Below are 60,948 nucleotides of genomic sequence, written 5' to 3'. Positions count from 1 at the left end.
GATTTCTTATCTTGCACCTTTGTTTTAAAAAATCATTTTTAAATGTGTGGTTGTGAGCTGCCCTAAAGCCACCCTAAGTGGGTATTTGGAGGGTCTTCTGCTGTGCGCATGAAGGCCAGAGGAGGACAGTGGCTCACCTGGAATTGGAGTTAGAGACAGTTGTGACCTGCCCAATGTTTGTGGACACTGAACTTGGCGTCCTCTGCAAGAACAGCACTCTTGGCCACGAGTCATCTCTCTAACTCCTCGTCAGGACAACTTCTTGCAAGAATTATGTATTGTAAATTAATTGTAAAATGCTAATTAAGCACAACCCATTAGCACGGTTATGGTCAAAGCGCATGGTGATTTGGTGAGAGGAACAATATATACTAATGCTAAGTCGACGGTGATGGTGAATGACTTCACTTTGAATTCTGTAACTGAGCTGGGGGGTTTTCCTCTTGTTATAATGAAACACTTTTCCAAGAAACCCAGGGCTTTTACAGTGTGTCCACTGGGGAACATCTGAGAGCTTTTATTTTTCTTACTATGAAAAATGACATGCACATGGGAGAATGAACAAAACCAAAGTACACGGTCAAACACTTGCCACAGAGCAAATCCATCTGTGCTGACTTTCCGGGTCATGAAACAGAGCTGTTAGCACCCAGCCTGGACTGATTTCAAACTCCCTGCTCCCACATCAAACATTCTGGATTTTACAGTAATCACTTCCTTATTTGTTTGACGGTATTTTTTTACTACCTAAGTGTGCACCTGCAACACTATGCTATACTTTTGTCTTTTTTTGAATGTTACAGAAATGGAACCATATCTGGTTTTGCCTGACAGGTTTGTGTTGTTTCCACATTGTTCTCTGTAACTGCCGTCCATTGTTGCTGCCGGGTGGCATTGTGGGACTATGCCAAAGTTTGTCTATCCTAAGTGGGTCGACATCATCATTCTCAGTTTTATTTTATATTATAAACAAATATTGATATAATATTCCAATGTCTGTCTCTTGGGGTTTCTGTGCACAATTCTTTTGAATATAAACCTAGATATAAAAATACTGGATCGGGGCTGGGGATTTAGCTCAGTGGTAGAGCGCTTACCTAGGAAGCGCAAGGCCCGGGGTTCGGTCCCCAGCTCCGAAAAAAAGAACCAAAAAAAAAAAAATACTGGATTAGAGGGTGTGTTAAATATCGGTGGAAATGGCAACATTTGAAGTGGTAGTCACTCATAGCCACACCTGTTAGCAATGCACTGTTTCCACAGTCTTTACTGTCACTCTTAGTGACACCTCTTACTGTCACTTCTCTTAGTTTTAGTCATTTGGATATATGTGTGAGTGCATGTGCCACAGTGTTCAAAGGGTACAGGACAATTCAGGGAGTTGGTTAATGCTTATCAACAGACCTTGAAAATCGATGGTGACATAATCCTATCATTTAAAACATTAATTTCATTGCATTAATTAATTAATATATGTATATATGTTTGTTGGTTTATGTATGTGCCTCTGTGTGTACAAACACATGCATGTATGCTTGCCAAAACACGCATGCAGATGGCAGAGGACAACTTGTGGGAATTGGGTCTTCTCCTTCCACATGTAGGGTCTGGGGATAGAATTTAGGTCATCAGGTTTTCAATAACCCACTTTTCTTCTCAAGCCATCTAGACAGTCCCAATTCGATCATTTTAAACTTTATTATCTGGTATCTTTCGTTGACTGTTGCTTTGCTCTTGGCTTTTGTTTGTTTGTTTTAAATGATGTTTTTATATGTTGCCCGAGCTGGTCTCATTCTCTTAGGCTTAAGTGATCTTTCTCTCTCAAACTCTTGAGTGGTTAGACTACATATGCACCACCAGGCCCAGCCAGAATGCTTTAAAAATAAAAGGTGTGTGTGTGTGTGTGTGTGTGTGTGTGTGTGTGTGTGTGTGTGTGAGAGAGAGAGAGAGAGAGAGAGAGAGAGAGAGAGAGAGAGAGACTACAGAGTGTGTGTAAGTGCCTGTAAAGGCCAGAAGTGTGCATCAAATCCCTTGGGGCTAGAGTTCTAGGTAGTGTCTTTGGTACAGAAAGGTACTCTGCATACTACCAAAAGAGAAACATAAACACTGACCTGGTCACAAAACCTTTGATCTACAATGGTGTCCTGCTTGCAAAATGTGCTTGGGCAATGGTGGCACAAAACTTGTTGGATAACCAACCACTATCTGATTTGATTTAAACCCCACTATGTGAGATGGAACCCATTGCAGGCACTACTTGAGTGACCAAGAACCTGAGGACCTAGAGGAAAACCAAATAATGCTGTTCCAAAAATAAAAAGTAGCAATGAATGACTCCTAATGACATTCTGCTATTTTCATAGAAGCTTAATCATCAGAGAAGCTTCCTGCTACAGCAAATGAGAATACAGACCCACAGCCAGACATTATGCAGAGAGATCGAGACTTCGGGACACTCAACCCTAGACTTGATGTCTCCGTCAAAGCCTTCTCCTCAGGGCTCAGAGAACCCTGCAGAAGAGGAGGCAGAATGAGGTTTAAGAGTCAATGGGGGTGAAAACCCAAGAAAACAAGGTCCTTTAAATCTGTAGGATCAATGTACTTATGAACGCACAGAGGCTGTGGCAGCATGGATAGGATCTGCACTGTCCTTCACATAATGCCTACCAGTTTAGTGTTTTATGGGATTCCTAAGTGTGTGAATGAGTGGGATTCTCCTTCGTGTGTCTTTTCTTGGACTCCTTTTCTTTTGCTTGTTTGTTTTGCCCAATTCTGATGTGTTAGTTTTTGTTTTTATCTTATTATATGTAATATAATTAATATTATACATATATATATATCTATTAAAAACGAGTAACTGTATCACCTACTCCTTGTCCCAGGGGATGTAAGAGACAGTGGAGTGGAAGAGAACACATATTGCAGCATGGCACGGCAGCTATGATGTCACATTCTTAGCTATTGTGATTAGTAGCATAAGCTCTGTACACGATTGGGCACTCAACAGTCTGTCATTGCTGGAGGGGGTTACAGGGCCACATCCCTTCCTGAAGGTATAAATACTAGTAATTGGTGCTAGGGGAGGGAGAAACATTTTCTTCAGCGATATAACTGCTGGTAACGTGCTTGTGCTCCCTCCTGTAGGCAGCTTTGGTCAGGCTTGGTGAGATATACAGGGGGCAATGGAGGGGGAACCTGGTTGGGACTGGGAAAGGTTCAGTAGAAGTTGGGAAAACAAGACAGGGTATTTTGAAACCGGGAAAGGGAATAACAATTGAAATGTAACTAAGAAATACCCAATTTAATAAAGATGGAGAAAAAAAAGAAAGGATATTTTGGAGGCTAAATGTATTCAAAATAAATTTTATACAAGTATAAAAAGTCATTATGAAACCTGTTATGTATAATGACTAAATGCCAACAAAAGCAAAAAAAATCGAATAACTTCTTTTAAATACTGCATGAGGTAGATTGTCAAATATAAGACCTTTTAAAAATTTCCCCCTGGCAATTATTTAGAAAAAAGTGAACCTTGACCTTTTGGCTTTTCCTTAAGCCATTACAACAGAGCTCATCTTTTAGGTGGAAGAATTTAACAGGGACAATCCACAGGAGAGATGTAGTCATACCCACTGACTTTACAAGAACTACTTAGGCCCTCAGAGGAACCTGCCTTCCCTGCTACACTAAAGGACACTTAATCTTTGTCAAGACATGGAGGCACATGCCTGAAAGCCCAGGCTGTGGGAGGTAGAAATAGGATCAGGAGTCTAAGACAATTTCTGGTTACATACTGAGTTTGAGACCAGCCTGGGGTACCTGACACTTCCTCAAAATTAACTCTATAAAAGATTACACTCTCAGTGCAATCTGTCCATACTAGAGTATTATTTGTGCTTGAACATCAGACTTGTACTTCTTGGCCTCGTCCTCAGTTAACAGTAATATGAAGGGTAATTGTTAGAGATATTCTAGTTTTTAAACATTTTTCAAATGGGAACTGGAAAGGTGGTTCAAGAACTCACGTGTGCACACTTATGCACAGACATACGTGCATACACATAATTAAAGTAAATCTTTAAAAAAGTATCAGCATATTGTATCTCCCTGAATGAATGTCTAGAAACTAAAAATTCCCTGTTGGAAAAATTAATTCCCTCTTTATGCATATTACATGGGCTAGAGCATCTATAATAAAGAAGCAAGCAAGCAAATGCATGGATAAGAGACAGACTTACAGACAGGAAAATGCCGTCAAAGGCTTATTTTTAAACCTAGCAAAACTTACCAATTATAACAAATTATTCTCTAGATGCCTGATAAACCAGTTTGAATTCATATGCTATAGCTATGATGGATAGTCACACGGTGTCTGAGTTATTCTTAACAAGCCAAGGAAAATGTATGCTACAACAGCCTCTTTCCGATGTGCTTATATGCTGTAGGGCAATTGCAGGAGTCCATGACTGAGTTACAATTAAAATCTACCTGACTGCCTAAATTAGACCCAGGAGGATCTGGGGACAAGTTTCATGATATGGATTTTACGTCCTACACTCTTGTCTTGAGACATTAGAAAAGTGAGAGAAAAATATTTTCTGAGCTATAGTGTTCTTTTTTCGGCTTTGTTTTTTGTTTTTTTTGTTTTTTTGCTTTGAGTTGGCTAATAAACCTTGTATATACACTTTAAAAAGATTTGCCTTTAATATATCTCTCTTCCTATTCTCTCTCTCTCTCTCTCTCTCTCTCTCTCTCTCTCTCTCTCTGTGTGTGTGTGTGTGTCTGGATGGGGTTGGGTTATATAGCTGCTCTTTGAAGCTAGATGAAAGAGTTTGCCCCTGAAGTTGGGAAGGGAGCTTGGGAAGAGCAGTACATGTGATTAACTGCTGAACCCTCCTTTCAGTCCATGTCCACAAGTCTTGAGTGTTATTGCAGTCACTATTTATGCCAGATAATCAAGCAACTCATCTCAGGATAGAGGAGAAGGCATGAACCTGAATCTAGCTGTAGACTGTCTTCTGCACACCCTCCTCCTCCTGATCACCCTCCTCCTCCTGACCATCCTCCTCCTCCTGCAACCCTCCTCCTTCTGATCACCCTCCTCCTGCACACCCTCCTCCTCCTGATCACCCTCCTCCTCCTGATTACTCTCCTCCTCCTGATCAAAAGAGGTGTGTTATCATTCCCAGCTTATTTTTATTTTTAGTGTGTGTGTGTGTGTGTGTGTGTGTGTGTGTGTGTGTGTGTGTGTGTGTGTTGCATATGTGAGTGCAGGTGGCTTTGGAGTCCAGAAAAGGGTATTATATCCTCTGGAGCTGTAGTTACAGGCAGCTGTGAGCTGCCTGAGGTAGGTGTTGGGATACAAATTCTGGTCCTCTGCAAGAGCAGTAAGTGCTCTTAGCCAAGGAACCATCCCTCCAGACCAGTAATTATTTTTGTTTAAAATAGGTATTTATTTATTTGTTTTTGTGTGTGTAAGTCTGCATGGGCTCTGGCAAGCACGTGAAGGTCAGGAGAAAACGTGCAGGCGTCATTTCTCTTCTTCTTGGGGTCCCACGGAGAGAACTCAGGTGAACAGACTTGGTGGCAGGTACCTTTGCCAGCTGAGTCGTCTTGCTGGCTCCCAGCTTCCTTTGGATAGAAGAAGACTTGGAAAGTGAAAAGTGGTTTTTGTGCCCAGATGTGGTCTAACATTGCTGGGAGTCAACCTACGGCTCAAAGCTGATCTGGCTTAGGCTAATGTCTTCTGCCAAGTGCTAATGATCCCACCAATCACTGAACTCATACGAGATCATTCATACAAGGTGGCTACGATGGACCAAGACTGACACCAAGCCCCTTCTGCAGTCATGTCCATCAAAACTGTCCAAAGCACAATGTGACTACAGGAGCAATTGCTGCTCCCTTTTGGGTACAGTGTTAGCTCCTCTCCAAGATAAGACTTCTAAGATACTCATTGATAGAACTATCGCTGCTTCTTCCCACATCAGCTCCACAGAAAAGCCCTGCTGACCTCTGTCAATCACCCCAGACAGACCCAGTGCATGCTGATGTCATTCTGCAATGACACTTCATAGTTGCCAGCAGCATGTGCTCTCCCTCATCCCAAGTGGCTCAGTGGTGGTGTGCAGTGTGGTAGTCTGTGCGATGGAGGGATGTGCAGGTCAGTGTTTTCATTTGTTTATTTCATGTGGTTTCATGGAAGTTTGAGGGCACGTCTCTGGGAATCAGTGTATTGTTAGAGAAGTTCAAAGCTGCTCTCGATTCAACACTACACTAGTATCTGTGAAGTATCATGAAATAGTAGACTAGCTTGCTTGTTTTATTTATTTATTTATTTATTTATTTATTCCTCCATCTTTATTAACTTGGGCATTTCTTTTTTTTAATTTTTTTCTTTATTAACTTGAGTATTTCTTATTTACATTTTGATTGTTATTCCCTTTCCCGGTTTCCAGGCCAATATCCCCCTAACCCCTCCCCCTCCCCTTCTATATGTGTGTTCCCCTCCCCATCCTCCCCCCATTACCACCCTCCCCCCAACAATCCCGTTCACTGGGGGTTCAGTCTTAGCAGGACCCAGGGCTTTCCCTTCCACTGGTGCTCTCACTAGGATATTCATTGCTACCTATGGGGTCAGAGTCCAGGGTCAGTCCATGTATAGTCTTTAGGTAGTGGCTTAGTCCCTGGAAGCTCTGGTTGCTTGGCATTGTTGTACATATGGGGTCTCGAGCCCCTTCAAGCTCTTCCAGTTCTTTCTCTGATTCCTTCAATAGGGGTCCTATTCTCAGTTCAGTGGTTTGCTGCTGGCATTCGCCTCTGTGTTTGCTGTATTCTGGCTGTGTCTCTCAGCAGAGATCTACATCCGGCTCCTGTCGGTCTGCACTTCCTTGCTTCATCCAAGTAGACTAGCTTTTAAATAAATTTACTCTAGAGAGAGGAATGGGAAGTAAATGGATAGCATCCCAATTAATATTAACTCTCAATTTAAATTAGGATTATCCAAAAACGGGAAAATAGCTTTTGTTGAAGAGTTGCTTCCATTAAGTAGGTCTGTAGGTGTGTGTCTCTGAGAGATTATCTTGATGAATAACTGATGTAGCAGGGGCCAGCCCTCTCTGAGCAATACCATTCCTAGGCAGGTTGGCCTGGGATGTATAAAAAAGCTTGGCTGAGCATAAGCCAGTGAGAGAGGCAGCAAACAGCAGTCTTCACAGTGTCTGACTTCAAGTTCCTCCTGGAGCTCCTGCCCCAAGTGCCCTGGATGATGGAGAGAGAATGGAAGTGCCAGGCAAGTCAATCCTTCCTCCATGAGCTGCCTTTGGTCAGAGTGCTTTGTTGCAGCCACAGAATGAGAGCAGAACAGATAGACTTGAGTAGGCCTGTATGACAGCACACTCAAGGAAGAGCTGGAAATGCCCCACCAAGAATAATCTACTATCCTGAAAATCCTATGAACTGAACCTCAGAACAGTACAGTAAGTGAAAGAAGCCAGTCACAGGAGAATGTGGAGAACATGCTTTACTTATATGAATGTACAGAGCTGGTAAATCTAAAGAGATGGAAAGATAATTGGTGGTTTCCAAGGGCTGTAAGGAAAAGGGTGAAGGCTGAGTTAATGGATACATAGATTTTGGGGTGATGGGGATGAATGCGACTGTGGAAATGGTTTGCAGCCATTTGTAAATATACTAAAAATAGTTGTAGCTTGTGCAAATTCTATGGAATATGGATGTAGTGATTTGAATGAGAAAGCCCCGCCCTCTGTAGGTTCATGTATTTGAATATTTGATCTTTTGTTGGTGTTACCGTTTGGGAAGCTCATGGAACCTTCAGGAGGTGGAGTCTTGCTGCAGGAAGTGCTTCACTGGGGATGGGCTTTGAGCTTTGATAGATTTGTTGCACTTCTAGATCACTCTGTGTCCTATGTGTAGATGAAAATGTGACCTGCCTGCTCTGTTTCAGTCACTTGCCACCATGTGTTCTTCACTGTTGTGGACTCTTACCATGCTCTGTATTGTTTTCTGTGAGCTTGACACAAACTAGAGTCGTTTGGGAAGCAGGACCTGCAATTGAGAAAATGGCTTCATAAGATTAGGTTATAGGCAAGCCTGTGGGACATTTCCTTAATTAGTGATTAATGTGAGAAGATCCAGACCATTGTGGGAGGTGCTGTCCCTGGGCAGGAGGTCCTGAGTGGTTGGTTATAAGAAAGCAGGTTGAGCAAGTCGTGAGGAGAAAGCCAATAAATAGCACTCTTCCACGGTCTCTGCATCAGTTCCTGCTTCCGGGTTCCTGCCCCTACTTTGCTGTGTGATGTACTGCAAATTGTAAGAGATAAGTAAGTTCTTTCCTCCACAGTTTATTTTGTTCACAGCAACCGAAAGCATATGAAGGCACATTCTCTGGAACCACAAAGCAAAATAAAAGCTGTTCTTGGTCATGGTGTTGATCAGCAATGAAACAACCAAGTACAGCGGGTGTCTCAAACATAAAGATTACAGCTGTATTCAGTAATAATTTAATACAAACCAAGCCCATGAGGTCATAGCACCATCATTTTGTATGAAAAATACTTAGCAGAGTGTCTCATGTCTGTAATTCTGTCAGGAGACAAGAGGCAGGAGGACTGTAAATTCATAGCCAACTTGAGCCACAAAGAAAGTTCCAGGTTAGAATTTCATAGCCATGTTGAGGCCAGGATTCAAGAAAACCAAGGGCTGGAGCTATAACTCTGTGGTGGATGGCTAGCCTGGTATAACAAAGGCTCCAGGTTTCCTCCCCAGGACCATACACAAATAAGACAGGGAACAAACGAAAGCAAGAAGTTCAAGTACAGTTGATGAGGTAAGGGGAAAAGTGAGAGAGAATGAGAGTTATTATAAGACAACGTTAGTATAAATACTTTAGCTGGCCGGCCATCAAGAAGGAGAGAGAATTGTTTTGTCATAAGCTCTATTTTAATGCTTCCTCTTGAAGTAGGAGGTAATGCTATACACAGAAGGCATGTGGGGAAGAGTGGGAGAGAATATCCATTTTAGGATAAATAGGCTCATTTTATTTCTTTTTAAATAATATATCTTTATTTTGTGTGTTTCATACACTTATACAATATATATTAATCATGCTCATACATTATAACCTTCTTCCAACCACTCCCATAATGCCTCCCACCCCACCCCCCCAAGCTTCATGTCCTATTTATTCTTATTTTAATGGGCATGTTTTTAGTTGGTCAGCTTGAAACATGTAGTGAACGGTAAAGCTGTATCCCACAGATTGAAGTGGCCCAGACACATGGGGCTATTAGATTCTTTGTAGCAAGGCTTTGGTAGTAACAGGTAGGGGAAAAAGGCATCAGCTCGATACATCATGACTGTGGAAGTTTAGATGGGGCAAGGGTAGGTTTTATGGTCACAATCAGCAGCTGCTCAGTCTGTTGGGAAAAAGAGCGGAGGGATGAGGGATTTGGAGAAGTTCCCAGACAGAGCACAGAGGACAGGAGGAAGGAACCGGGGCAGTAGCAGTAAGGAGAACAAGCTTAGCAGGAACCCGAGTGAAGCTGGGTAAAGAATGGGACAGTGGGGTCTGGGGAGATGGCTCAGCTGATAAAGAGCTTGCCCCGCAAGCTCCAGGACTGGAGGTGAACTCCCCACACCCATGTAAAAAGCTAAGTGTGGTATGTGCGCTTGCAACCCTAGCACTGGGGGTGCAGAGGCAGATGGATCCCTGGAAGCCCACTGGCCAGCTAGTGCACACTACCTGGCAAGTCCCAAGCCAGTGAGAGACCTTGAATTAAAAACAAGGTGGAGAACACCTAGAGTTGATCTCTGTCCTGTACCTGCTCGCGTGTGCAGATACACCGATCACTGCCTCGCCCACTGTTGAAGCAGTGGGGTTCTGGTGATCCTTTAACGTTGCTGCCCTCCAGGAAGAAAAGCCTGACTTTGTAGATTTTACTTCTTACCTGGTGGTGTAGACACCATCACCCCACATGTTTGACAAGGTCTGCTATATGTTACAGGCTAATGAGTGGCTGAGAACAGACTGAGACTCTAGACCTGTGAGAGGTCAGGCCTTTTTCCCTTCCTTCTCCATCTTGCTTCTTTCCAGAGAGCCCCCCTCACCTGTGCTGCAAGTAAAGTGCTCTGTGTTCAGGGCATAGAGCAGAGATCTGATGGTGTCTGTCCCAAACGTTCAAGTACTGTAGCTGCCCAGCGGGAACAAAGCCAAATCAGTGGGCTTGAGGAACTGTCAGTCTTCCCTGGGGATGGTTTTGCCTTCAGGCTCAGTGGAATTAAGGAATACCCAGGGAGAGAATTAAGGAAAATAGTGAGACAGGGCTTCCGGCTACCTTTGCTTTTTAAAATTTACCTTTGTTTTGTGAAGTGACAGGAAACGTAGCTTTTTCAATTTGTAATTAGACATTATATTTTCTTCTATTCGTCTTTTTAAAAATTAGTTTTTTGGTTTTGTAGAGAAGCCTTCAAGTTTAGATATCTTAAGAACAATAACAATAATGATAAAATCAAGAATGGTGGCACATGTCTTTCATCTAAGTATTTGGGAGGCAGAGGCTGGTGGCTCTTTATGAGTTGAAGGCCAGCCTGGTCTCCAGTGTAAGTTCCAGGCCAGCCTGGGCTATACAGTGAGACCCTGTCTCAAAAGAAAAAGTGGTGCTGAGGTGGCTGAGTACCCCCTGGGGTCTGAGGTGCTGAGTTTGATCTACAGCAAAGGAAGGAAAGAACCAACACCCGAAACTTGTCCTCTGACCTCTGTACGCACACCATGGTGTGCATGCCCCACACACTCACACCCAGACACCTAAAGCAAGCAAGTAAAATGTAATAAAAGAAAAATTTGCTGCTATTGTGTGTGCAAGATGTGCATATGTGTGCATGATGTGCATATGTGTGCATGTGGAGGTCAGAGAACAATTTTGTGGAGTCAGTTCTCTCTTTCTACCTGTATGTGGGTCCCAGGGTGTGGAACACAGGTGCTCAGCCTTCTGTAGCAAGGATTCACCTCTCAGTCTTCTCATCAGATCAACTACTTAAAATAAAAAGGTAAACACATGCTTTACTTAAAAAGTAAACACACCAAGCGTACAATCTGGCTGCTTCTTCCCAAGTGTTTTATAAGACCATTGATGGCAGCTTCACTTTAGACAACTGAAAACAACAGAAACCTTATCAGTGTGTGAGCAGTGAGCGCTGCTATACACAAAATGCTACTCAGCAAAACCGCTAATGCACAACAATACAGACCTTAGTCACTACAGTTATGATTGGTGTAAAAGCCACGCAAAGCCAATGTCGAGGAAGTCTATTTGCTCTCTAGAAATGGGGATACACACTTCCAGTGGTAAGGAAGATAATGGGGATACACACCTCCAGTGGTAAGGAAGATAAACACTTCCCTGATTCCTGGATTATGACAAGATGGGCAAGGTGGAGGGAGAGCTTGCTGATGAATGTGAGTGATCGTGTGTGTGTGCGCGTGCGCATGTGTGTGTGTGCGCGTGCGCATGTGTGTGTGTGTCCAGTGTGTTCATTTGATTCAAATGTCTTAGTCTTTGATAATTTCACACATATATACACACCTATACACAAATGTGTGTGTGTGTGTGTGTGTGATTTTCAATCCCTTCTCACCCTCCCTGTCCCTTCCCACATTTGCTGAAACTCTTCTTACTGAGTCCCCTCCTATTTTCATGGACTTTTGTTTCTTTTGCTTTTTTGTGACCCATTGAGTATAATTAGGGTTACTTGCATGAGCAGAGTGTGTGTGTGTGTGTGTGTGTGTGTGTGTGTGTGCGCGCGCGCGTGTGTGTGTGTGTGTTGTTATTGCAGTATATATGATATTATAATGGTTACTCCACTGAAGTGATTGTTGATCTACACCTTATATGATTAAATGGATTGTTGTACTTTGTACACAATGCTTCTTGTAGCATTTGGCTTCCTAGGCGTCTTGGTACATGAAGGGTAGGAGTGTAACTGACCTCTCCTCTATTAAAGAATGTATTCTCAGCTGGGTCATTCCAGGCAGTTTGTTGTCTTTACATTATTTGCCCACATGGGGGCACCATTCACCCTGCATTTGGACTTCTCCACTCTGTAAGAACTTTCTCATTCTGCTGAATCCACTTCTAGACCTGTTTAACTCCACTGCACTCGGAAATGGCAGGCAGCAGGGTTTTTTTTTTCCCATGGGAACTGAAGCCTGGTAATAAAGAAATCACTAGCATCTTGCTTCAGTTCGTGTCTGCTTCTTTAAAACAACTCGGACCTCCAGCCTGGTTCAGGTGATCTTTATAGTGGCCTGTCTCAGACGCTCAGCAATGGAGCCGGCCGCAGGCTCTAACAGGACTTCTCTGTGAGCATCGTCAAGAAGCACTGGATGAAGTATCATCAGGGTTTGAGGCTGGACGATTTTGGAATAGATACATTCAAATAACGAGATACCCCTGGTACCTGTCCTTGACTTTTTATGGCTTCTCTTCTGGGACTCAGACCCACTTCCTAATATATGCTGCAACTCCATATTGGGGCACACAGTAATGAGCATGCCTTTTCTTCTAACGTGCTGTTCTATGGGCGGATGCTCACCCCGCAGGATTGAAGTCTTCCAAAGACTCTACCATGACCTGTGGTTCCGGCTACAGGAACTACCATACTGTTAGTTACTCTTCTCATCGCTCTGACATAATACCTACAGAAGCAACATGAGGCAGGAAGGGTTGGTTAGTTTCAGTTCCTGGTTCAGCGTACAATCTATCATGATGGCGGAAACACAAGGTACAAACATGGTCACACCGCATTTGCAGTCAGCAAGCAGACAGTGAATGTTGGTGTCTTTTTATGCAGTCAGGAATCTGAGCCCATGAGGTATTGTCTACATTTAGTGTGGGTCTTCCTACCTTAGTTAAGATAATTCAGAAAATTCTCCACAGACTTGTCCTGTGTTTTCTTCTATATGATTCTTGATCCTGTGCAGTTGACAATTAGTATTAAGTAGCTCAAACAGGCTTCTGCTTTCATAAAGGAACAGTGACCAATGTAGGCACCATATAGTTTGTCTGCAGGCACATGTACCAAATTTTCATATAGCTAGCCTCATCTAAAATCAGTTATCTCTGGAGGTGTCAGTTCTTGATGACCAGGCTGTATGAAGCCTGCTTTGAGGAGTCTGACATACCACAGTGAAACATGATCACTGAAGCTTGTCACAGACACCCAGGGGACACGGGTCTTTTACCTGTCACTGTAAACCCAGCTGGGTCCTTAGATCTTGACTTCTAAAGAGCCGAGAAGCAAAGCACAGAGAAGCAGCCCAAAATGCTCTCTGGCCCAAGCCCTTTGCAGTTTGCCAGGAGCAGCAGGCTGACAAGCACACACAGCGACATTGTCCTGAGCGTCAGTGCTCTGCTTTTGGCAAAGTGGTCAGCGAGGCATGCAAAGGTGTGCTGGTCTCAGAGGTGTGAGACTGTCCCAGCCTCCTGGGCACTTTGCCCAGACATTCTGACTGTGCCATGTTAGCACCTGGCAGGCAAGTCCCTAAAGATGGTCCAAACTATGTCTGGTTTCTTTTTTTTTTTTTGCTTGCTTGTGGATTTTTTTTTTAAATATATCATATTTGCTATTGGCTGCAGAGCTAAGCAAAGGACTCCTGTTGTAAAAGGAGCACCCAGTGCCTTTTCTGTCTTTGGTGGCACACATCTTCCCATTCATGCTTTTGGGTGATGAACATCTGTTCAGAGGTGGCAGACAATATTTTTTTCCATCTTTATTAAATTGGGTATTTCTTATTTACATTTCAAATGTTATTTGCTTTCCCGGTTTCCAGGCCAACATCCCCCTAGCCCCTCTCCCTCCCCTTCTATATGGGTACTCCCCTCCCCATCCTCCCCCCATTACTGCCCTCCCCCAACAATTCCGTTCACTGGGGGTCCAGCCTTGGCAGGACCAAGGGCTTCCCCTTCCACTGGTGCTCTTACTAGGCTATTCATTGCTACCTATGAGGTCAGAGTCCAGGGTCAGTCCATGTATAGTCTCTGGGTAGTGGCTTAGTCCCTGGAAGCTCTGGTTGGTTGGCATTGTTGTTCATATGGGGTCTCGAGCCCCTTTAGCTCTTTCAGTCCTTTCTCTGATTCCTTCTACAGGGGTCTCATTCTCAGTTCAGTGGTTTGCTACTGGCATTTGCCTATGTATTTGCTGTATTCTGGTTGTGTCCCTCAGGAGAGATCTGCATCCAGTTCCTGTCAGCCTGCACTTCTTTGCTTCATCCATCTTATCTAGTTTGGTGGCTGTATATATGTATGGGGATGGCACACAATATTGGTTCCATGCCTGTTCCTACTGGCTTCCTGATAGCTCTACCTTCCCTTGCCAGTCCCCTTGGGAATATGTGCAGTGACTTGGTGGTGGTCAGCTTGTGCACATCAGCCTAGTACACTCAGCTCCTGAACTCAAGGAGGCAAACAGGATGAGTTGTCTGAGGATTTCAGCAGTCTGAATCAGACCAAAGATATTTATCAAGTACTTACACTTGCCAGGAAATGCTGCTTGCAAGTGGGTGATGAGTTAGCAAGACAGAGGCTGAGGGAAGCAAGCAACCCAGTGGAGGGAACAGGGAAAGCCCTTGCTGGAGTTTGCAGGACAAGGAGTTAGGTGATGCTTAAGGCAGGAATGGAGAGAGCTGCAGGAGAATGGGTTGACATGAGGTGAAGAGACGTGATCTTGCAGACCCTATTAAGGATTTGGAACAGTTTTGTCAATGTAGTAGAACTCAAAGATGACATATATGTTTATTGATCTTATTGAAAATATGGCCTTTATTTTATTTTTTCACATTTGTGTGTGTGTGTGTGTGTGTGTGTGTGTGTGTGTGTGTGTGTGGATGCGCAGAAGTGTACCTTGCAGGAGGTCTTGGGGATTGAATTTAAGTCATCAGATTTGATTGCCAGTGCCTTTACCCACTGAGCCACTTTGCTGGCCCCAACAGTATGTTCTTACTGCAATGAAGTTTATGTTTGGTTAGAAAACGGTTGTCACAATGTTAGTAAATGGTTGTCACAATGTTAGTAAATGGTTGTCACAATGTTAGTAAATGGCTGTTACAATGTTAGTAAATGGTTGTTACAATGTTAGTAAATGGCTGTTACAATGTTAGTAAATGGTTGTTACAATGTTAGTAAATGCCTGTTACAATGTTAGTAAATGGTTGTTACAATGTTAGTAAATGGTTGTTACAATGTTAGTAAATGGTTGTTACAATGGTATTTTAAAACACAATTACTCCTCATGTAAGTCAATGACACAATCCCAGGGACACTGTTTATCCATTTATATAAGAAACACTGTGACCTACCTCTATGCATTTTGGATTTAACAAACTGGTGTTTTCTTTGCCTTTTCTAGAAGGGCCAATAGGGTGTAGTTTTGTTTTAAGAAGCTGGAGTTTCCTTTGCCTTTTCTAGAAAGGCCAAGAGAGGATAACAGAAGAGAGCTAAACTGGCCTGCTTAACAAACGAGGATGTTTATCTAGAAGTGTCACTGCTGCATGGTGGGCGAACTCATGCTCAGCTTCACTGATGCTAATAAATCACCTTCCAAAGTGGTTGTTCAAACTCACTGTCTCACCTGCAGTATTTAAGCTGTTGTTCCATATTCTCCCTGATGCCTGGGGTCACCAACCTAAACTCTCATCTGTCTGACGTGCAGATGTCACTATCGTCATTTATACTGTCCAGTCACTGGTATGGGCTGATTCATAGGCTTAATGGCCATTCTTGTTTCCTCATGTATAATTTAAAAATTAATTAATTATCATGCATGTGTGTGAGTGTACACTCATATGTATGTGCCAATAAATACATGGTTCTGTGTGATTGTGGAGGCCACAGGATGGTGCCAAGTGTCCTTCTCAATCACTCTCTGCCTTTGAGGCAGGGTCTCTTTCTGGCTGAGGTTCTTGCTTTCTCAGCCAGGTTGGAAGCCAGCAATCTGAGGGATCCTCCTGTCTCTGCTTACTTGCAATTGCAGGCATGTGTGGAGCACCGGGCTTGTCAAGTCAGGTGCTGAGCTCTGATTTCTGCTCATCACAATTGTGCAACAAGAATCTGTAACCTGATGATCCATCTTTCTGGTCCTGATACATGAGGGTTTTTTTCTTCTGTCTCTATATTGTTTTTTGATTTTCTGCTAGATTTTTTTCAAAGCCAATTTTTTGGTATTTTATATTTCCCACATCTATGTTGTTTTTTGTTAGCTTTATCACCACAGATATCTTCTTCCAGGCTGGAGGTATTTTTAAATTTTATGTGATGGTTTATGCTTTACATTTTAGGGTAGTAAAATTTATCAATATTTACTTGAACTGGTTTGCTTGTGGCTTTGAGACTTTTGTTTAAGAATTTTTTTTAAACAGGGCTGGAGAGATGGGACAGCTGGTAAAATGCTTGCTGAGCTAACAGGAGACCAAGGTTTGTATTTCCAGCACACACATCAAAAGCTGAACAGGATGGCATGTGTCTGCAACCACCATGCTCACAGGATAGACCCTTGAAGCTCCCTGGCTAGCCAGTGATATGAGAAGGTGAACTTCAGGCCATAAGGCAAATAAGAAATAAGGCGGAGATCAATTGAGGCAGACTGCCAGCTGCCATGTGGACATGCATCCATACGTGTACATCATACACACATTCCTACAGGCCAAACACACCACACTTGTTTAAGCTGGACAACTTATGATGCCTCATACTTATAATTCCAACGAGTCTAGTGTCTTCCAGGACTACAGGCCTCAAACAGCCTGGGCAACTTATCAAAACATGCCTAAAAAAAAAAAGAAATTAAAAATACACCACCTACGAGATACTACAACAAAGTAATATAAAACATGATTTTAAAGCTCCGTTTTCCATATTTGCCTCTTAGACACTTTTGCGTCTATTTTTGGGGTATGAATCAATCAGGAATGTGATCCAGTTAAAGAATGGCAAGCAAGGCTTCTTCACCGTCACCTCGACAGGCCATCCATGCATGCTGCTTTGACGTGTGATGCTGGCCTCCAATTCTGCAGCATCTCTCCAGCCTGCTAGCCTGTCCTTGCATCAGTGTCTCTCAATCCCAAGCTCTTAAAATGAGCTTCCAAAACTTAACCTTTGTCTCCCTCCAAAATTTCATATATGCGTATGATGTATTTTGATCATTTTCACCCCAGTTAGCTTCCCTGAAATAAGCTTTAAAAATTGATAGAGCAAGTTATGATCTCCCATTTCCTTCAAATTATCTTGGATATTGCTTGAAAATATTTTTATTAGAAGATATTAATTATATAATACTAGGTTCCATTCTGACCTTTTCAGGCATGTATGTAACATGTTTTGGTCATATTTGCCCTTATCGCCCTCCATGCCTTCACCCCCACTGACCCCTTTCTTTCTAACTGGCTAACTAGTCCCTTTTGCTTTGACGATCCCTGTATGATCCAGTGAGTCTCATGAGGGTCACAGAAGCATGACCAGGGACATGAGCCTCTTATCAGCAGCTACTTCACTGAAAAAAGCATTTCTGGAAGAGCTGGAGAAAATGTCTCTCCCTTTCCATGGATATTATTTTGATTTGTTTCTTTGTTTTGTCTCTTATTTTTTTGAGACAGTCCTGTAGTGCAGTCAAGGCTGTCTTGAGTTTGTAATCCTTATCTGACCCCCCTCCCAGTGATAGATTCCAGGCGTGAGCCCCCGCACCTGACTGTCTTGGATATTCTCTACCTTGAGCTTTTTCCTTATGTAATTCATACAAGATTTTATTTTCAATTCCTCCATCTATGTGGTGATATTCACCTACACATTTTCTTTGTATGTTATGCTTGCGCGGTTTCAGAGTTTTAAGTCCTCATTAAATAGATGGGAGAGCCTTTCTTTATCCATTACATGATGTTGTTTGATGTGAGGGTGATGGAATCTATGTGGCAGGATGTGTTCGTAGGTTTGTTTGTCCACATGGCTCGTTCTGAGTGGTATTTTTCATTAAAGCCAGGAAAGTATTTTCTTAAGCTTTCTTAGCTTTTCTACCAAACTCTGGAAACTAAAGAGGGACTTATGGGGCCCCTGACTTGATAGCTGGATTCCTGTGAGTGTGGTTGCATAATGATTTTCCCCAAATTGAATTGTTTTCTCCTTGCAGGGGTGGGACAGAGGAAAGGGACACCTAGGAAGCTAATGCATCTAGAAGGCTTGGTTTCCAGTGCCCTTCCCCAAGGTTATAAAGAAGTAACAGTTGCCTTGGAGACTCTTCTATGTAGCCATCTACAAATTGAGCAAGGACTCACTTTCCAGCTCAGTTTTCAGACAGGCTCCCTTAATGATTTGGCTAGGCCGCTGCCTCAGAGAGCTCCGGGGAGGAAAGAGAAAAGCAGCTTTCTACAGCAATCCAACCCTGGGTTACAGACGTGTGCTATCATACCTGCTTTGGGTTTGTTTGTTTTAAATGTGGGTGCTAGGGATCCAAACTCAGGCCTCCATGCTTATGTGGCAAGCACTTTACCAACTATGCCATCTTCCCAGCCCTCCACATAAGAAGAAAGAAACCCCCAAAGCAAACTAGACGTACATCCTAGTTTCCCACTGTGGAGTCATGACAAACATGCAGAGTTCTTAGTTAGCCCTGACAGCTCTCTGTGTGCTTGCTCATAAAACCTTCAAAATAAGCATGCTGAGAGACCTGGGAAGGCTTCTTAAGCACTTTCTGCAAATCTATCTATTTGCACTGTAGTTTTCATGGTTTTACCCATAACTGAGATCCCCAGTCTCACCGACCCTAAGTCTCCAGGCCTCCGGGGTAAGGCCTGCTTCTTTTCCGTCTTCTCTATCACCTAAGTCAATGACCAAGAGTCCACTTTCTGTGCAGCTTTGGAAATGTCACAGCCAACATCTCTTTCATCATCATCTTTGCTGGTGTACATTTAGACTGTTAAACTGCTATTTTCATAGGGAGCTTGAAATAGATCATCAATAAATTCCATTTGTCACCTTATTTTTGGGTGTATGTGTGGTGTGTGGGTACATGGACATATGTGTGTTCGTGTCCAGTGTCCATGTGTGTGCACAGAGGCCAGAGGAGGTTGGGTGAACAACTCTATCACTCTCTGCCTTGTTCTCTTGAAAAAGTCTCTTTCTGAATCAAAGCTAGGAGCATAGGAAACTCTGGATCCTATTACTTCTGTGCCCACAGTGTTGGGGTTGCAGGGGACACACATGGGATTTTGAGGATTTGAACTCAGTTCTTGTACAGCATGCTGTCTTAGCCTCTAACCTATCTCCCTAGTGCCCATTTGTAACCCTTCCCCGCATGTCCCATATTGCTTTCCACCATCCATGCCTTGTTCTCACGTAGGCACATGTTTTATATACCAAGTCGGATTTAGAGAAACATTTGATCTTCCTGTGTGCATTCTAAATTATTTCCATACTTCCTGTTTGAAACAAGTCCTCACTATGTAGGTAGACCAGGCTGGCCCGAAACCTTCCTACCTCTGTCTTCGCAGTGGTGAGATCATGGGAGCACATTACCATGCCAGACTCTCCTGCTTTACTGTGATGGTTCTTTCCCTTGCTCGGTTACCCTCCTGTGTTGGAAAGTTACACTCTCCACACTCTCTCCATTTTTACTGCGAGTGTTTGGAAGCCAAGGATTGTTAAGTTTTAGACTTTCAGTGGCTATTCTTAGACAATCTTCATATCTCTCTGTACTTGTGTTGCTTGTCGATTTGTCGGGCTTTCAAAGCACCTAGGGAGGTGTGACTGTTGAGAGGGTGCAATCTGTGTTTGCTTTAGCTGCTGTGAAAGGAGCCATCTTTTTTTTTTCCCATTTTTTTTATTTTATTAACTTGAGTATTTCTTATATACATTTCGAGTGTTATTCCCTTTCCTGGTTTCTGGGCAAACATCCCCCTAATCCCTCCCCCTCCCCTTCTTTATGGGTGTTCCCCTCCCCATCTCCCCCCCATTGCCGCCCTTCCCCCCAACAATCACGTTCACTGGGGGTTCAGTCTTAGCAGGACCCAGGGCTTCCCCTTCCACTGGTGCTGTTACTAGGATATTCATTGCTACCTATGAGGTTGGAGCCCAGGGTCAGTCCATGGATAGTCTTTAGGTAGTGGCTTAGTCCCTGGAAGCTCTGGTTGCTTGGCATTGTTGTTCATATGGGGTCTCGAGCCCCTTCAAGCTCTTCCAGTTCTTTCTCTGATTCCTTCAATGGGGGTCCTGTTCTCAGTTCAGTGGTTTGCTGCTGGCATTCGCATCTGTATTTGCTGTATTCTGGCTGTGTCTCTCAGGAGAGATCTACATCCGGCTCCTGTCGGCCTGCACTTCTTTACTTCATCCATCTTGTCTAATTGGGTGGCTGTATATGTCTGGGCCACATGTGGGGCAGGCTCTGAATGGGTGTTCCTTCTGTCTCTGTTTTAATCTTTGCCTCTCTATTCCCTGCCAAGGGTATTCTTGTTCCCCTTTTAAAGAAGGAGTGAAGCATTCACATTTTGATCATCCGTCTTGAGTTTCTTTTGTTCTAGGCATCTAGGGTAATTCAAGCATTTGGGCTAATAGCCACTTATCAATGTGTGCATACCATGTGTGTTTTTCTGTGATTGGGTTACCTCACTCAGGATGATATTTTCCAGTTCCAACCATTTGCCTACAAATTTCATAAAGTCATGGTTTTTGATAGCTGAGTAATATTCCATTGTGTAGATGTACCACATTTTCTATATCCATTCCTCTGTTGAAGGGCATCTGGGTTCTTTCCAGCTTCTGGCTATTATAAATAAGGCTGTTATGAACATAGTGGAGCACGTGTCTTTTTTATATGTTGGGGCATCTTTTGCGTATATGCCCAAGAGAGGTATAGCTGGATCCTCAGGTAGTTCAATGTCCAATTTTCTGAGGAACCTCCAGACTGATTTCCAGAATGGTTGTACCAATCTGCAATCCCACCAACAATGGAGGAGTGTTCCTCTTTCTCCACATCCTCGCCAGCATCTGCTGTCACCTGAGTTTTTGATCTTAGCCTTTCTCACTGGTGTGAGGTGAAATCTCAGGGTTGTTTTGATTTGCATTTCCCTTATGACTAAAGATGTTGAACATTTCTTTAGGTGTTTCTCCGCCATTCGGCATTCCTCAGCTGTGAATTCTTTGTTTAGCTCTGAACCCCATTTTTTAATAGTGTTATTTGTCTCCCTGCGGTCTAACTTCTTGAGTTCTTTGTATATTTTGGATATAAGGCCTCTATCTGTTGTAGGATTGGTAAAGATCTTTTGAAAGGAGCCATCTTAATTGTGAGCAGAAATCTTGGACTTCTGCTAACTGAGAGTGGACTTAGTGCTAGTCTGAATTCATTGCTGAGTTCTCACCATGATGAACTGTGACTTGGAGCTTTGGCCAGAATAAACCTTTCTCCTTCAGGTTGTTTTTGTCAGAGTTTTTTAAAAGACATTTTATTATTTTTAAAACGACTTAAATTATGTGCTTGTGCACGAGTGTGCGAGTGTGTGCGTGTGTGCCAACATACATGTGCGCGCGCGCGCGCGCACACACACACACACACACACACACACACTCACACACATGCGCGCGTGAGGGTGTGGTTGCAGGTTGCTGTGGAGACCAGAAGAGGACATCATCTTCTGGCACTGCAGTTACACATGATTGTGAGTGTTGGGACTGAACATGGGTTCCCTGAAAAAGCTGAATGCTCTCCTAATCACTGATTCTCTCTTCAGCCACTTTGCCAAAGTATTTTTTCTTGTTTGCTTTTACTCACAACAGGAAAAGAAGTGAAGACACTATTTTTTAAATAGGACAAGGAGAATATCAACTTCTGTCAGTGTATCCTCCCTCTTTCTGTTTTCTGTAGCTGAACAGTCATATTTTCAAACATTAAAAACATGTAATTTGGGCCTGGGAAAATAGCTAAGTGGTAGAGTGTTTGCTTAATACTTACATCACTCTATATTAATCCCCAGTAACACACACACACACACACACACACACACACACACACACACACGAATACAATTTCAGCAGTCAGGAGGAGTCCTGTGAGTTTTAGGCCAGCCTGGACTACAAATTAATTTCCAGACCATCTTGGGAATCAGCGTGAGACCTTGCCTCAAATATTCAAAGGAAAGAAAAAAAGGAGAGGGAGAGAGAATGGGATGAGGAGGGGGTGAGAGAGAATGGAATGAGGAGGGGGAGAGAGAATGGGATGAGGAGGGGGAGGGAGAGAGAATGGGATGAGAAGGGGGGAGAGAGAATGGGATGAGGAAGAGGGAGAGAGAGTGGGATGAGGAGGGGGAGGGAGAGAGAATGGGATGAGGAAGAGGGAGAGAGAATGGGATGAGGAGGGGGAGGGAGAGAGAATGGGATGAGGAGGGGGAGGGAGAGAGAATGGGATGAGGAGGGGGAGGGAGAGGGAAGGCAATGGCAAACAGTTAAAAACCTCTTATTTTGCAGTTTTCAAAAACGTTTTATTGGTTCTTTGTGAATTTCACATCATGAACCCCAATCTCACTTATCATACCCTCCCCTCCCCTCATACCTGCACCCCATACTTGCAACCTCCCCCTAGTAGAGAAAAAAATCTTGTGGAAGCTGTAGTATGACCCAGAGTGTCCCACAGTATACCTTTTTGTCCACACTTCTCTGTTTGCAAATGCTCATTGCAATGAATCCTTGGGCTGGTACAAGGCGCCTGGCGTCTGCTATTCTATCAATACTGAAACCTCAATGGGACCCCTCTTGAATATCCTGTTGTTGCTCTGTGTCCTGGAGATCCTGTAGTTTTGGGTCTGCAGGAACAGCCCCTTCATGGACTTCAGCAGTTCCTGGATGGAGTAGATGGGATGGACCAATCAAAGCCCTGGATATGGGCCTACATGCATCTGAGCTGGTGAGCCTGCTGGCTTTTCTGCTCTCGTGCCATCTGGGCTGGCTCACCTGCAGCCCCCACGTTCATGGCCAGCTCTACTCTGCTGCCCATGTGAGACGCAGGGCCTGCTCTCCCCAGTGATACAGCAAGTGAGGGGTAGAGACAGCACTCCAGCTCTCATGAGTACTGGCTTCTCCTACCTGCTGTGGGTGGCAAGGGGTGAGGGTGGCTGAGGGCATCTCTTTCTTGCCCACACTGTTGCAGGACAAGTTGTGTGCAAGACGAGTTGTGAGGCCAGCTCCTTACATTCACATCTTTGAGACCAGCTTACCCATGCTGCCTCCACCAGGTTCAGCTCTATTCTGCTGCCCAGGTGAGGGGCAGGGCCTGCTCTCCCCAGTGCTGCAGCAGGTGAGAGGCAAGGACAGCTCTCTTGCTCTCATGACTCTGTTCAGGGCCAACTCTCCCACCCACCAGTGGTGAGGGGGAAAGGGAGGGAAGTGGATCTTTTCCTTCCAAATGCCACTGCACAAAAGACAAGCAGTGTGGGCCGGCTCGCCCACAGTGTGGGCCATGACTCCCACAAACCCTACATCTAGGGCTAGCTCTACTGTGATGCCCAGGTGAGGTGCAAGGCATGCTCTCTCCAGTGCTGCCACAGATGAGGGACAGGGACAGCTCTCCTGCTCTGATGACCTCAGGGGCAGCTTTTCTGCCTGCTGTAGGTGGCAAGGGGTGCTAGGTGTGGCACCTCTCTGTCCACCATGTCACCTCACAGCAGACAAGTAGCCGGACCAGCTTTTCTATGCTCGCATCCTCATAGCAGGCTTTCCTGAGTCCCTGCTGCCACCAGGGACAGCTCTGTTGTGCTGCTCAGGTGAGGGCAAGGCCTGCTCTCCTGAGTGAAGCAGCTGGAGAGAGGCAGGGCTATCTCTCTTGCTCTTGTGTGCCCAGGGCCAGGTCTCATGCCCGCTGCAGGGGGTGAGGGTTACAGGGGAGGATTACATCTCTGCCCTGTTCACATCACCGCCTGAGAGGCGAGTGGTAGAGCCAACTCTCCCATGCTCATATCCTCGGGGCTGGCTCAACCACAACTCCTGAGATGTGCAGGGTCTGCTTTCCTGAGTCCTGCAGCTAGATAGGGCTGGCTTCGGCTTTCCTGTTCTCATGTCCCCAGGGCCAGCTCCCTCAAGATGCCCAGGTCATAGGTAGGGCCAGTTCTGTACAACTCTTGGACATCAACATGTCCCCAGTGGCAGGCCAGACCAGGGACATCCACTTGGCCTTTGGTAGTAACAGAGCCCTGATGCTGCAGGTCCATTGTCCTAGACATGGCCCCTGGTGGCAGCACAGGCCAGGACCCCACCATGCTCCCTGGTGGCATCAACAGTTATTCACATGAGGCTGTTCCTCACTACTCCAGGTCTCTGTGGCACTGGACTGGTGGTCATTTCAGGCTCCCTCCCTGTTCAGACTCCGTGGAGTTGGACTGGTGGTTGTCATGGGCTTATTGCTAGCCTGGCCCGCCCAAGTGGCCCCTTGCCAGGGTCATTTGTCACCTGCCCAAGGCCACAGTCCCAGGTGGGGTTCTTCTAGTCTCTTCTTTGTTCCTCATCCTGGGAGCCGAACTGTGCCTGTCTGGCGCTGGAGTGATGGGCATGTCAGGCTGTCTTTTTTTTTCAAATGTTAGGTGACTAATCATTGAAATGTTCGTAGATCAGAGCACTGAGCTTAGACATAGCCTCTCTTCCCTGCCACCTACTGATGGACATGTGACACAGCAGCCATACCTGTAATGCCTCCAGGGACAGGTATTTTACAGTTTTAGGTTGGACCATTAGTCATGTTTGACAAAGCACTTTATTAATTTCTGCACTGCCATTATATTTCTCCTCTGTGGACTCACTCTTCTAAAACATCCTTTAAAGTTCCCATCACTGAGGGTTTGAGAGGAGCAGGTTCCTAGAGTTGTCTATCTAAAAGTCTACTTCCTTTCATTCAGAATTTCACATGCCACACCATTTATATGCCTTTTAACATGTAGCTGTGGCCCAGGAAAGCTAAGGTGCTGGTGAAAAGTCAGTCCCATGCTCAGACATGTGGGTGGAAACTGGCCGCGCTAAGACTGCACGCATCACGGAAACTGGCAGGTGTAGACAATTTGATTTTTTTTCCCTCTTGGTTTGCGGAGCCTAGCACCAAACACTGCCTCTGGACCACCTGGAATCTGTTTTCGGTGTGGTGATACACCAGGGGAGAAGACAGATTCATGCATGGTTTGTGGAGCTTAGAGCAGAAAGATATCCATCCGAAGTAGAGTAAATGCTAGGGTGAAAATACGAAGCAGACAGGTGAATGGGGGACCAGGGGGTGGCTAGCGGATTGCAAAAGAGGGCTTACTGGGAAGATGAGGTCTAAGCAAAGATCTCCTCCACGGGCTTCTTTCTGCATAGAGGTCACAATGCAGAGCCCACAGGTGGGAGGTCAGCATCTATCTGGTATTTTCATGAGGTTGTGTCTGAGCAGCAGATTGAGAACAGCCGAGATGAAGTCAGACAAGGAAGTAAGTTAGCTTGTACAAGGTCATGTTGTTCCACAAAGTGGGTTTCCTTTTATTCTGAATGACATGGGCAGTCACTGAGGGCTGGAGCTTATCTGCCCCACTTACGTACAGATGGAGAGGCTCCATGCAGCAGCCATGGCTTTTTGGGATGTGCGTGTTGGCAGTACACCAGGGGTTCCCCCAGTGATCTTACATCTAGAGTCAAATGAGCCCAGATGGGTGTGGTTCACTGAATCCTCGGGGGACTAGAGCTTGGCCACAGTAATTACCCAGATTCATCTTGGAGCATCATGTTCAGGGGCTTTAAAGACCACTGATCATTTGTGGCAGGCTCGTTCTGCTCTGTGAGGATACAGACATGGCAGAGTACAAGTGTTCTCTCTGAGCTTCTCATGCAGTAATTCTTTTCCTACAAATCTGCAGGCAGTAATTAGAGATATGTCAAGAACTCGGCATCAATATGTTTCCCTTTTACCTGTATTAGTAAAAAAATCGAGGGAAAACCTCATGTCCTCGAATCATAATGGAAACGATACTGTAATATATAATGTTTTAGATGTAATATATAGTGTTCCAGATTTTAAAATTTGCCAAATAGCAAATGACATGAAAAAGGTTACAATACAACTGTCAATAGAAACAAAAAACATGATTAACTATGACCATATATGCTATAATTTTTTTTATTAACTTGAGTATTTCCTATTTACATTTTGATTGTTATTCCCTTTCCCGGTTTATGGGTCAACATCCCCCTAACACCTCCCCCTCCCCTTCTCCATGGGTGTTCCCCTCCCCATCCTCCCCCCATTGCCACCCTCTCCCCAACAATCATGTTCACTGGGGGTTCAGTCTTAGCAGGACCCAGGGCTTCCCCTTCCACTGGTGCTCTTACTAGGATATTCAATGCTACCTATGAGATCAGAGTCCAGGGTCAGTCCATGTATAGTCTTTAGGTAGTGGCTTAGTCCCTGGAAGCTCTGGTTGCTTGGCATTGTTGTTCATATGGGGTCTTGAGAACCTTCAAGCTTTCCAGTTCTTTCTTTGATTCCTTCAACGGGGGTCCTGTTCTCAGTTCAGTGGTTTGCTGCTGGCATTCGCCTCTGTATTTGCTGTATTCTGGCTGTGTCTCTCAGGAGAGATCTACATCCGGTTCCTGTCTGCCTGCACTTCTTTGCTTCATCCATCTTATCTAATTGGGTGGCTGTATATGTATGGGCCACATGTGGGGCAGGCTCTGAATGGGTGTTCCTTCTGTCTCTGTTTTAATCTTTGCCTCTCTATTCCCTGCCAAGGGTATTCTTGTTCCCCTTTTAAAGAAGGAGTGAAGCATTCACATTTTGATCATCCGTCTTGAGTTTCATGTGTTCTAGGCATCTAGGGTAATTCAAGCATTTGGGCTAATAGCCACTTATCAATGAGTGCATACCATGTGTGTTTTTCTGTGATTGAGTTACCTCACTCAGGATGATATTTTCCAGTTCCAACCATTTGCCTACGAATTTCATAAAGTCATTGTTTTTGATAGCTGAGTAGTACTCCATTGTGTAGATGTACCACATTTTCTGTATCCATTCCTCTGTTGAAGGGCATCTGGGTTCTTTCCAGCTTCTGGCTATTATAAATAAGGCTGCAATGAACATAGTGGAGCATGTGTCTTTTTTATATGTTGGGGCATCTTTTGGGTATATGCCCAAGAGAGGTATAGCTGGATCCTCAGGTAGTTCAATGTCCAATTTTCTGAGGAACCTCCAAACTGATTTCCAGAATGGTTGTACCAGTCTGCAATCCCACCAACAATGGAGGAGTGTTCCTCTTTCTCCACATCCTTGCCAGCATTTGCTGTCACCTGAGTTTTTTTTTTTTTTTTATTAACTTGAGTATTTCTTATATACATTTCGAGTGTTATTCCCTTTCCCGGTATCTGGGCAAACATCCCCTTCCCCCCTCCCCTTCCTTATGGGTGTTCCCCTCCCAACCCTCCCCCCATTGCCGCCCTCCCCCCCCAGTCTAGTTCACTGGGGGTTCAGTCTTAGTAGTCACCTGAGTTTTTGATCTTAGCCATTTTCACTGGTGTGAGGTGAAATCTCAGGGTTGTTTTGATTTTATGCTATAATTTTAGTTCATAAAAGCTCAAGAAAAATGAAAAGTTTCTCATGAGAAAACAACTGGGCTTGAATACATCAATACATTGTTACTTGTGTATTTTCAAAGATTTCCAAAGAGCTATGTATTACTTTTTTGGTAAGAAAATATGTTACAAAGAAACTGTCTCCTAAGGCATATGATAGCAAAACAAAATTTCTACACAAAATAACATTAACTGAATGCGTGCATCAAATATTTTTCTGGCAGTGAATGTATAAAAATCCCATGTGAAGAGCTACAGTTCGGAGTGGCTGCTCTAACTCTCTGGAAAGCCATTGATATGGATCGAATTTGAGTCCAGTTAATTTCGGTGCATGATGGCTTTAATTTGCAAGGTTTTATAATAAAGTTTAGAAAACATTGAAGACCAAGCTGACATCCAAAGGCTCGCTGTTATGAAGAAGTTCTGTTGTGTTTAACTTTCGTTTCTAAACAGTGATTACAGAGATAAGGAAAAGAATAGGAACTGTCAGGTTAATTTTAAAACTTGGCTTGTAGGCTTATTAAAAAACATCTTTAAAAGAAATAAGATCACACACAATCTTTTTATAGCAGGGTGACAAATGTGTCATTAGGTAAAGTGCATGTTGGCATAAAAATGAATGTAATTTATATTTGAATTTTTGGCTAATCAAATGACATATGTTTTATTGTCTTGCAGTTATATTAATGAGCAATATTTAATTAAAAGCTAATTGAATATTCCAGGAGGCAATTATCTTGCAATAGAGATGCCAAATCTGACAGGGGGAGGCAGGTGAGCAGAAAGCAGAAATTGTGTAATTATTCCCCTCAGAGATGGAAAGGAGAGCCCACACCTATCATAGAAAGACTTGTGAAGTTTCCAACCCAAACTGCACTGTATCCTTCCTTGAACTTAATTCAAACTTTCTCCATCACACAAGCCAAGTGCAATGAGAGCAATGGCAGGTGCTGTTTATTAGTTCACAGATGAAGCTCTATAGACATCCTTTGACCCTAACCCAGGAAGAGTTGCTACCCCTCTTCTCATTCACAGTGCCCCTGCTACTGACCGTGTGCTTTACACTTCACAAGTATAATTGTCCAAATGACGATGTGGAGGGATTGAGAAATGAAGTCTTTGCAGATATAAGAGTTTTGGATATACCTTACCTTTTAGACGGCATCTACACAATCATTGTGACTCAAGAAATACTTTGCAAGCCTCTGGTTTTAGGAGGAGGGAAGTAGAAATATTGATTGACTTGAACATGGTGTCTCTGAGCTGTGGTTTTGATGCCCTGAGCAGATGTTTGATGGAGAGGCAGAGAGTGAAAGGCCAGCAAGACACAGAACTAAGCATTCAGAGAAACAATGCCGACCAACCAGAACTTCCAGGGACTAAGCCACTACCCAAAGACTATACATGGACTGACCCTGGACTCTGACCTCATAGGTAGCAATGAATATCCTAGTAAGAGCACCAGTGGAAGGGGAAGCCCTGGGTCCTGCCAAGGTTGAACCCCCAGTGAATGTGATTGTTGTGGGGGAGGGTGGTAATGGGGGGAGGATGGGGAGGGGAAGCCCATGTAGAAGGGGAGGGGGGGCTAGGGGGATGTTGGCCTGGAAACCGGGAAAGGTAATAATTGAAATGTAAATAAGAAATACCCAATTTAATAAAGATGGAGAAAAAAAAAGAACTAAGCATTCAGCTGCTGACCAAGACTGTATCGGTCTGTAGTCATGGAAGACAGGCTGCAGAATGGCAAGCTGGCTTGGTTTTGGTTTTACTTTAATCTGCAAGGCAATCCCCTATCTCCCACCCAAAAGAAAGCTCAGTGGGCTGGGGAGATAGAGTAAGTACTAAAGTGATTGTTGGGCAAGCATAAAGACCTAAGTACAGTTCCTCTCACTGGGAGGGCAGAGACAAGACAATCAGAAGGGCTTGTTGGGCAGACAGCCGGGCTGAATCAGTAAGCTCTAGGTTCAGCAAGCAGGGCCTGTTTCAAACAATAAGGTAGAGGGTCGGTGACATGGCTCAATGGGTAAAGTGCTTGTGACAAGCATTGATCCCTAGGACCCACGTGGGAGAAGGGGAAAATGACTCCCACAGGACCACACATTTGCTGTTGCAATTGTGAACACACACACACACACACACACACACACACACACACACACACAGACACATGCATATACATGTATATATTCACACAGAGATGTAATAATAATTAAAAACCTGAGGTGGAGATGACACCTGACATTTTCCCCTGGCGTGGCTCCATCCTATCCCATTCCAAGCTCATACATGAATATGTACACAGAGACAAAGAATGACAATATGGTGGTTTGAATATGAATGACTCTCTTAGACTCGGATGTTTGAATGGTCAGTCCCCAGTTAGTGGAACTGTTTGGGAAGACTCAGGAGGTATGGCCTTGTTGGAGTAGATTTGACCTTGTAAGTGGAAGTAGGTCACCAGGCATAGGCTTTGAGGTTTCAAAACCATATGCCATGCCAAATCTCACCCTTTCTCTGCCTGCCTGCCACTTTCGGATCAGATGTGAGCTCTCAGCACCTGCTGCAGTGCAATGCCTGCTTGCCTGCCACCACGCTCTCTCCCATGATGATAATGGACTAACTCTCTGAAACTGTAACCAAGCCCCTACTTAAATGCTTCTTCTATAAGTTGCCTTGGTCACCGTGCTTTGTCATTGCAATAGAATAGAACAGAAAGCTTAGCTAGTAAGTATGGCCAACTTTTCAAAACCCACTAGGCAAGTCGTCAATCAAGTTGGCTTGTTCCCGTGATTATCTCACAAGGGAGAGCGCTCCTAAGAACAGGACATCAATAGTAACTTGAACATTTCTTTAGCCTATGATTGGAGTTAGGTTTGGGGCTCACATAGAGTCACAGGTCTGGATTTAGAGTTAGAAGAAGTACGAAGTGGTACTTGCTTTTAAGTAATGTGGGGACACCTACCAGGGTTTCGTTTAGTAACTCGCCTATTTATTTGGTTATTGTGAGATAGATTCTCAATGTTTAGCACAGTCTGGCCTTAAACGGATGTGTCTCTTACATGCAGAGGTTCTAAACTTATGAAGCCCAGCTGCATTGTAGGGTCCTTCCTATCCTCCTCTTTGTGTTGCATGCACATGTGTGTACAGGTATGTGTACCCATGTTATATGCATACAGAGGCCAGAGAATGCTGGGTGTCCTCAGTTTTGGGGATAGTGTGTTTCAATGAACTGGAAGTTTGTCATTAAGGATAGCATGGCTGGCCAGTGAGCTGAGAGAGCCACATACCTCCCTGTCTCTCTGTCTCCCAATGCTGGGATTACAGGTACATGCAGGGTGCTGAGGATTAGAACTGAGTTTGCCCATGGAGATTTCTTTTCTGTCCCCAGGGTATAACTTTTAATTATCCTCTACACAATATTCTTAAGGTCTTTGTTTTTCCTTCTTCCAGAGCTACGTGAGTGATGTGTGGTAGTGGGGCCTGGATCTCACTTATTTAAAGTCTTGGTGATTTTCCATTTTTAGTTTGCTAAATTCAGTTCTCATTTCTCAGTCTTTATTTCTCATAAGAAACCATAACAACAGACTATTTTAAACCTTGGCATTCGTTCCCATTTGCATATCATCTACAGATTGGGAAGTAGATGCTAAGGCTGGTTAGTAACTGCGGGGACACAGTGTAATCTGTCTGGACAGTGACCTTCATTACTCTCTAATCAGCCTCTTCTGTTACTGCAGTTGGCACGTCCCAGACAATTCGGCCATCTTACTCACCTTGTTTCTGGGTTTAGAGATTTTCATGATTCCTTTTGTTGATCATTTTAGTTTTAAGTTTAACAATAAAAAATTCCCAACCTTCGTGCTAAGGAGATGGCTCCGTTACCAGTATCCTTGTTGTGAAAACATGAGAATCTGAGTTTGTATTTCCACTGCTGCAGGAGCAGAGACAGCTTTCCAGAGCTGCTGGCCAACCAGTCTAGCCACTGGTAGTTCAATGAGAGACTGCTTCAAACAAACCAAAAACCAAAAAGCCAAAAACCAAACCCAAGACAGAGAGCAACCAGTGTGGACTTCTGGCCTTCAGACACATGAACACATGTGCACACACATGCACAACATACACGCACATGCACAATGTGTATACACATGCCTGAATGTGCACAGTGTATACACACATGCACAAGTGGTCATACACATTAAAAATGAAACAACAGCAACAAAACCAATTTCCAATTTATTTGCTTTTTCTTATACTGTAGCCAAGCTATTCATCCATTTACTGCTTAACTTTCCTCTCCCACAGCCTTGGAAATATTTATGAATTTTGGAGAGATATTAATTTAAAAAAATCCCCTACCTAACTTACTGTAAACAACGACAGGCACCCATGTCTTTTGAAGTGCCCAATTTTTAAAAAGAAAAGTCTGTATTTTGCAATACTGCTGGTCCATCCAAAGAAATTAGACAGTAAAACAGGATTCAGTATTTAATCTGGGGATTAAAGCCAAGAATTAGGTAGAGAAGCTTGCAGAGCAGATTAGATTTGCAATCTGAAAGCCCACACAGCCAGCTGGGCAAAGATATATTAATGGTGTACTGAAATGTGATTTCTGACATTTCCTTTAGTCACAGGGATGAGCAATGAAAACATGATCCTCTTTGAGCTCCAGAGGAGCTTATAGTAAACTCCAGATATGAAAAGGGACGCGGTCTTTTTATTACCACTATGTCATTATCTTGCATTAACAGCCATAATTAGTCTGAGCCAGACTATCATCCGCTATTGAAATATCCCAAACTAATTAGACATGAGATATGTTACTGGGACGAGATCAGGAGACCAAAAATGTACACGAACGAGGCATTCTGAGATGATGAATGCAAGTCATAATAATATTTCTGGAATAAATTAAAAGCAAGACAAAAGAGAGAATAAAGTCGGTCGGGGGGGAGGAACCGGAGTCCTACTTCTTCAGAAAGTGTAATCACACACTGTGAAATTCAGCTGTGGGGAGGGCCGCCATGGTGTCTATACTATGACCGGGGCTCCCAGTGATAGGGCTTGCTATGATTTAATGCAAGCCACACAGAAGCCACACCAGACATTGTGACAGAATGCTGGAAGTAATATAAAAGAAGAAGGTTTGCTTTGACTCAGCTCAGAGATTTTGATCCAGGTCGGTGGGGTCTGTAGTGCAGTGGTCCATCATGACAGAGAGTGAGGTGGCTCGACGCTGCTCCCTCATGGGAGCTGGGAAGGAAAAGAGGAAAGGCTGAGGTTCGAATACCTTCTTTAAGGGCACACCTTCCTGATTTACGTCCCTCCTCTTGGCTCTACTGCTCTCCTCCTCTTCCTCTTCCTCCTCTTCCTCCCCCTCTTCTCGTTATTATTATTTGTGTGTCTGTGTTTGTGTCTGTCTGTGTGTACCTGTAAGGGTAGAGGCCAGAGTTACCAGGTCCTCCTCAAACTGTAATTAGATACAGTTCTGAGTCACCCAGTATGGGAGCTGGGACTTGAACTCAGGTCCTCGGCAAGGGGAGGGTGTGCTTTTGACCACTGAGCCATCTCGTTAGCCTGTGGCTCCGTCTCTTAAAGGTTCTAATGCTTTGGAACAGGGATACGTACCAGTGTCTAAGCCTTGAACATGTGGGCTGCTGGGGCACCATAACAGGAGGGATCAATTAGAGAAGGCTGTCAAGGCTCACGTTTGACTTTCTAGATTCTTACAATAGTTACTAAGTTTGAAGAAATGTTTCATGGGATATTATGAAATATTTGGCCTATAAACATGGTATAGACAACACTGAAGAAATGCTCATATGTTTTGCGCAGTTAGGTTGTAAGTAGACGTCTGGCATATTACTCCCTCCTTCCTAGTGCCCCTACTCCTCAGGATTCAACTGCGGACACTATCACACATCTTCCCTCCCTCTGACCTTTTCCTTCTTCGTCCCTCTTTCCTCATTCTTTTCTCCCTGCTCCTAACATGCCAGTGTTCAAACAAAAGAACGATTCCCACTCATAAAATCAAACAAGAAAAACTTAATGTGTAGGGAAGCTTATAATTTATCAACTTTAAAGAAATAATAGTGATAAGTAGGCAAACATTTTTGCCAATAGAAGCTGGTTCATCAAAGTTTAGAGCCCCTGCTTCACGAGGTTTGCACTCATTGGGGTGATCCCTTGCAAAGTACAGCCAGCCCCTGCATCTGTTGGCTATCTGTGGACCGTGTGAGCTAGACATTGTTTGTTGTGTACCGTGAAGTATTTAAACCTTTGCTTTTCTTACACCCACACTAGGGAAAAAGATGCTGCAGGCAGGGAAAGGGAAAGGAAACAAAGTGAGTGCGTTCATTACGGTTTTCCTTGACACGACAAAATTCCTTACAAAAAGAACTTGATGAGACAAGTGTTTGCTGTATCTCATAGTTCAAAGGTACAGTGCATCATGGCAGGGAGTTCAAGACAGCATCAATAAATGGTCGGCTGACCATACTGTATCTAGAAGCAGCAGGCAGGGGGAGATGAATGCTGGTTTTCAGCCTCTCCTCTCCTGTCCTCTCCTGTCCTCTCCTGTCCTCTCCTGTCCTCTCCTGTCCTCTCCTGTCCTCTCCTGTCCTCTCCTGTCCTGTCCTGTCCTCTCCTGTCCTCTCCTGTCCTGTCCTGTCCTCTCCTGTCCTCTCCTGTCCTCTCCTGTCTTCTCCTGTCCTCTCCTCTCCTGTCCTCTCCTGTCCTCTCCTGTCCTCTCCTCTCCTCTCCTGTCCTCTCCTGTCCTCTCCTCTCCTCTCCTGTCCTCTCCTGTCCTGTCCTGTCCTGTCCTGTCCTGTCCTCTCCTCTCCTCTCCTCTCTTCCCCTCCCCTCCCTTCCCCCTCCCTCTCGTTGAGCTCTGAAGTCAACCCACAAGAATGGTCCACCATTAGGATGGGTCTTCCTAATTTAGTAAAACTGATTTAGAATCTCCCTCACAGACATGACATCAAGTTGGCAATCAATATCAACCATCACAAGGAAAAATGCAAAGTCAGGTGACCATGCATTTTTGGAGGCCAAGAAGGCTTTAAAAGAACAATCTATTAGACAAGGCCAACACCAGGACCCAGCAAGTGATCAAGTTGTGTTCTTTTCATTGTCTGCTGAGCACCAACCAATCAATAGGAACTTGGGCCACAGAGAGATTGATGCTCACCAAAACCGGATACAACTTGCTCAGTACTTCATCCCACCTACTCTGCAGTGAGCCCCAGTGACATGATACTTCTACTAACCTTCTCCAGGACCTGAACACCACAAGTTGGGAGATGGCAGAAATTCCTCCTACTCAGCTTGGCACTACACAAAATCAGCTTCATGATTTTCAGTAAACCAAGAAATAGATGGATCTTCTCCATAGCAACCGTGATTCTACGTTTCACCACGTAACAGGAGCCACCCATTTAGCTATTATTTTAGTTCCGGGTTCTTTGAGGCGATCCTAGAAACAAGAGGGCAGGACCAAAATGTCAGATTGATGTTAAAACAGGAGAAGCCATAGGCGTGGAGGTTGTTATCCTGCTCTCCTTCAGGCAAAGGGAAATACCAGAAGAACTTAGAGATGAGGAAGGAGTGATTTAGGTCAGACAGGAGAATCTCTTTCTAGAGTCCTGTAGTAATAAAAATAAATTAGTTATACAAAGAGAGTAACAAATGTGACCACACACATTTTTTTTTTTTGCGTGTGTTTTTAAAACAAGGAGCTAAAAGAGGAAGGATTAAATGAGGAGGTGACTATGATGCTCGGGATGGACACGGATTCAAAAGGCAAGGCCCTCTCACAATGAAGAGACACTTGATTAAAAATGATAGAATGTACAAATTGGTGGTGTACAAAGCACGTTTCTCAACAAATATGCTATGGAAAGTTGATAGACTTCCTTAAAATATCTAGATGAAAAAATTGACTTATAACTGGGTCCTGCTGTCATTAAGATTAAAAACAGGACATCTAGGGGCTGGAGAGATGGCTCAGTGGTTAAGAGCATTGACTAGTTTTAACAAGGACCCAGACTTTGTTCCCAGAACCCACATGGTGGCTTACAACTGTCTGTAACTCTAATTTCAGGGGACCATCTGAGGCCAATTTCAGGCCTTTGTGGGTATCAGGAGCAATGGTGACACACACACATACATGCAGTTAAAACACCCAAACACATAAATATTAGTAAAATAATAATAATAAAAAAACATGTCGTCTACATTGGAAAGAGTGTCATAAAGTAGGTTCTGGAACATATAAGTTGATTCAGCATTTCTGGAGGAAAATTTAATATTTGAACAAGTCCTATGACCAGTGTTTGAAACTGGCATTTGGAAATCCTGGTGTGTTCAGAGCTGTGTGAGGGAGAGGGGCCTACACATCAACACTCTCAGTAGTTAAATGTTAGAGCCATCTTTAAGTCTTTAAATTAGTAAAGCAAGAAATATTCATATTTAGTGCATTCAATAAAACACAAAACAAATTTAAGACAAATACTCAATACTTTTTGATGTAAATGAGTTTAAATATATTATGCAAAATGCTTACTCACTTAAATTATTCTATACAGGAAAAGTACTGACTGATGACACAGGATTAAATTTTGTTAACATTGGATGGGATCATAATATTTTTATATTTCATCTACTATATCTATTTCCCCCCTATTGTTTTAGGTTTACTTTTTTATTTGCTTTAGCCACATGTTGTAATCTTGGCACTTGGGAGGTAGATGCAGGAGGATCATCAGTTTGAAGCCAGCCTGGGATATTTGAGAAGCCCAAGAGTGAGGGGGAGAAAAAATTTTCTTTGAATATGTAGAATGGGTTTATCATGACCCAGAAAAAAAGTTGGAAAAAATACTGTTTGAAAAAGAATCAAATGTAAATCCAAGACTTAAAAAAAATCCAAAGAGAAACATCAATGTTAAAAATCTTATTTCTATTTAGTAAAAATATTTAACTGCTTAGAGAAGAAATGCATATTCTTTGGAAGACTTCAGTATTTGTCCTTGTAAAGAATACACAGCAGCTGATGGGGACCCACACTTTCAATCCCTACAGTTGGGAGAGTACAGCAGGAGGTGAAGGCTGCCTGAGACAGTGTCTTAAAGTTCCAAATTGAATAATTATTTCTGCTATAAGAAAATGAGCCACCAACCAAATAGCAAGCACTGGCTAAGCCTAGGCCTCCTGCATACATGTAGCAGATGTGCATCGTGGTCTTCATGTGGCTCTCCTAACAGCTGGAGCACGGGCTGTCTGTCTGACCTCAGTGGGAGGGGATGTACCTGGTTCTGCAGTTACTTGATGTGCCAGGGTGGGGCGATGTGGAGGGGTTCCCCCTTCTCAGAGGAGAAGGGGAGGGGGGTGGAGGAGGGGCTGTACGAGGGGGTACTGGCAGAAGAGTGGGGGCTTTGATCTGGATGGAAAGTGAATAAATAAACGAACAAAAAAAGTAAAATATGCAAGGAGATATTAACAGATTAAAGAACGATGTCTGAGAGGAGCATTTGCACATTTATGAATCAGTAGATAGGGGGCGGGTTGTGCTGAAGCAACAAAACCCACCCATATCAAGGCATTCATGTGAAAGTTAATTTCTTGTTCATTCACTGTGGGTGCACTGGAGAGATCCAGCAGTCGGAGATGCAGGCTGACTCAGGTTCCTTCCTGATGAAAAAAAACCTTACATCGTGGTTATACAAGGAGAAAAACCTCAGTTGTGCTATTCGAAGTTGAGCTCATTGAAGTATGGGGAAGGCTGAGAACTCCTGTGAGGAACATGGGCATGAAATGAATGACCTAGATACACAGGAATGGCCATATATTAATGACAATGACATCAACCAATGGGAACGCTAAAAATATTGGAGGAGATTGTTTAGAATGTTTCTTTAAACAGTTGGGAACTCTGTAGGTTAAAGTACAAGGAAGACACATGAAACTCAAGAAGGATGACCAAAATGTGTACACTTCACTCCTTCTTTAAAAGGGGATCAAGAATACCCTTGGCAGGGAATAGAGAGGCAAAGATTAAAACAGAGACTGGAGGAACACCCATTCAGAGCCTGCCCCACATGTGGCCCATACATATACAGCCATCCAATTAGACAAGATGGATGAAGCAAAGAAGTGCAGGCCGACAGGAACCAGATATAGATCTCTCCTGAGAGACACAGCCAGAATTCAGCAAATACAGAGGCGAATGCCAGCAGCAAACCACTGAACTGAGAACAGGACCCCCGTTGAAGGAATCAGAGAAAGGACTGGAAGAGCTTGAAGGGGCTCGAGACCCCATATGAACTACAATGCCAAGCAACCAGAGCTTCCAGGGACTAAGCCACTACCTAAAGACTATACATGGACTGACCCTGGACTCTGACCTCATAGGTAGCAATGAAGAGCTTAGTAAGAGCACCAGTGGAAGGGGAAGCCCTTGATCCTGCCAAGACTGAACCCCAGTGATTGTTGGGGGAGGGTGGTAATGGGGGGAGGATGGGGAGGGGAACACCCCTACAGAAGGGGAGGGGTTAGGGGGATGTTGGCCATGAAACTGGGAAGGGGAATAACAATCGAAATGTAAATAAGAAATACTCAAGTTAATAAAGATGAAAAAATAAATAAAAATTAAAAAAAGAAAGCACAAGGAAGAAGCACAAAGCATCTGAGTGTTCTCTTGTGAGATTCTGAATCATAAAGAAGAGGGGAGAGGCTGACCGACAGCGGCGTTGACTGAATTTGATTCCATGAAACGTCATGTGACCCCAGAGACATTTGGACCTGAGGTGAGATTTTTTTCAGATGTAGTTTTTAAATATGAATGGACATCTGGTTGGAAGTCATTATTTAGTCATTATTTTTTACAATTTCCCCTGTTTTTAGAGTGGTTTATAAAATCTGGAACTTTCCAGAGCACCCAAGAAAGTCTTTCAAATACAGATAGTTGAGCAAAACTCTGTGGCATTTCGGTGGCCTCGCTGCCAGAGAGAGCCGTGTTATTTCTTCTTCAGTTCTGTGTCTTTACTTAATACTTGCTTGTCAAAGCTGATGGGAGTCCACGACCCCGACTCCTGTCTGCTGGCTTAAGAGTGACAGTTCCCATTTCTACAAATCCTCTGGAAGTAATAGAAATAAAAACTCTCTACGGCTTCCACCTAAATTATTTTTCCCTGTCTTGGAGATGCGCATCTTTAAGTAGTCAACGGAAGAAGGTGAGCTTAGTTCTCATGTCTGCCAGAATGTAGGGCAGTGACATTGGATGATGACTTTGCCAGCTCTGTTTGACATACACAGAATATAAAAGATGTATATTTATTAGCTTTTGGTAATGGGTTTCGTCTGACATTTTTTTCTGTTTTCTCTTTAATTTTTTAATTTAATTTTTAATTATGCATCTACACCCGTGTCTGTGCTGGGGCATGTGCACATGAATGCCGGAGACCAGGGGTAGCATGTCAGATTTCCCTGAAGCTGGAGTGGCAGGCAGTTTTGCGTCACTGGAGCCTAGAGGTTGGAAACTGATCTTGGGTCCTCTGCAAGAGCAGGAAGTGTTCGGAACTGCTCTCCTGTCTCTCTCAGCTGTGTATTTTTGATCCTTGTGCATAAAGGAGTTTGGTTATATCCCTCTCTCATTATCCTCTCTTGTCTCCTCCATTTCTGCTTCTCCCCTTCCTCTTCCAGATGTGTTACCTCCTTTTTTGATGCCACCCGGTTTTAGTGACCCAGTGAGTTTGCTTGGGGTTCTTTAAGGGAGCTTGAGTAAGGCGCTGTTTGCAGGAATCTATACTCCTTACCAGTGTCTTTGTCACTGAACAAAATCTCGCTCCCTCCCCCACCAACTGTTATCTTCGAACAGCTCCTCTCTAAGGTGGAGAATAACTCTATTTTTTTCCCTCCCCACAAGATCCGACACCAGCTGGGAGCCCTTACCGCATTCTGTGTGGCTGTCACGCAGTCCCAGGCATTGAGCAGTAATGACTTCGGAGTCACATTCCTTTTCAATGGATTCATCTCCTGAGATTCATCTTTCTAATTTCTGCTGCTCCGAATCTCAGCAGAGTTATGATGAGCTTAAGTGTTCATCAATTAATGTCAAAACTCAATGTAACACCTTCAGAGCGGCCTTTGACAGCCACTAGCATACAAAATGAACTCGCTAATGATCAGTTCCTGAGCAGAGAGTCTCTGGGATGTGTGACGATGAGACATTTAGGCTCAATTCATAAAATATGCATGGGTCCTTAAAAAATGAGGACTCAAAAAATATCGTGCGTAGAGTAAAATGAGGGGGGGGGCGAAGAACAGTCATGTGACAGATGAGCCCGAAGTTCTTTCTAGTCTTTAGATTTGGAGTTTGCACTTCTTTCAGAGAAAAAGTTAGCTCAGGGACTTGGTGAGGAAATTTCAGAGCTCCCCCAACTCTGAAATCTCAGCTGTCTTTGAAGCTGTACTTTTTTTTTATTTATTATAATGTCACAAAAGAAAATGTGTATTTCCATTACTCACATGCGCTTCAAAGCAGTTCTCTAGTGATAATTTTTAATGCAACGGGCTTATTTTCTTCCAGGGGAAAAACAATATCACACATATATTGCTGTGAACAGCCTCATGTACCCGATATCTGGTGACTGAGTGCATCATCCACTGCAGCCATCAGGGCTCTGCAACAACTAGTCTGGGCTAATTCCACTGTGCAGAGACCTGGGGTGCTCTTCTTGCAGAGTGGGCTCAGCCCAAACAGGACTCTCATATAGCTGTGTGTGTGTGTGTGTGTGTGTGTGTGTGTGTGTGTGTATGTGTGTGTGTGTGTGCATGCATACACTTGTTTAGAGCCAGAGGCAAGCATATATTACTCATTAGCATATATTAATTAAACATAATATAGATTTCATTATGACATTATCATACACATATGTATGGTACTGTGATAGCATATTACCCTCACAGTCCACCTTGGGTTTTGAAACAGGTTCTTTCAGTGGCCTGGAGTTCTCCAAGCTGACTAGATTGGCTAGCCAGTGAGTCTCAGGGATCTTTCTGTCTCTACCTTTCCAGTGTCTTGGGAAGACAAGTATGTGTTACCACACCTGGCTTTTGTATTTATTGCTGTGGCTCAAAATCAGGTGCTCATGTATGCATGGTAAGCACTTGGCTGGCTGGCCTGTAGCCCCAGTGCTCTGTGCCATCATGCTCGATAGGCCTGGCCCTCTGTCTACAAAGGCTGTTCATTGTGAACGCTGGTTCTTTTCATTACGGCCAATGCCAGCTCTTTCCTTCACGCTCCTAATGTTGTCCACATCAGGTGCTCTGCCTGGAATGTACTCTACTTCACTGTCCTCCTGAAAGTCTCCTTGTGCTGGGCAGAACTGGGCTTTTCCCCCTTCAGTGCTTCTATGGCATCTGTTTCTCTCTTACAGACCTTATCACACTGTTAAGTCTACTGCCATTCACAACTCTTATCGCTTTATCCTTAGCACCTAGAAAACTAAGGCAGTGCAGAGCAAGAGCCCAGTCCTTGCTTACTGTTGAGGGGATGGGGCAATGGACCAGGGGACGTCAGGACGACTGCTGTGACTTCCCCACTCCCCAATTTCTTCTCAGGCTCAGGAAGGCAATTGAAGTTCTCAGCTGGCATGAATTCAGTGTTTTTCTATGTTTTGTCTTCGAAGGAGAGTGTTTCTTAATTATATAGCAGGCCAAAGTAAAAGAGTAAATAGCAAGACAGGTAGATAGATAGATAGACAGACACCAAAACATGGAATTGAGAGCATGAAACATCTGCAGAAATTGACTGGGGATGTCCCTTTAAGGCAGCCAGGCAGACTTCCAGATAGATTCCTGGGCAAAAGTCACTGTCTTATGTCAGAAAGACGGTTTAGAGCCTCGTAGATTACTCCATGTCTCCAAATGCCAGTAAACTATATTTACTGTCTCAGAGACAGCCAGTTTAACGTGCCATGCTTGATGGTTAGTACGTAATTTGATTTTGGATTAACCCGAAGACTTTCTGTTTTCATTTCTTCTTCTCTGTAACAAATATTTTAAAAATGGTGCTACTGGGTTGATGAGATGGCTTACTGCCAATCTTGACAACCTGAGTTCAATCCCCCAGAACCAACATGCTGAAAAGGGAGAGCTGACTCCTGTAGGTTGTCCTCTGGACTCTACATACATATTGTACACAGATGAGTATATACACATGCCCACACATAAACACATATGCTAAATGAAAAAATAAATGAGTTCAAAAAATTTTTGACCCCTAGCAATGAGCATGCATACTGAGCAATGGCTATATCCTTAAATTTTCCAAAGTGGAGTGTGGTCTCACAAAATACTTCTCAATAAAGGACCACGGAGAGCTAACTTTGGGAGTCGTACTTGACTGTACCAGTTAAGCTCTTCCAGGAAGTAGAAGTCAGAAGGAGATCTGTTAGGGAAACCCCCAAAGAGGGAGAAATAGGTGCAGGAAGAGGAGGTGGGAAGATGGAGTACCAAGAAAGAAAATCCCAGGTTACAGGACAATGCTGAGAGAGCAGTAGCTAGGAATGGAGGTCCCCAGGGCGAAGGCATCCACCACAGGAGTAGGCTGGCATTGGTGTCCATGGACTGCAATGCCAACAACAACATGATGACCTCCAGGACAAACCAAGTGGAGCTTCCAGAGGGGTCATAGATGGGACTGACAATCAACTGTGTTTTCTGTAACAGGTGACCGGGCAAGCATATGTTTATGCCAGCAAATAGTCTCTAAGATACTGTGTGCTATTTCACCTTATCTGCATGCCACAACTGTGAGAGAAGACAACCTTCCTGTTGTCTCTGCTTTACAAAACAGGAAGAGTATACGGAACTTGACTAAGATTCCAGACAGATCTGGGATTTGACCTCATCCACCTACAACCAGAGGCTGAGAGTTGATGAGCTCATGAGACTGGCCTGGGACATCTACCTCAGGAGCATCTTAGTGCTGCCTTCCAGCACCTCCCTCTGCCCTGGGGCAACATCAGCTGCTTTTCTGCATTGAGGGTTTTAGTTAGTGTACAAAATAGCGGATGTTGAATACAAGTATGTCACGATACCTTGTTCATATTGCCCCCACAACTTTCCCACATTCATCTTCTCCCTCACCGATCTCTTATTCCCCCCAAATAATCCCTCCTTTGTTGCACATCATACGCACATATATTGTCAAATATTGTTAAATGGCTAACATTATAGTTAAATCTAGACTCTGCATATTAGAGAAATCATGGGATATTTTCTCATTCTTTTCTGTTACTCTCTCTTACCCACTTCTCCATTTAGAACTCTTCCTTTTCTTTCATAGTTCACCTCCACATCCCCACATCCCACACCCCTCAAACCTCCACATCCCCACACCCCTCACACTCCTCACAGCTACATGTTTGTCTTTCTGGATTTAGCTCACTTGATTTAACTTGATGATCTCCGGTCCCATCCATTTTTCTGCAAATGATGTACTTTCATTCTTTTCTATAGTTGATTAAGACTACATTACATATATGTACCTCATTCAAAATACTTTATTTTCAAATATGAGTATGCATGTGTACTGTGGGAGGGGGTGTGAGTACATGCATGTCAGCACATGTATGCATGTGCCTGAAGAGGCCAGAAGAGGAAGTTACACGTGGTTGTGAGAGCTGCCTGACACAGGCTCTGGGGTACTAACCTCTCATCCTCTGTAAGAGAGGGGTGTTCTTAACCGCTAAGCCAGCTTTCCGTTCCCTACCCACCTCTGCCCCTGGCATTCATCTGCTCTCAGGCTTCTAGACTAATTCCACAGTTGGCTGTTGTGACTAGTACAATAACAAAGATGAATGTTCAAGAATAATGTGACTAAGTTCCCCTTGGGCTGTACTCAGAAGTGGTACCACTCTGTAAGTGTCTCATTTTACAGTGAACACAGTCATAACCAAGGGTCGAAGAAATGTTTCAGGAAGGTGGCCAACCTTTGTCTTATTAAGAAGAGTGGGGGCAGGGGGTGGATAGGCTAAATGTGAGAAGATTCCTTGTGCCCTAAGAACACCTAGCATTGATCTCTGGCCTATACATGTGTGCACCTGACCGCATACATATATACACACGTAAAAGCACACATACATGTGTTTACTGTAAGGAAAGCAATGCTGGCTTTCTCAGGCTCCTCTTAGAATTCTTTTCTTAGAGATAAACATAGTCCTTTTCTTAGATATAGGAAGGCACTTCTCACAAGAGGCTCTGATGACCAGCTTCCGACCCAGGGAAGGTCAGAGAAACCTTCCCACACATGCTGACTCTCAAATTCCTTCCTCTTAAAATATTCAATATGACAGGGTGCATATTTGAGGTTAGTATGGCTGAAACCTTATCATTACTGCATAACCTGGTTTACCCAGTCAAGAGTGGATTTAATTTTCCTCCCTGGCTTTCTATCAGTGCTTCTCAGCGTCCTTTATGTTTGATGGTCAGCCTTTTATTTACCTAATGCACTTTATTCTCGTATCCAGGAGGAAGGTGATATTTGTTCATCCTCTCGCTCTATAATGTTATGGGTTGTTTGCTTTTTAGTGTTCTCAAAATGGCATCGAGATTTACGATATGATTCTTCTGGCGCAGTGAACCTCGTGTGCCCCGTCACTGGCCATGCTCCAAAGCCTGCAGGTTTGGAGGGAGCCAAATCATCAGAATAATGGCAACAATGGTTTTCCCAGGCATCTACTCAATGTGAGGGAGATTATCTTCCCTTCCCTTCCCTTCCCTTCCCTTCCCTTCCCTTCCCTTCCCTTCCCTTCCCTTCCCTTCCCTTCCCTTCCCTCCCCTCCCCTTCTCTCCCTTTCCACTCCCTTCCCTTCTTTCCTTCTTTCTTTTTCCCCCTAATATCTTTTGCCTTAGTTGTTTGCACCTTGGAAAAAAGCAGCTTAAAGGATCAAGGACTTACTTCAGCTTACAGTTCCACAGGAATACATCATGGTGGAGGACAGAGCAGCAGGCAGGGATGGGAAGGTAGCAGAAAGAGGAGGCTGACTGGTCCATTACGTCTGCACTCATGGCTCAGAGAGTCAATAGCAAGTAGGGCCATGGTATAACTCTTCAAGACTCATCCCCCAGTGACTCTCCTTTTCCAATAAGACTCTGTCACCTAAAGGTCCCACAACCTTCCCAAAGAGCGCCATCAGCAGGGGACCCAGTGATCAAACATGTGAGCCAAAGCAGGACTCTCCACATCCAAACCACAATTCCTTCAGTATTGCAGTATATGCAGAAAGATAGAGTCCCCAGTGAAATAACTGAGGATGACTGTCCTGTGGCTTTCACGGGCTTCTTTCTCTCTGGAGCTCTGGAGGAGCTGCAGCTGTCTTTGAGGGACAGCTTGGAAGAGAAGTGGGATACCTGGTCTCTAGCTTCAGGTTCTCTTTCAGGAGGAAGTAGGATCCTTTGGGAGGTGGTGGCCTGAAGAGAGGACGTGGTCCTTGAAGGCTATAGCCCAGTTTCAACCTGTTCCCAGGTACTCCGTGTCCTGGTCCATGGATATGTGAGGAGGCAGCCTCATGCCTCCACTGCCATGATGGACTGTATCCTTCCTTAAGTTGCTTCTCACTGTCAGCAAGGTGGTCTCAACGAAGGAGAAAGTGACTAAGTGATTAGCTGCACTTCCTTAGGCAGGGTTAGTTTCAGCTTCAGCTTATCCCTTCCGGTTGAGGGTGAGGAAATCTCCACCTGGTCTTTCTGCCTCAGGGCAATGCTCTTCCTCACTCAGGCTATGTGGTGGAACACTCGGAGGTCTTGCCTTAGAGGGCACTTTCTCGGGGGCTGTTTCTCTTCAGAGACTCCTCTAGCTTTATTTTTTCAGATCTTCTTAACATTAAAAAAAAACCATGCTGTTCACAGTGGGCAATGACATCATATATGTTTGTGTATTCACTATCAGACTCCCGCCTGCTAGCGTGTAGAGCCCCTGAGGGTATCGGTGGTGTGGGTTTTTAACATGCTAGGCTGTGTATCTCACACCGTGCCAGGCCAGCCACCAGTGCTCAATAACCATTTGTTGAACAAATGAGATGGTTAAAGTTTATCCTAAATGGGGATGCTCTTTGTACATGATAGTTGCCATGGCTCCCGTACGCAAAGGGAGACATTGCGATTCTTTAAAAGCTAGAGATTAAGTATATTCTCTTTTGGAGAATCAGATAAACTAGGAATATCACTTAGTGTCTTTAGGAATGTTTTGTATGCCTCAGCTTTTCATATTACATTTGGTGTACTATGCATTTTCAGTATTGTTGTGTGTGTACTGTATGTATTTGGAGTACGTGCATGTGTGGCTTATATGTATGGGTATATATGTTTATGCCTGTGTGTGTGTGCAGAGGCCAGGAGAAGACATCAAGTATCCTGATTTGTCATTTCTACCTTATACCCTTAAGACAAGGTCTCTCGCTGAACCTTGAACTGGACTATCAGTTAGCATGACCCGTGGTCCTCCTGTATCCACCCTCACACTACCATCACTGGGGTTACAGGCATGTGAAGCCAGCTGGCTTTCTATGTGGCTACTGAGGATTTGAACTCCGGTCTTTATGCTTGTACAGTAATCTCTTCTGCTGAGCCATCTCCTGAACCCCACAGCGGTATCTTGTGCATTGATGGAGCTGCTGATTATCGAGCTAGTGCAGACTAGAAATTTCAGGCAAGTGACATTTCATGAGTGACAATTGAAAGCTCTATGCTAAGTTGTATGACTAATGCTACAAATGCTCTTTGGTGACAGGGAGGGAAAAAATAATTCCTGAGAATGAGTCTGCATTTTCTCCTATTGCATCAAATCCCTACTTATTATCTCTTGATAACACAGGCTACACAATAAGAATAAACACTGACAGTCTTGCATACTTCTTTTTTAAAATATGACTCCTCTCTTTTAAGAGATTAAATATTAATTTTTAATATTTATTTATTTTTATGTGTATGAGTACATTGTTGCTGTCTTCAGACACACCAGAAGAGGACATCGGACACATGGTTGTGAGTCACCATGTGGTTGCTGGGAATTGAACTCTGGACCTTGGGAAGAGCAGTCAGTGTTCTTAACTGCTGAGCCATCTCTCCAGCCCATCTTACATTCTTCAAGATCATCATTTTGAGAGATCATTCAAACCAAGGATCTTCATATTCTTATTTTACTCTCTAAGGCAAAGCATTAGTGTTCTTGGGGAGACAATACAAAGAGGTTTAAAAAATTTCTTTCTAAATCAAATTTGGTTTGCTCAAAAGGTAAGTTTTAACTTACAGTCTAAGTCTCTCTTTTGCCCTCACACGGGAGGGCTATGAAGCCCAGTGATTGCTCCTCTCATTGATGTGAACACTCGGTTCCACTAATGTTGGTTGGAACTCTGAATATTTGATAGCTTCAATCGGCAGGTGGAGGCTTGGAGTTGAAACTCAAAGCTTGGCTTGTGGCTCTGCCACTGGCAAAGCACAGAGGCAGCCTCCAATCCTGCCAGGGTCTTCAAAGGACACCCTAAACAGATCTTTCTGTTGCTATGTCTACTCAACATGAGGCTTTCCAACCAATTACAGTGTCCAAGAGGCTCATCCTTAGAACAGGATCAGCGTAGAGGTCAGCCATTCCAACGCCTCTCTTTGGCCTGAGGATAGTGCAGCTCAGAGGAGTTAGTGCCTTGCCAGCCAGCATCGCCCGCCTGCTGAGTGCTGGCAGGACTACAGCAAGGATGTAGAATGTGTTGGTTGTCTCTTCTTTGTTGCTGTAACAACATACAGAGTAATTTATAAAGAAAAACAATGTTTATTATTTTTTTCTTTCTAGTTCTGGATGGCCCTGGCATCTAGCGAAGACCTCTGTGTTGCTGTACATTGTGGAATGCGTCCTCTGAGTGGAGCGGCTGTTGTCACTGTAATCAGAGTAGCTGTGACGACCCACAACAGACCTTCAACCAGCTCAGGCTGGCTGGGACCACTGCTGGAAGAACATGGGGAGATCAAAATTCCCCCATTCTGGTTCTTAGTCTCATTAATTGAAAGCAACACTAAGAGCAGACTCCAACAAACGCATGGGGACAGTTTTATCAGAATTTATAAGAGAACCACTCCACAGAAGGCCAACTGGGATTCTTAGCCGCGGTCCAGAGGAAGAGAAGGAAGGGATGGAGGTAAAAAGGCCACGCTGCTTATGTGAAGCTGGCTTGGATGACACGCAGCCATATATTGGGGCAAGGAAGCCGAGGGCATCAGAAAGGCCACACTTTGGTTCTTGTTAACATCCAGAACAAAGGGTCAGAAAATACAGAAAGGAAAATCTGGGCTTCTCTGACCATGCCTCAGAATAGTGGCCAAACCTCCAGGTGGCTAGACTTGTAGGGACTGCATTGTGGGGTTGTCCCGGGAAGGGCAATGGCCCACTGAAGGATGAATTAGCCTGCCCATCTATCTCCTTAACTTGGCTAAAGATGATTCCACACTCTTAGGGGTGGTCCTGCCTTCCTGAGTGTGTGGTTCTTCAGCTAGGCCACTGACCCTGTCCATGTGAATGTTGGGTATCCACCAAGGCTGGAGACTCTATCCTCTTGACTAGGAGTTTTCCCTTAACAGACCTTACTGCTGCTTTAACAAAAAGCTGGGGCAGGCTATTAGAACCTCATCTAAGGTTCTAGCCATTCTCTCCCAGATGGATGAAATCCCACCCAACTCTTCAAGGTCTAGGGAAGCGTTGCAGTACCCAGAGAGTAGAAGGGGGAACTCTTATCTAAATAGCTACGGGGGGAGATCCTCATCCACATTGGGACGATGGAGTTGTTTCCTGTAAATAGCTCCTCACCCATGCTCATGTACATAATCTGCCAATCTCCTTGGTTCACCAACGCATTCTTTTGGTCTTTTGTTAGTACTTTATGGGCAGGAGGTGAGGATGCATTTCTTCACATCTTTCCAGGAAAAGATAATACAACATGCCATACATAACATGGCAAAAAGACCACCCATAGGCACGTATTGAAAATCAGGCTCAAGTTATCTAAGCGCAGGGTTTCACTAGCTCACTTCTATGGTAAGGGGTCCACTCTCAAGATAATGCTGTTGACTTACTCAGGAAAGCAGAGCCCGCAGGATGAGGACACCTACCTCTGATCACTGCTAAAGAGACAGGGAGAGTTCTATGTGACTTTTGCAGAGGACATTCACAGCACAGCCACATCTGATTGCTGGGCAAAGGTCTAGAAGGCAGTGAGGCAGAGGAGGAGGTTGTCTTTGCTTCTCTTTGGGCAGTGTGCTTGCTTTACGCTTGGAGTTTGGAAACTGCAAGGAGGAATGTCTGTGTTTCACAGCCCTTCACAGTTGCTAATTGTACTTGGCAAGCCAGTCTGTTCCCAAAACAGCTCAACAAAGGTTCTTGCAAAAAAATGACTGAAGCCCTTGTAAGCCAAAAAAGCTGGGGGAAATAAAAGCAGATTTAACATTCTTTTTAATCAGAGGGTGCTCACGTCCATACAAGGATGGCTTTGATCCTCTTCAAAAGCCCTAATGAAAATTACCAGGGAATTCCTTTAAGTGCTCACGTCATTAAGACTACTTCAGTGAGCGAGTCTAGCAGAATGTCCACAGGGAGCTTACCCTCTCTCACTTCTTGGTGAACTGTGTTTTTGTAAATTATGATTCTTTTGCTTTCTTCATGACTAAAACTTTCCAGCAGGCTCTTTTCTGTCACTAGACCCAGTGTGGTGTCTGGAATAGCTCCTGTGTTAGGCAGCCAGCTGCCTCCTTGGGTGCCGCTCTGTTATCTTTCGATTACACCATGGCCACACACCTTACCTCAGGTAAGCAGGCCTTTGACATACTGTCTACATCTTAGCCCTTTAAGGTAGAAATAAATCTCCCATGTTCTTGCAAAGCAGCATGCACTCAGCATGTGGAGTCTTGGCTTATTTAAAACATCAGAAATGTATGGGAACAGTAAAGAATGCTTTATCTATGGGCTTCTGGAATGTACTAGAGGGTTTTTTTCCCCTAACCAGAGGTTGCTAAAACTGTAGATAATCCTTCAGGTAACTTCTGAGTCCCACACAATAAATTCTGCAAAGCAATCATCTTTCATGGAACCCTTAAAATTTAGCATTACAGGGTCAGAGACCTAGCTTAGCTGGTAAAGTACTGCATTACAAGCACAAGTTTGGATACCCAGCTCTCATATAAAAAGGTGGGTGTGGTTATGCACATCTGTGATTCCTGCTGGGAGGTGGAGACAGGTGGATTCTAATTAGTGAGTTCTAGGTTCAGTGGGAGATGCCTTCTCAAAAAATAAGGCATGGACCTTTCGAAGAAGTCACTCAATGTTGACCTTGACCTTGACCCTTGATCTCAACATGCATGCACACAAACTTCCATACAAACCACTATACACAAGTGCACATACACAAACCTTTTGTTTTTTAAGTTTAGGATTATACTTATCCTTTTCTAGGTCCTTTGAGAATCAGGTTTGTCTCTTTTAGTGTTTCATTTATATAACCATAGCATTTTTTTCTTCTTTATTAAATTGGGTATTTCTTATTTACATTTCAAATGTTATTCCATTTCCCAGTTGCCAGGTCAACATCCCCCTAGGTCCTCCCCTCCTCTTCTATATGGGTATTCCCCTCCCCATCCTCCCCCCACTACCGCCCTCCCCCCAACAATCACGTTCACTGGGGGGTTCAGCCTTGGCAAGACCAAGGGTTTCCCCTTCTATTGGTGCGCTTACTAGGCTATTCATTGCTACCTATGAGGTTGGAGCCCAGGGTCAGTCCATGTACAGTCTTTGGGTAGTGGCTTAGTCCCTGGAAGCTCTGGTTGCTTGGCATTATTCATATGGGGTTTCAGGCCCCTTCAGCTCTTTTAGTCCTTTCTCTGATTCCTTCAATGGGGGTCCCGTTCTCAGTTCAGTGGTTTAATGATGGCATTCGCCTATGTATTTGCTGTATTCTGGCTGTGTCTCTCAGGAGAAATTTATATCCGGTTCCTGTCGGCCTGCACTTCTTTGCTTCATCCATCTTATCTAGTTTGGTGGCTGTGTATGTATGGGCCACATGTGGGGCAGGCTCAGAATGGGTGTTCCTTCTACCTCTGTTCTAAACTTTGGCTCCCTATCCCCTCCTAAGGGTATTCTTGTTCCCCTTTTAAAGAAGGAGTGAAGCATCCACATTTTGGTCATCCTTGAGTTTCATGTGTTCTGTGCATCTAGCGTAATTTGAGCATTTGGGCTAATATCCATTTATCAATAAGTGCATACCATGTGTGTTTTTCTGTGATTGGGTTTCCTCACTCAGGATGACATTTTCCAGTTCCATCCATTTGCCTATGAATTTCATAAAGTCATTGTTTTTACCAGCTGAGTAGTATTCCATTGTGTAGATGTATCACATTTTCTGTATCCACTCCTCTGTTGAAGGGCATCTGGGTTCTTTCCAACTTCTGGCTATTATGAATAAGACTGCTATGAACATAGTGGAGAATGTGTCTTTGTTATATGTTGGAGCATCTTTTGGGTATATGCCCAAGAGAGGTATAGCTGGGTCCTCAGGTAGTGCAATGTCCAGTTTTCTGAGGAACCTCCAGACTGATGTCCAGAATGGTTGTACCAGTCTGCAATCCCACCAACAATGAAGGAGTGTTCCTCTTTCTCCACATCCTCGCCAGCATTTGCTGTCACCTGAGTTTTTGATCTTAGCCATTCTCACTGGTGTGAGGTGGAATCTCAGGGTTGTTTTGACTTGCATTTCCCTTATGACTAAAGATGTTGAACATTTCTTTAGGTGCTTCTCAGCCATTCGGCATTCCTCAGCTGTGAATTCTTGGTTTAGCTCTAAACCCCATTTTTAAATAGGGTTATTTGTCTCCCTGCCGTCTATCTTCGTGAGTTCTTTGTATATTTTGGATATGAGCCCTCTCATAAGGATCTTTTCCCAATCTGTTGGTTGCCATTTTGTCCTAACAACAGTGTCCTTTGCCTTACCGAAGCTTTGTAGTTTTATGAGATCCCATTTGTCGATTCTTGATCTTACAGCATAAGCCACTGGTGTTTTGTTCAGGAAATTTTCTCCAGTACCCATGTGTTCAAGATTCTTCTCCAATTTTTCTTCTATTAGTTTGAGTGTGTCTGGTTTGATGTGGAGGTCCTTGATCCACTTGGACTTAAGCTTTGTACAGGGTGATAAGCATGGATTGATCTGCATTTTTCTACATGCTGACCTCCAGTTGAACCAGCACCATTTGCTGAAAATGCTATCTTTTTTCCATTGGATGGTTTTGGCTCCTTTGTCAAAAATCAAGTGCCCATAGGTGTGTGGGTTCATTTCTGGGTCTTCAATTCTATTCCACTGGTCTATCTGCCTGTCTCTGTACCAATACCATGCAGTTTTTATCACTATTGCTCTGTAATACTGCTTGAGTTCAGGGATAGTGATTCCCCTGGAAGTCCTTTTATTGTTGAGGATAGTTTTAGCTATCCTGGGTTTTTTTGTTATTCCAAATGAATTTGCAAATTATTCTGTCTAACTCTATGAAGAATTGGATTGGTATTTTAATGAAGATTGCCTTGAATCTGTAGATTGCTTTTGGAAAAATGGCCATTTTTACTATATTAATTGTGCCAATCCATGAGCTTGAAAGATCTTTCCATCTTCTGAGATCTTCTTCAATTTCTTTCTTCAAACGCTTGAAGTTCTTATACAGATTTTTCACTTGCTTGGTTAAAGTCACATCGAGGTCTTTTATATTATTTGGGACTATTATGAAGGGTGTTATTTCCCTAATTTCTTTCTCAGCTTGTTTCTCTTTTGTGTAGAGGAAGGTTACTGAATTATTTGAGTTAATTTTTTTTAATTAACTTGAGTATTTCTTATATACATTTCGAGTGTTATTCCGTTTCCCGGTTTCCAGGCAAACGTCCCCCTCCCCCTCCCCTTCTTTATGGGTGTTCCCCTCCCCACCCTCCCCCCTTGCCGCCCTCCCCCCAACAATCTAGTTCACTGGGGGTTCAGTCTTAGCAGGACCCAGGGCTTCCCCTTCCACTGGTGCTCTTACTAGGATATTCATTGCTACCTATGAGGTCAGAGTCCAGGGTCAGTCCATGTATAGTCTTTAGGTAGTGGCTTAGTCCCTGGAAGCTCTGGTTGCTTGGCATTGTTGTACATATGGGGTCTCGAGCCCCTTCAAGCTCTTCCAGTTCTTTCTCTGATTCCTTCAACGGGGGTCCTATTCTCAATTCAGTGGTTTGCTGCTGGCATACGCCTCTGTGTTTGCTGTATTCTGGCTGTGTCTCTCAGGAGCGATCTACATCCGGCTCCTGTCGGTCTGCACTTCTTTGCTTCATCTATCTTGTCTAATTGGGTGGCTGTATATGTGTGGGCCACATGTGGGGCAGGCTCTGAATGGGTGTTCCTTCTGTGTCTGTTTTAATCTTTGCCTCTCTATTCCCTGCCATGGGTATTCTTATTCCCCTTTTAAAGAAGGAGTAAAGCATTCACATTTTGATCATCCATCTTGAGTTTCATTTGTTCTAGGCATCTAGGGTAATTCAAGCATTTGGGCTAATAGCCACTTATCAATGAGTGCATACTGTGTGTGTTTTTCTGTGATTGGGTTACCTCACTCAGGATGATATTTTCCAGTTCCAACCATTTGCCTACGAATTTCATAAAGTCATTGTTTTTGATAGCTGAGTAATATTCCATTGTGTAGATGTACCACATTTTCTGTATCCATTCCTCTGTTGAAGGGCATCTGGGTTCTTTCCAGCTTCTGGCTATTATAAATAAGGCTGCAATGAACATACTGGAGCACATGTCTTTTTTATATGTTGGGGCATCTTTTGGGTATATGCCCAAGAGAGGTATAGCTGGGTCCTCAGGTAGTTCAATGTCCAATTTTCTGAGGAACCTCCAGACTGATGTCCAGAATGGTTGTACCAGTCTGCAATTCCACCAACAATGAAGGAGTGTTCCTCTTTCTCCGCATCCTTGCCAGCATCTGCTGTCACCTGAGTTTTTGATCTTAGCCATACTCACTGGTGTGAGGTAAAATCTCAGGGTTGTTTTGATTTGCATTTCCCTTATGACTGAAGATGTTGAACATTTCTCTAGGTGCTTCTCAGCCATTCGGCATTCCTCAGCTGTGAATTCTTTGTTTAGCTCTGAACCCCATTGTTTAATAGGGTTATTTGTCTCCCTGCGGTCTAACTTCTTGAGTTCTTTGTATATTTTGGATATAAGGCCTCTATCTGTTGTAGGATTGGTAAAGATCTTTTCCCAATCTGTTGGTTGCCATTTTGTCCTAACCACAGTGTCCTTTGCCTTACAGAACCTTTGCAGTTTTATGAGATCCCATTTGTCGATTCTTGATCTTAGAGCATAAGCCACTGGTGTTTTGTTCAGGAAATTTTTTCCAGTGCCCATGTGTTCCAGATGCTTCCCTAGTTTTTCTTCTATTAGTTTGAGTGTATCTGGTTTGATGTAGAGGTCCTTGATCCACTTGGACTTAAGCTTTGTACAGGGTGATAAGCATGGATCGATCTGCATTCTTCTACATGTTGCCCTCCAGTTGAACCAGCACCATTTGCTGAAAATGCTATCTTTTTTCCATTGGATGGTTTTGGCTTCTTTGTCAAAAATCAAGTGCCCATAGGTGTGTGGGTTCATTTCTGGGTCTTCAATTCTGTTCCATTGGTCTATCTGTCTGTCTCTGTACCAATACCATGCAGTTTTTATCACTATTGCTCTGTAATACTGCTTGAGTTCAGGGATAGTGATTCCCCCTGAAGTCCTTTTATTGTTGAGCATAGTTTTAGCTATCCTGGGTTTTTTGTTATTCCAGATGAATTTGCAAATTGTTCTGTCTAACTCTTTGAAGAATTGGATTGGTATTTTGATGGGGATTGCCTTGAATCTGTAGATTGCTTTTGGTAAAATGGCCATTTTTACTATATTAATCCTGCCAATCCATGAGCATGGGAGATCTTTCCATCTTCTGAGGTCTTCTTCAATTTCTTTCTTCAGAGTCTTGAAGTTCTTATTGTACAAATCTTTTACTTGCTTGGTTAAAGTCACACCGAGATACTTTATATTATTTGGGTCTATTATGAAGGGTGTCGTTTCCCTAATTTCTTTCTCGGCTTGTTTCTCTTTTGTGTAGAGGAAGCCTACTGATTTATTTGAGTTAATTTTATACCCAGCCACTTTGTTGAAGGTGTTTATCAGCTTGAGTAGTTCTCTGGTGGAACTTTTGGGATCACTTAAATATAGTATCATATCAACTGCAAATAGTGATATTTTGACTTCTTCTTTTCCGATCTGTATCCCCTTAACCTCCTTTTGTTGTCTGATTGCTCTGGCTAGAACTTCAAGAACTATATTGAATAAGTAGGGAGAGAGTGAGCAGCCTTGTCTAGTCCCTGATTTAAGTGGGATTGCTTCAAGTTTCTCTCCATTTAGTTTAATGTTAGCAACTGGTTTGCTGTATATAGCTTTTACTATGTTTAGGTATGGGCCTTAAATTCCTATTCTTTCCAGGACTTTTATCATGAAGGGGTGTTGAATTTTGTCAAATGCTTTCTCAGCATCTAATGAAATGATCATGTGGTTTTTATCTTTCAGTTTGTTTATATAATGGATCACGTTGATGGTTTTCCGTATATTAAACCTTCCCTGCATGCCTGGGATGAAGCCTACTTGATCATGGTGGATGATTGTTTTGATGTGCTCTTGGATTCGGTTTGCCAGAATTTTATTGAGTATTTTTACGTCGATATTCATAAGGGAAATTGGTCTGAAGTTCTCTTTCTTTGTTGGGTCTTTGTGTGGTTTAGGTATAAGAGTAATTGTGGCTTCATAGAAGGAATTCGGTAGCACTCCATCTGTTTCAATTTTGTGGAATAGTTTGGATAGTATTGGTATGAGGTCTTCTATGAAGGTCTGATAGAATTCTGCACTAAACCTGTCTGGACCTGGGCTCTTTTTGGTTGGGAGACCTTTAATGACTGCTTCTATTTCCTTAGGAGTTATGGGGCTGTTTAACAGGTTTATGTGTTCCTGATTTAACTTCAGTACCTGGTATCTGTCTAGGAAATTGCCCATTTCCTGCAGATTTTCAAGTTTTGTTGAATATAGGCTTTTATAGTAAGATCTGATGATTTTTTGAATTTCCTCTGAATCTGTAGTTATGTCTCCCTTTTCATTTCTGATTTTGTTAATTTGGACACACTCTCTGGGTCCTCTTGTTAGTCTGGCTAAGGGTTTATCTATCTTGTTGATTTTCTCAAAGAACCAACTTTTGGTTCTGTTGATTCTTTCTATGGTCCTTTTTGTTTCTACTTGGTTGATTTCAGCTCTGAGTTTGATTATTTCCTGCCTTCTACTCCTCCTGGTTGTATTTGCTTCTTTTTGTTCTAGAGCTTTTAGGTGTGCTGTCAAGCTGCTGACATATGCTCTTTCCTGTTTCTTTCTGCAGGCACTCAGCGCTATGAGTTTTCCTCTTAGCACAGCTTTCATTGTGTCCCATAAGGTTGGGTATGTTGTACCTTCATTTTCATTAAATTCTAAATAGTCTTTAATTTCTTTATTTCTTCCTTGACCAGGTTATCATTGAGTAGAGCATTGTTCAATTTCCACATATATGTGGGCATTCTTCCCTTATTGTTATTGAAGACCAGTTTTAGGCCGTGGTGGTCCGATAGCACGCATGGGATTATTTCTATCTTTCTGTACCTGTTGAGGCCCGTTTTTTGGCCAATTATATGGTCAATTTTGGAGAAAATACCATGAGGAGCTGAGAAGAAGGTATATCCTTTTGCTTTAGGATAGAATGTTCTATAAATATCTGTTAAGTCCATTTGGCTCATGACTTCTCTTAGTCTGTCTACGTCTCTGTCTAATTTCTGTTTCCATGATCTGTCCATTGATGAGAGTGGGGTGTTGAAATCTCCTTCTATTATTGTGTGAGGTGAAATGCATGTTTTGAGCTTTAGTAAGGTTTCTTTTACGTATGTAGGTGCCCTTGTGTTTGGGGCATAGATATTTAGGATTGAGAGTTCATCTTGGTGGATTTTTCCTTTGATGAATATGAAGTGTCCTTCCTTATCTTTTTTGATGAATTTTAGTTGAAAATTGATTTTATTTGATATTAGAATGGCTACTCCAGCTTGCTTCTTCTGACCATTTGCTTGGAAAGTTGTTTTCCAGTCTTTCACTCTGAGGTAGTGTCTGTCTTTGTCTCTGAGGTGTGTTTCCTGTAGGCAGCAGAATGCAGGGTCCTCGTTGCGTATCTGTGTCTTTTTATTGGGGAGTTGAGACCATTGATGTTGAGAGATGTTAAGGAATAGTGATTATTGCTTCCTGTTATATTCATATTTGGATGTGCGGTTATTTTTGTGTGCTTTTCTTCTCTTTGTTTTGTTGCCAAGATGATTAGTTTCTTGCTTCTTCTAGGGTATTGCTTGTCTCCTTATGTTGGGCTTTACCATTTATTATCCTTTGTAGTGCTGGATTTGTAGAAAGATATTGTGTAAATTTGGTTTTGTCATGGAATATCTTGGTTTCTCCATCTATGTTAATTGAGAGTTTTGCTGGATACAGTAACCTGGGCTGGCATTTGTGTTCTCTTAGGGTCTGTATGACATCAGTCCAGGATCTTCTGGCCTTCATAGTTTCTGGCGAGAAGTCTGGTGTGATTCTGATAGGTCTGCCTTTATATGTTACTTGACCTTTTTCCCTTACTGCTTTTAATATTCTTTCTTTATTTTGTGCGTTTGGTGTTTTGACAATTATGTGACGGGAGGTGTTTCTTTTCTGGTCCAATCTATTTGGAGTTCTGTAGGCTTCTTGTATGCCTATGGGTATCTCCTTTTTTAGGTTAGGGAAGTTTTCTTCTATGATTTTGTTGAAGATATTTAGTGGTCCTTTGAGCTGGGAGTCTTCACTCTCTTCTATACCTATTATCCTTAGGTTTGACCTTCTCATTGAGTCCTGGATTTCCTGTATGTTTTGGATCAGTAGCTATTTCCGCTTTACATTATCTTTGACAGTTGAGTCAATGATTTCTATGGAATCTTCTGTTCCTGAGATTCTCTCTTCCATCTCTTGTATTCTGTTGGTGAAGCTCATATCTACAGCTCCTTGTCTCTTCTTTTGGTTTTCTATATCCAGGGTTGTTTCCATGTGTTCTTTCTTGATTGCTTCTATTTCCATTTTTAATTCCTTCAACTGTTTGATTGTGTTTTCCTGGAATTCTTTCAGGGATTTTTGTGACTCCTCTCTATGGGCTTCTATTTGTTTATCTATGATTTCCTGGAATTCTTTCAGGGATTTTTGTGACTCCTCTCTATGGGCTTCTACTTGTTTATTTATGATTTCCTGGAATTCTTTCAGGGATTTTTGTGATTCCTCTCTGTAGGCTTCTGCTTGTTTTCTAAGGGAGTTCTTCACTTCTTTCTTGAAGTCCTCCAGCATCCTGATCAAATATGATTTTGAAACTAGATCTTGCTTTTTTGGTGTGTTTGGATATTCAGTGTTTGGTTTGGTGGGAGAATTGGGCTCCGATGATGCCATGTAGTCTTGGTTTCTGTTGCTTGGGTTCCTGCACTTGCCTCTCGCCATCAGATTATCTCTAGTGTTACTTTGTTCTGCTATTTCTGACAGTGGCTAGACTGTCCTATAAGCCTGTGTGTCAGGAGTGCTGTAGACCTGTTTTCCTGTTTTCTTTCAGCCAGTTATGGGGACAGAGTGTTCTGCTTTCAGGCGTGTAGTTTTTCCTATCTACAGGTCTTCAGCTGTTCCTGTGGGCCTGTGTCTGGTGTTCACCAGGCAGGTCACTTGCAGCAGAAAAGTTGGTCTTACCTGTGGTCCCGAGGCTCAAGTTTGCTCGTGGGGTGCTGCCTACGAGCTCTCAGCGGCGGCAGCAACCAGGAAGATATGCGCCGCCCTTTCCGGGAGCCTCCGTGCACCAGGATTCCAGATGGTGTTTGGTGTTTTCCTCTGGTGTCAGAGATGTGTGCAGAGTGCAGTCTCTTCTGGTTTCCCAGGCGTGTCTGCCTCTCCGTAGGTTTAGCTTTCCCTCCCACGGGATTTGGGTGCAGAGAACTGTTTATCTGGTCTGTCCCTTCAGGTTCTGGTGGTGTCTCAGGCGCAGGGATCCTGCCGCTCCTGGGCCCTCCCCCACGGGAACCCAGAGGCCATATACAGTTTCCTCTTGGGCCAGGGATGTGGGCCGGGGTGGGCAGTGTTGGTGGTCTCTCCCGCTCTGCAGCCTCAGGAGTGCCCACCTGACCAGGCGGTGAGGTCTCTCTCTCACGGGGTCTGGGAGGAGAGAGCTGCTGCGGGCCGGGATCCGTGGGTTTGGGACTCCCGGTTATTTGAGTTAATTTTATACCCAGCCACTTTGCTGAAGGTGTTTATCAGCTTGAGTAGTTCTCTGGTGGAACTTTTGGGATCACTTAAATGTACTTTTATATCATCTGCCAGTAGTGATATTTTGACTTCTTCCTTTCCAATCTCTATCCCTTTGATCTCCTTTTGTTTTCTAATTGCTCTGGCTAGAATTTCAAGAACTATATTGAATAAGTAGGGAGAGAGTGGGCAGCCTTGTCTGATTTTAGTAGGATTGCTTCAAGTTTCTCTCCATTTAGTTTAATGTTAGCTACTGGTTTGCTGTATATGGCTTTTACTATGTTTAGGTATGGGCCTTAAATTCCTATTCTTTCCAGGACTTTTATCATGAAGGGGTGTTGAATTTTGTCAAATGCTTTCTCAGCATCTAATGAAATGATCATGTGGTTTTTATCTTTCAGTTTGTTTATATAATAGATTACGTTGATGGTTTTCCATATATTAAACCATCCCTGCATATCTGGGATGAAGCCTACTTGATCATGGTGGATGATTATTTTAATGTGTTCTTGGGTTCAGTTTGCCAGAATTTTATTGAATATTTTTGCGTCGATATTCATAAGGGAAATTGGTCTGAAGTTCTCTTTCTTTGTTGGGTCTTTGTGTGGTTTAGGTATAAGAGTAATTGTGGCTTCATAGAAGGAATTCGGTAGCACTCCATCTGTTTCAATTTTGTGGAATAGTTTGGATAGTATTGGTATGAGGTCTTCTATGAAGGTCTGATAGAATTCTGCACTAAACCTGTCTGGACCTGGGCTCTTTTTGGTTGGGAGACCTTTAATGACTGCTTCTATTTCCTTAGGAGTTATGGGGCTGTTTAACAGGTTTATGTGTTCCTGATTTAACTTCAGTACCTGGTATCTGTCTAGGAAATTGCCCATTTCCTGCAGATTTTCAAGTTTTGTTGAATATAGGCTTTTGTAGTAGGTCTGATGGTTTTTTGAATTTCCTGTGATTCTCTTGTTGTGTCTCCCTTTTCGTTTCTAATTTTGTTAATTTGGACGCACTCCCTGTGTCCTCTGCTTAGTCTGGCTAAGGGTTTATCTATCTTGTTGATTTTCTCAAAGAGCCAGGTTTTGGATCTGTTGATTCTTTGTATAGTCCTTTTTGTTTCTACTTGGTTGATTTCAGCTCTGGGTTTGATTATTTCCTGCCTTTTACTCCTCCTGGGTGTGTTTGCGTCTTTTTGTTTTAGAGCTTTTAGATGTGCTGTCAAGCTGCTGATATATGCTCTCACCTGTTTCTTTCTGCAGGTACTCAGAGCTATGAGTTTTCCTCTCAGCACAGCTTTCATTGTGTCCCATAAGTTTGGGTATGTTGTGCCTTCATTTTCATTAAATTCTAAAAAGTTTTTAATTTCTTTCTTTATTTCTTCCTTGACTAGGTTATCATTGAGTAGCACATTGTTCAACTTCCATGTATATGTGGGCGTTCTTTCCTTATTGTTATTGAAGACCAGCTTTAGCCCGAGGTAGTTTGATAGGACATATGGAACTATTTCTATCTTTCTGTATCTGTTGAGGCCTGTTTTGTGACTGATTATATGGTCAGTTTTGGAAAGTACAATGAGGTGGTGAGAAGAAGTTATATCCTTTTGTTTTAGGGTAGAATGTTCCATAAATATCTGTTAAGTCCATTTGGTTCATGATTTCTCTTAGTCTGTCTATGTCTCTGTTTAATTTCTGTTTCCATGATCTGTCCATTGATGAAAGTGGGGTGTTGAAATCTACTACTATTATTGCGTGAGGTGCAATGTGTGTTTTGAGCTTTAGTAAGGTTTCTTTTACGTATGTAGGTGCCCTTGTATTTGGAGAATAGATATTTAGGATTGAGCGTTCATCTTGGTGCATTTTTCCTTTGATGAATATGAAGTGTCCTTCCTT

At 43.4% G+C, this 60,948-nt stretch overlaps 1 non-coding gene across 1 annotated transcript; it reads right to left on the bottom strand.

Moving 5' to 3' along the window:
- Positions 1-24,611: 24,611 nt before the first annotated feature.
- LOC120102677 (small nucleolar RNA SNORA17) lies at positions 24,612-24,741 on the bottom strand. The gene has a single exon (XR_015687371.1). It is a non-coding gene; the product is annotated as a small nucleolar RNA SNORA17 (small nucleolar RNA).
- Positions 24,742-60,948: the final 36,207 nt, after the last annotated feature.

The sequence above is a fragment of the Rattus norvegicus genome, chromosome 4, assembly GCF_021556685.1.
Source record: "Rattus norvegicus strain SHRSP/BbbUtx chromosome 4, alternate assembly SHRSP_T2T, whole genome shotgun sequence".
Taxonomy (NCBI): domain Eukaryota; kingdom Metazoa; phylum Chordata; class Mammalia; order Rodentia; family Muridae; genus Rattus; species Rattus norvegicus.
The sequence above is the reverse complement of the archived record's forward strand: the minus strand, read 5'-3'. Positions and strand labels throughout refer to the sequence as shown.